Source organism: Perna viridis, chromosome 9 (assembly GCF_037379345.1).
Source record: "Perna viridis isolate PV_CMFRI_1.1 ecotype Kerala chromosome 9, ASM3737934v1, whole genome shotgun sequence".
Lineage (NCBI taxonomy): Eukaryota > Metazoa > Mollusca > Bivalvia > Mytilida > Mytilidae > Perna > Perna viridis.
The window spans coordinates 22502639-22568300 of record NC_142453.1 but is presented as its reverse complement, the minus strand read 5'-3'; the positions used below and the strand labels follow the sequence as shown (position 1 = coordinate 22568300).

At 33.0% G+C, this 65662-nt stretch overlaps 2 protein-coding genes and 1 long non-coding RNA gene across 4 annotated transcripts; 1 reads left to right on the top strand and 2 right to left on the bottom strand.

Annotated features, from left to right (window-relative positions):
- The first annotated feature begins 5116 nt into the window (after positions 1–5116).
- On the top strand, positions 5117–30090 carry LOC148607358 (uncharacterized). 2 transcript variants are annotated; one of them, XM_088544652.1, is made up of 20 exons: positions 5117–5286; positions 5929–6045; positions 8499–8578; positions 10385–10483; positions 11424–11549; positions 14552–14821; positions 14925–15045; positions 15835–16996; positions 17250–18447; positions 18905–20259; positions 20434–21097; positions 21631–21747; positions 22110–22408; positions 23068–23175; positions 23422–23575; positions 23754–23937; positions 24293–25896; positions 26609–27880; positions 28571–29071; positions 29586–30090. In XM_088544652.1, the coding sequence occupies exons 1-20, from the start codon at positions 5237–5239 to the stop codon at positions 29849–29851; spliced, it is 9747 nt and encodes a 3248-aa protein (XP_088400778.1). In that variant the 5' UTR covers positions 5117–5236; the 3' UTR covers positions 29852–30090. The 2 variants fall into 2 exon arrangements, with proteins under 2 accessions (XP_088400778.1, XP_088400777.1); XM_088544651.1 differs by having other exon boundaries at positions 23419–23575; positions 29586–30088.
- An 8213-nt stretch (positions 30091–38303) lies between these two features.
- On the bottom strand, positions 38304–41893 carry LOC148607357 (uncharacterized). Its single transcript, XR_015915536.1, has 3 exons — positions 41349–41893; positions 40703–40819; positions 38304–38376 (listed from the first exon to the last, which is right to left on the bottom strand). It is a non-coding gene; the product is annotated as an uncharacterized LOC148607357 (long non-coding RNA).
- A 4463-nt stretch (positions 41894–46356) lies between these two features.
- On the bottom strand, positions 46357–60486 carry LOC148607356 (uncharacterized). Its single transcript, XM_088543527.1, has 5 exons — positions 60346–60486; positions 59769–59880; positions 57235–57291; positions 55407–55523; positions 46357–46469 (listed from the first exon to the last, which is right to left on the bottom strand). Exons 1-5 carry the CDS (start codon positions 60388–60390, stop codon positions 46357–46359), a joined length of 444 nt encoding a protein of 147 aa, XP_088399653.1. The 5' UTR covers positions 60391–60486.
- Between the last annotated feature and the right edge of the window lie 5176 nt (positions 60487–65662).

Below are 65662 nucleotides of genomic sequence, written 5' to 3'. Positions count from 1 at the left end.
AAAAAAAACTAATCATTTTGAGTATCTGATCTGTCGCATTCCATGAATAATCGCGTGACAGGGATATCCTCAAAACTTAAAAAAACTCCCATCGCTCCTCATCAAATTCATAACAATGTTGATGTCACTTCAAGTTTTCCAGCATATTCATTTTCATTCTTTTTTAAAATAAATGTATGTGGACATCAGAAAGGTTCTTGCATTGTCTGCAATGTGTTTGTTTGTGTCAGGAATGTAAGATGCGAACTGATAACGGTAACGACAGACTATGGTTTCGGCCGCTGATATCGAATGCAAAAATACCAATCATGTATACAAAAGTCAAAGCACACGACTGAGGCTTTTCTTTTGATTTTGCAAATAGTTAAAATTGCTCCTTATCTGGTTGTATAATTCAACTTTTTTGTCTATAGGCATATAAAAATACAGGAATATGTCCATATGCAATTTCATTGGCTTGAACAAGCATTTTAACGAACTTAAAATAAAAAGCTGTGGGAAATAGATACGCCGTACGTCTTCATATGCAGAATAGAAAAAAAACTTTCGTTTCATAATGTATGCAAATCTTACATAAATAATCGAGTACTTTAAACAATCAAAGCATTTTCTACTACTTTGCGAAAAATAATTAACACGTAATGTATTTTATAAATTAATATGAGAAATCATATTCTCAGATTCGTTTTAACAAATCTGAAGCTTATGACAGAATTTTTAAATACCTGTGCTTTTGATTGGTCAAGCAGAACAAAGCGTCTTTCAAACAGAAATGTTAGTCAAACTTTCTAAATTTAACAAAATTTTATCCCGTTTGCCTACCTTGTCATTTCATTTGATATAAAATGACCACGTTGGTCTAACTTTATAGCTCTAATATAATTTTTGGCGTTATGATTGTCATACGTCAACATAAATAAATACGAATTATCTTATCAAAGCAAACATAGAAATATGGAAACCCTTCCTGATTACAGGAACGACAAACCATTTTAACATTTTGATACGTTCATCCACGATTTTGCACTTGATATAAATCAAACAAGATATTGAAATTGTTTAATGTGAGGGTTTCCGCACTTCAAAATGTTTAAATTTTAAATATAATGGTGTTTTTAACCATGGGAAAATGGATAGTTCTATTGTTTGAAAGTCTTGGTTTTTTTTCAGGTAATTAACTTATATAGCAACTGTAATCATCCTCTTGTCACACCAATAAATGAAGAGAAACAGAAAATCAAATGTCACAGTATTATTTAAAATTGCTGGATAATTTTATGTGTAACAAGCGCATAAATGTATATTCACGATTACTTCAAAAAGAAAAAAATGGTTTCAATGCCCAAGCTATTCTGAAAAGAGATGGATTGATTGATTCTTGGTCAGATTTCACGTCAAATATCATATCCGTTGTATTAGGACTAGTGACAAGTCTGACGCAAACTGGAAATGAAATAATGGTTCAGATGCCGTCAGACGTGGAAACGTCAAGACCAATCGTGATGTTTCGTACCCTTTTGCAAACACGTGTTGAATGCAAAAATATTACTAGAGAAATATCTGATCGTCAAAGCAACATTATTGTAGGTCAATTGTAATCTTGCTGTTTTTATTCCGGAAATTGAAATTCCGGACAGTAATTTTATGGTTTTGATTTCTAGCACATTTTGGGGAGGTCAAAATTACTGAGTTCCAAAATTAATAAAGCGTTAGATGCCCTTCAAATGAGAGTAGTAAATTTCAAATGCCATCAAAATATTTAGTGGCGACCTCCATGGAGCGGCTTCATAAAGTAGAGATCGAAGATTTTAACGTTTAAATAAATTGAAATTAGATAAAGGTCTTGATTTTTATTTTTCTCAAGTTCGAAAATCTCTCTCTTTTTCTCTAATTCTAAAACAAATTGGCGCTACATATCATGGACATGTTTAAAGAAATGTAACATTTTTTTTGTAAGATAGAAATACTTCATTGTGAAATAATTTAAACATAGGTGTTTAAAAAAGCGTGTCTTTAGGTTTAACATAATGGATCAATAAAATGTTTACCTTCTGCAGGTATATCGTGGGGAAACAGGGAGCCCTGGCTGAAACAAAAAACACACGGATTGATCACTAAACGAGTCATGGAAAGATTCATTTCATAAAGAACTAAAGTAGAACAATCATACCTTATATTTATTTTATATAGATTTTCCTCGTGTTTCTTAAAAATGACCTCAAACAAACATACTGTAAAATTCTGATACAAAAAGAGCATGCGTTTACAGAAATTAGTGTGTAGGAAACTAGTATTTGTTTTTTTAAATCATTTGAAATATTATTTAAAATGGTATGAGGAATCTCTGAAACTTTGCATAAAGAACATTGGTATATAACATGTTTTTTTATCTTAAAAAAAAATAACCTTTTTGGGATCATCAAACAGTTTTCTTTAGAACATTTTGGAGCCAATTATCTGCTCTTCTTGAATATCACTTTAAATAAAACTTACTGCACATATTGTATTATCAACACGATTTGATTTCTTCAATTCAAAGATAAAACTGTTTCATTATTTCAAACACTTTAAGTACGATTTTGCCAGGTGACACAAAAAATGCTCTGTGTAACAAGTATGTTATACCTTTGCCAACCTTATGTAAGGACCACGCGTTATTTCGTTTAAGCTAATAGGCAGTAAAATATTTAACAGTAACAACATCGAAAATACCAGGGAAGATAAAAATTTACTGATTCATTACATATATATTTCTGTTGTGTCAATGTTATAAGGTCTCTATAAACATATACGGGAACGACACTCTCTGATTTTTTTTTTTTTTTTTTTTTTGGGGGGGGGGGATATTGGAGTTTTCCTTTTTATGTTATGTTTACATTGCTGTCCAGATATCCTTTGAAACACCATTGATCCGTATATTTGTTATTAGATAAAGCCATATGTAAATCAATGAGCACTATCACTGAGTGTTTAGAAATTACTATCCTCATATGTACAAAATTAGATTGATGAACTGCATGTATGTTGATGCTACACGAGGACGTATACATGTGCCAAAAACAAAAATCGAGCAGTCTTTTGAAGCACTTAAGTTTACCCACGATTTTAAGTGTTTTATTCTAAAACAACATATGTCGTTAGTAGGCATTATAGGTGAGACCTCTTTTTCTTAATGAACTTATCAAAATTAAACATATTTGTTTTGATTATTAACGCACAGAGAAACACTTTCCTGTCAATGAAATGCTAAAGTTTCTACAAATATACAATTGCTCAATGATGTATTACAATATATTTAACAAACATGTCACCCTAATATATCAACTTTTCCTTAAACAGACCTTGCAGATATTAGTTTTTCAGTCGCTGGTTAGGTCAATAATGTTAAAAATTTGTTATCAAAGCTACCGACATTATACCATGAACACAGAATAAAAACCATATACGACAAAAATTAGAAATTCGCTGTTTTTAGATGAGAAAGCAAGCAATATTCGCCTTTCGGAGCATTTAGACAAACATTAATAAACACTTGATTCCAGAAATTTTGATTACATTTATTAAGGTTTTTTTATACACTTGTGAAAATATATATTCGGAAGAAATTGCTGATTAATGTTTATAATGCCAAATTGATACATGTTAATTTTACTTTCAGATCAATTTTTCCCGCTTATAATTGAAATAGAAGCAGACTCTTTTATACACTATCATAACTTGCATAGTATGGCTGGTGAAAATTTTGAAAGTGGGTCTTAGTAGTAAAAATTATTTAACTTATTTAACGTCCAAATGCCCTCAGTAACAAGTTAGGGTAATAAGATATAACGAAACGTTTTTGTTTATTGTTTTTTTTTTTTTTTTTCCGCAATAGATATCAAAGTCCATATAAGGAATTTGACACGAGATGGTGGAAATTTGTAGACTGACAAATTCGTAATTCTTTATTTGGTATGCAATTAACGTTTAGTTAAACATTATGTTTACATAATAACATAATGTTATCTTTACTGAGTACTTGAAGCTGTGATAAAAATGAAAACAACTTTTTAACGTTTGAAGTAAGCGTAAGAGAGATCATGATTAGAACGAGAAACCGAATATTTATAATCAAAACAAGACCCGAAGTTGACCAGTAAAATAGAAAATCAATATGACACCGTTAATAAAATGCAAACATATCCACAAGTAAAATGTTAATCGCAATTTTGAAAAGTGTTTCAAATATAAGAACATGAAAGTACTTTTCTATGTTGCTTTGTTATATTTAATTTTACTCTGAAGTAGCAAGTGGTTCCTTAATTTGATTTATAATCTTAAACTACAAAAGGTTTATTCTTCTCTTTGCACTTTCCTAATTATGTGACAATAGATAAGAAACACTACACAAAGCTAAAAAATAGAAGTAAACGTCTGAATAGGGGGCAAAGACAAAGCAAAAACATAAACCTCAAAACTCGAAGAACAAGTCACAAAACAAATAAGAACATAAAACATTTGGGAACCTCCCAAGTCTCACAAAATCAAAACCGAAAAAAAATAGAAACAAACAAAATAAATTTTAACAAACATGTACAGAAAATGAACAAATACCTGTAAGTTACATAAAACAAAGTCAGGTATGGAAATTAACATCAGTATATCATTCTTTTAAATTTTATTCTTAAATGTATCTATATAAGATCTACTTAAAAAAAGTGCGCTTTTTAGAAAATAAATCATAACCGGAAAGGTCTTAGGAAACAATAAGCCAACAATACCTATTTTTACCCATTTTTACAATAAAATGTATGAAATAAACAAGGAGAAAATGTTTAATATGAAAAATTTCGGCTTTCCTCTCTTCCACATGTTATGATCAGAACCACAGATACACTGTAAGTGTGTCGAAATCCCGATATTTTCATTTCTTCTTCCTTTCCTTTTTGCTTTGTTTGTCATGTTATGTTTGATAAAATAGATATACCAAGTGTCAATGTGTAGCTTAATCAGGGATGAAGGTGACAGAAATTAACACCCAATCGTAGTGCGTGTTTTTAACATTTGACGTTTTATCAACGTATTTTTTCATAATTCAATATAGAAACACTGGTATGTTCATAACTTTTTAAAACTAACCCTGAGCATTCGCACCTTTTGCTTTCGAAGCAAATAAATTAATATTTACGAATATATCTTTCTACCTATATGGACGACACATCTGCCCACTAGGAAGTAGTTGAACGGATTCGTTATCATGGAAAATATTATTTCTATTTTGTTGTTTGGCAGTCTTAGTTTTCTAAGGTAAAATTAAACGAGCATTTTTGCATATTACAAGTTTTACAAACGTAATCTTTCAAAAGTGTTTAAAATAAAAAAAAAAAAGTTGAATTTTTCTTCTTTCAATGTACCTTTTCAGAATTTCCACACATTATCTTTTTTAAAAATTAACTGTAATTTAATTGTTTCTTAACTTTTTACTCTAAAACGGTCATCTTTAAAGGGAAAAAGAAACGATTGACGATTCAGCAATGTCTGAGTATCTTAAACAACAATTTAAAAGTTGTGAAGTAAGATTAACTAGTATTTTTTTATTCGACCTAATTTTGCAATTGTTTTATTGTGCGGTTATGTATGTGTTTTTTAATTTGTTTGTAGTTTTTTTTACTTTGTTTTTGTTTTTGTTTATTGTATTTGTTTTGTTTTGTTTTGTTTTGTTGTTTTTGTTTTTGTTTTTGTTTTTTGTTTTGTTTTTTTTTAATCCTTGCGATATTCTTCATTGTAAGAAAATTGCGTTTTATCATTTACTGAATCGGATCAATACTACATTTTATAATTGATACATTTTAGACATTTTGCAATGAATGATATAAACTGCAAGTTGTTTTATGCAAGAGCTTGTATGATTGTAATTATTTTGCATAACTTTTCATATCTTTTTTGAAGCTTTTCTTCTGGGGATTATTGCGATTACAACAAGCAGTGCGCGAAATTAAGATACATACAGGTCCGACATACCTCGAGTTGTGGATTTTTATGGATTAGTCGGTGTTCAAGATATACGTATGTACATGTTTCAAAGTAAAAATAGACTATATGCAAACTATCCGGCTTAACAATAATTTCGAAACTATAACAATAACATATAGTAAAAATTATTGTATTTTGAATTCGATATAATCAATATGGTTTTAGTCTTTCATTATAATGGATGCAACTGTTTGTACTCAAATAACACTTTGCTTTGCTCAATTGAATTTCTCAACTTCATCATACCCCAAACATACATTTGGAAATAAATATTGCAACATCATCTACAAAATGAATTTCGGGCTTAATGCAATTTTTAATTTTTAATGAAAGACTATGACCTTATTGCGTATTTACTTATGAAATATTGTTCATTATTTTGCCTCATTGCATCATCACTTGCACGAGCAATCTTTTCACTCTTAGGCCTTGTAATTTAAATTTTGATACATGACATTGTTCATACTCTATTTAAGCTTATTTGTCTCTTTTTTTAAATTGACTTCTTTCTAAAACTGACTGCATGTGTTTGCCTCAGCTGCCTGATGACCTCGTTTATTACACAGACACGATTGGAATATGATACATTAAAAGGATTTAGCCTCGTGTTGAAAATTTATATAATCTTACAATAGCCGCTTAATATTGCATGCAACTGACAGCTGAGTTCAAGAATAGTGGCAAACAAACACTGCTTATGCCGATGATACTATTTCTGAAACCCTTTTGCAAATAGGTGCCGATATAACATTCTGGAGACGATCATTTTGATCATTATCTACTGCAGACCAGATCTATCATCATGGACGACATTGCCAGACAGAAATGTTAGTGCAGCTGAACCTGGTGTGCTGCAATTCTTATTTCCATTTGTTAACTTGTGCGTCACTTCCGACTGAACGATTTTCAGCCGTCCATGTTCATAGCATCGTCATATAAAGGGCGTCGATCCCAATAAATGCAACACCTCAAACATAAAAACGGGATGAAAGTTATTTGTTTAGACAGATAATATTTTAAACAACTGTGCATGGAATACCTTGAACTATTTAACCGATAACCATCACGAGATTGTGAACATCTTTTATATGATAAATATCTTTATATAATTTCCATTAGAATTGTCATGGCCACTCCTTTTATAATACCTCCAATTGAAACAGTAAACGAAATCAATATTGTTTTAATTTTATTCAGAAGAAAAATAGGTATGATTTAGGATTAATGTTCAGAATGTTTTGAAAAGATGTTGTATAAAAGCGGACATCGATTATTATCTGACTTGTGACTGTTCCAAATTTTCTTTTGTTTACAACCCCTCTTGTTTTATCTTTACTTGCGGTCAGAGCATTATACAAAATGAAAATCTCTAACTGCCTGAAATTTAGATAGAACAGCCGTAATTGTAAAATCATGACGGACGCAGATGAAGATCATGTAAGAGACGGCGTTGATACAGAGAAAGAATTTTAAAAAGCACCAGAATTTTACTGTCAGATTGGGTTAAAGAAATTAGGTCGTTGGTACAAAGTCGCATACTGAATGAATGATCGACCTATGCCAGTATACAAATATATCGAATCTGCAAAATGTTTTTTCTCCATTTATCAGCGCATTACTACGAATGCTAAATTAAAGAGCTTGGGATAATTTGGTAATCCTACAAACGACGTACGCTCGTTAGGATTAAATCGTAGGTAACCATGAAAACTGAATGGCCTCGTTGGATATTCTTTCAAGTGAGAAGTCTGAGGACTTACTTTTTGTAAAGTATTCCAAAACTACATAAACATTCATACAATCAAACGAACATAGCAGGATCATCTACTTGTTCAACAAAAACATGTCTGTATGGCTCATTGAGATTTTGTCCGTAGTGAAGGAGGGATAACATAAAATATGGTGATACTGTTAACTCTAATAACGGTATTAATCAAGTGTTGATTCTAAAAAAAAAACTCTAATAATCTTTTGATAATATTATATCTCGCTCCTTCGCTGAAGTTAACACAAACCTCATTTTAAGCAGGAGGTAAAAAGTGTGATGAAATCTGTTTTAACTCGAGGACCATTGTGTTGGTTTCAAACTTTCCGGTTTTAACCTGATACTGCCATTTATTTCACAGACTTTCGTTTGACTATTCTTTTTGACGACTGCCTAAGTTTATCAATTCTGTAATTTTGACTTTACTATTCATTTACCTTAAACTTCATGTTGATGAAGAAATACAACCTATTATCAATTAACTTAAATCAATTATACAATAAGTCAAAGGAGTAGACAAAAATACCATATTGTTAATACGTAAACATTAGTTAATTTATTGAATGGCTCTCGGGAATATTAATAATGTCGCACTTCAATGTGCAATTAACTGATTTAATATTTTATTTCTTAGTGTTTATATAAATATATTATAATGATACAGCATAATAATTTTTTTCCATGTATGACATTGTGTATTCGTATATCTTTATGTTTTCAGAACGAAGTTTGAAACATACTTAGGAACATGTCAGGATCAAAAATGCTGTCCAGGCTATACTGGGACTACATGTTCTCAAGGTAGTGCATGTTAACATATTAGAGGTTCACATTTACTAATTATGTAACATATATTTCAATATAGAGTGGTACAAAGGTCTTTAGACTACAAACGTGGTAAAACGATTATAAAAATTTAACCATCGTTATTGACATACAATTTTCTTTTTTCCACCGTGACATATGTTTTACCAGTTTTTTTCCCGACGTTACAGTAAAGTTTTGTTTTATAATGGTCGATATGTTTTGCAACATAAAGACTTGATTTTTTCATAAACATGTAGAAATTATTCTTATAAGTATCGAAATAATTCACGGAGATCTCATGTTATGATTGATGTACATGTACTACGAGGTGTTTATTTATGTCATTGTTTTATCCTACGCCACAACGGTAAAAATGAACCAAACTGCAGTGCATATTTTAATATTCTTTAATATATATTGAAATAGATTTTAAAAGATTACCTTCGATGACCCATACTAGATATACTGCTTAAGCAGAAAAAAGTAAAGTATGTCGAACATTATCTTATCTAGAATACGACAAAAAGGAGATTGTTGAATGACTTGATCTGTCAGATTTTACACTAGACAGGAGATTACAGTTCACATTAAATAAATATTAGTAAGACGAGAAGTGTCATTATGATAAAATCAAGTGTACTTGAATGACAGCTGTGACGTTCATTCAGAGTCAAAAACTGTCGTTTAACGAGATTTTTTATTTCAGACATTTTAAGACATTGCTTATTTAATTAAAGTTTTCTTTGATCGTTATTATGAACTCATGGATCGTTACGCTGTATCCATCTGCTGCATGAAAACTGACTTGTTCATCATGTCATAGTTTTGTTTTCCTCTTTCGTCTACCCTGGACTCGACATTTATGAGCAATTTGGCGGTTGTTTCTAGAAATGCAGAATACCCTTACCAGACCAGTGCACCTAGTTCATGCTCCCAGTTTTTCAGTGGAGCTTATTTACCTTTGTTACTTTGTTTGTATCAATTTGGTTATGTTCTTTGTTATGTGTGTGCTTGTTTTTCTTGTCTCTTCTATGTCCCTGAGTAACCTTCTTTTGCTATCTGTTAGAATCTTAGTTCCCTGGATTACTCTTTGATACTTTGAATACATTTTAAACGAGTAACTGTTTTGTTATTCATAGTGTTAAATATTGAATTAATCATTTTGAATTGAAATTTGTGAAACAAAAACATTGATACAGTATTAATTAAAGAGATAATGGTTATAATGCCTGACAGTGAGTTTTGTTTTGTTTTGTTAATTCTTTTTCAGGATAAAATATGTAAATTTGTATAAGGTTTCAATGTAGCTGTGTCTTAACTGCGTTTTATACATGATTATTAATAATTTACAGTGTATCAAGTTAAAAATATTCAAACATTATTTAGGAAACATTCCGAAATCGGGATTCAATTATTTTATTAGTTTTTGTCTAACTATTGTCAATATGTTTATATGTAACGGCTGAATTGAATATTTGAATACCAAAAAAAGAAAGAATATCAGAAAACCTGCTTAATCCTATCCAAACGATGGTTGGTGGCTTTATATATACATGCACATGTAATTATTTAATTGAAAATCTCTATTTCAAAGTTACAACTATAAAATTTAGTCATATTCATATGAGTCGGATTAATTATCATGGTTCTTAATTAAATTACATCTCCATGAAATATGATCCATTATTTATTTTCATACAAATCAACATTACATAAATGAAACTTTCTAGTACATTTCAATGGTTAGATACGTAGTTCCATTAGGTATTTTATACGTACTACTACAATGTTACGTTTCAGCACTTTGCTATGGAATGACAACATGCCCCAATGGAGGGACCTGTTTAACTCCAGATAAATGCCGTTGTGCAACCGGATTTACAGGACCTGTATGCGAAGGTAAATTTGTTTTAATTGAAGTGCATTTGCAAATGATATGTTTTTAAGCGATTTCAAAGTAGTAAATGTAAGTGTCTTAAAATGAATGAATGGCGTTTAGTAAAAAGTTGTAGGTTCTAGAGCTTGCTGTAAATACGCAGACGTTTTGCATCGCGCAAGACTTCTTACAATTAAGCTCTGGAACAGGGGTATGTAGCTACAATATTGAAGTCATCACTATAGAAGTTTTATGGTCGTCATCATGAACTCATGGATCGTTACGGGCTAGCAATCTGCACCATGGGAACCGATTTGTTCAATGTGTCATAGTTTTTCTTTCCTCTTTTGTCTACCCATGACACATTGTTTTTATAAGCAATTCGTTAGGTGTCTGTAGAAAAGAAGGGAAGCTTACCCTACTGGCGCAAGTCAAAGTCTCATTTGCTTTTGTTTCTTTGTGTGTGTTATTTTGGTTGTTTTTGTGCTATGACAACTATGGCAAGCCTTTCACATAATAAATGATGAAGTTGTATACTGATATAAAAAAAGTAGAAAAATAGGGTTATAAACCTGAATTAACTGACGTCTTTTAATATCAGATTAAAATTATTTTTATCCTGGCTAAACCGAACACCTGTCTAAACTAAAGGGGACGGTTGACAGATTTTACTGTATTGTTTTAATCGGATTAAAATAATAGTTACTAATAAAACTGGATGCATTTTTATCAACGAATCTAAATGTCAATAGAAAATGTCATATCATAGCGATTTCTATTAACATATATTGGAAGAGACTAGTTTTGATATTTAACAACGAAAGAATTTATGATAGTAGGTCATAAGAAAACAGATTTAATTGTTTGTATAATTATGGTATGGTATAAATGGATTCTATTCAAAATTGTGTAGACTATTTACAAACAAACACTTTTTTTTCAATATTTATACTCTGTTTGTAGAAGCATGTTCTTCTTTAAATCGTTGGTGCTGGCCAGGAACGTGTGGGAGTGATAAATATGCTAGAAACTGCAAATGCATGACAGGATTCAGAAGAGCATACAATGGAACATTTGCGCAGTGTCAGCGTAAGTTTCTCCAAAGGTTTTAATTCATTAATCATAAGCTTTTCAATTTTCTGTCCAAGATTTGTTAACACAATTTAAAGGACTGTGGACATATCGCACAAAATTTAATCCCTTCTCTTATGTCCATGCATTTTGTAAACTCAATTATTTATGCATTTTAGCCATTGTGGCGTACCATATGATGTAAAATATTGTTTTGCCTCAGGTTTTGCCGAAGACTTTAAATTTTATACGTAAATATTTACATTTAGCAATTCCGTGATTTTTCCTACAGTGTTACACTCAACTCAAGCTAACCGTTTTAATTCTCTATATTAGTCGTGTCAGATACTTCCTGCATAATGTCACCGTGCTTTTACATAGGTGGACAAGCACATTATGTTTATTTTTATTGACTGGATATGACTAGATTTTTAATAATTAAATTAATGTCCCAGGTAATGCACAAGTAAGCTTGAACTAATCATATATTTAATAAAAGACTTGATATTTTGGAGTACCTATCATCCATTTTTTAATTTAAATACCATACAAAAACGAGATCTTATATTCGGAAATGACAGTTTTTGAAAAAAAAAAGATTTTTTTCGCGATTCATTTTTATATCTGGTAAATCGTTTAAATATTTATTGTATAAATATGTATTCATTATTATTCCCGCTTGAAATGTTTTGAAACTGTAAATCTGCAATTTAGTCTTTCTATTTGTCTTTCAAAAACGTGTCGAACAAGGCCAAATTTTCGATGCTAGATCATAATCGTGCAAGCAGTATTTATGATAGTTTATACTGCATAAAAAGTTTTCAAATGCCAAATTGAAGTAAAACCATAATGATGGGGATTTATTAACGGGTCGAGTATTTGTTAATTGTTACACCGGAAATTGAAGTATCATAGCGCCGGTAGTTGAATTTACTAACAGGAAATTGGCATGGGGTGGGAAGCTCCCATATACATTTCAGTTAACTGTTTAACGATGCAGGTGTCACAAGGTAAACGAATTACATATATGATATCAAACGACTCAAAGAATATAATATGATGATTAAAAAAAACTGGACTTGAAGTGATACTAAGAAATGACCTTTTTGTAAGTCTTGCAGAGAATATTTTTGAAACAATTTATTTAGGTCTTGAAATATAAGTTTATAAAAAAAAATGGTTACTTTAACTTGATAAGTTAAGTAGTAATTTTATTCCTCGAGAATGCTTACAAGCTTTTCTATGTACCGACCGTATTGGTACTACATTGTAAAACTTATTTATCGGGTTTTATAGTTCAGTACTTCGGGTTTTTGCTTGTTATGTCACAGGTAAAAAATTGACAGGACTCAGTCAAATTGAAAAACGTCGAATCGTTGTATAGTAAAATACATTTGCACAATTGCTATTAGTGTATGAATGAACCCCACTTGTAAGAATCGCTGACTTTCACTTTAAAACGCACTCAAATGAAATCAGATGCGCTAATGGTAATAGCATATATTCTTTCGTATCTAATTGAATATTATTTTGGCACAACAAATGCACGACTTGGTCAAAAATTTAATATACATCAATCTTTTAATCAGGATTTTTTTTCATACACCATGTTTTTTTTCTACTAAATAAACTTTGCGTTGTTCACCATTTTTGTTGCTTTAAATTATGTCGCGACTACTAGAATTCTGACATACTAAAGAATGTCACACTTCTTATATAATTAGCGCAAATAAGGGCTAAACAATAGATCCTTTTCACGTGTCGTCAAATGACCAATCGCTGCGTTACTTTTGTCCACTACTACTGTGTTGACAGTTGAACACGTGTTTATTATGATAAAACTCTTTCTAGTTTTCCGGTTATGTTTTAGTTCCACTTTATTTAAAAAATCATATAGTGTTTATATGATATACTATTGTTTTCAAACTCACAAAATGAAAATATACAAATTTGATTTCGCCTTAAGGATTTTACTTTCAAGTTGCCTGACAATGCAATTCTATGGAGTGGCACGCTAACTTCCAATACTTGTTATTAACTACATAATGTACTGGCGGTCAATCGATTGTTGGAATTCCTATTTGTAACATATCAACTATTCTTGGTCAAAACGAAGACAATAATAAAAGTTGTTAGGCGGTGATATCAATTGAACAACTGAAAATGTACTTTAAAAACACGTGAGAAAAACTTATAGATACATGTAATAATAATGTAGTCCGGTATCTCACTGACTCGATTGGTAGGTCATTCCGGGTCATCACGTCCTTATATAGTATGTAGTACTCTCGACCTGTGTGGCAAATGTACCCGTGAGTATTCACCAACACAGTAGTCACACTTGTCTGATCCCGAATTATATCATATATCATTAATCAAAATTTGCAACATTACAAATTTCGAACTTCCTAGAGTACTCTGGCCTACATCTTTCATTGTACATGACAAAAACTCTTTGCGAAAGAGTTTCCATCCTTTTGCGACAGTTTTTGGTTTTGAGTTCTTCCTCTACACATTTTTTAAAATATTGTTTTATATTTAGATATTTATATGTATTTGATTCTAATGATGCACATGAGGTATTATTCTGGATAACGTGCTCAGCATTTAGAATTTTTCAATACTAATATGAATGTACTTTTGTATTTGCAATCAATACTTATTAAAACAATTTTATGTGACCATATTGTCATACTGCATATATTTAACTTTTCATTCCAGTTTTAAATCAATCTATGTTCACACGATGCTTGTATTTGTTTTGTCATGAAGTGCACGGCTATGATGTGATTTGACGGTGAAAAGATGTTGAACGACATTTTAAGTTATTGGGGTTCATATTAGGATCTTTGATCTTTGAATATTTAGTTAACGGTACCCTGACACGTATATTTAGTTAACGGTACCCTGACACGTATATTTAGCTAACGGTACCCTGACACGTATTTTTAGTTAACGGTACCCTGACACGTATATTTAGTTAACGGTACCCTGACACGTATATTTTTTTTATCTTTCAGCAATATCTACTCCAAGTATAACTACTTGTAAGGTCAGAGCAATTTCAAGCGACAGAACAGAAACATCATCACATGAAGGCGCTTCTGAATGCTCATTACAGAATGATTTTTACGGCAGATTTGAAGTCCACCATTTCATACTTGATTTCGGAGGTGTATACGAAGTACTTATCAACAACAAAACAATTCAAAACAGACCGCGATATGTTTCAAATGAGAACTTTGGCGTGTCTGAAGTTTCCATAAGTGTCCACAAGCTCTCTTTGAATGGTAAGAAGTTGGTTTGATTTAGGATTAGTATGCAGCTACTACATTATTCACTTTCCAACGAACTTATCGTTATTTACTCCGATATAAATATTTGATTTTTCAGGGTCTAAGGTACTCTTATTACAAAAGAAGTTAATGGGCGACAAATATCCATTGAGTATAAACCGAGATTATACCGGAAATACGAAAGTTTCTGCAAATGCAAGACTTGTAAATGGAGAAAGGTATGTAATACAATATCAACACATTAATTGTTCAGTCTGAGTATATATAACCGACGAGGAAGTACTTAACATGCCTTTCTACTTGTTGACCTTTTCGGAACCATAATCGATTGTTGTTGTTTTTATGTTGTTGTTGTTGAAACATCAAAATCTAAGTATATGGCATAAACGGGAATAAACTAAACAATTGAAAAGAAGAGAGCAAACAAATAAACATGAAAACACCACAAACTCTGTAAGGGTACGCATGTTATGTTCCACGATCTGCACCTCTTATTTTGAAAGTAGATAAAATCCTGTATGTTTCAAGTTTAATGAGTTGGCAATCTAATAGAGTATTTCATCTGTTAGATAGAAACATCATATTGATTGATTAAACTGTGATGGCGATCTTAATGCATATTTAGTGGTGATAATAGATGCTTTAAATACCCTCATAATGGCAGCTTACAAGGCGGTTTCCTCAATCGACAAGGATGTCTTTCAAAAAAAATTACAGGCACAAAAATAACAGATAAACTGTGAAATGATACTCAGTAGACTAGGGAATGTTAGTGTGGTGTCACCAAGAAAGATGTTTACTGTTGGAAAGTTAAATCTATCACACTTATTTTTTGTATTTATTTTGCAAATGTCTGCAAATTACCTTTTAAATCTTTGATAATTAAGTTGGTTTAATTTTCAAAATCTTTCTTTAGAAGCCAGCACTCACAGCCACGGAGTAGAACAGAGTTGGCAACTGTTGGAAATTCTGAATATTTAAAACATGTGCATTTATTTTTTTTTCAGACTTTGCGTTACTTTTAGTATGAAAGGAGGGGGATTTTTAACTTCAAAAACTGTAAACAATATTGAAACTAAAATTCCGTATGATAAAACAGAAGCAACAAACAAAACATTATGCTATATATATGACAGAGCAACGCCAATACATTGTTCCGAGAAAGGAAGCTGTAAATACGAGCCCCTTAGATTATCCACACGGGTTACCAACTCCAGGAAAGTACATGTCAAAATTGATGGATGGATAGATCCTCTTCCTCCTATTATCGCTAATTCATCTTTTTTAGCATCAGGTATTAAAAGTTATGCTATAGAAGTTTATGAAGTGATAGCCTCGAGTCCTGAAACTCTTATGAGGGATCAGTCATCAAAAAGAAAGGAAAACATAAGTATTGAGTCCATCGGGAGTAATATTGAAATAGAATTACCTTCGAAAAATCCTATGCTGTATACAATGATACTTGAAGTAACGGACTCTGCTAACAATGTCCACCATGCCCGTAGATTTGTTTTGTACGATAATACTTCGGCTATTGAGGTCAATGATCAACATCATTTGCGTGTTGAAACGGCTTCAAATGCAAGTAATTACCAATGGCAAACCAATCACGAGAAACTGTGTTATTCTTGGTCTCAAAGATATTTTAATAATTACTACAAGAAAAACAATCCCTTCCGTGCAATCAAATCGGACACATATAGTGATGTAATTGGTCTTTATGATCAAATTTCTGGTATTCTGCCAATTAATGGTACCGTAAATGTAAATGGCTTAAATGGATTCTACTATGCAATACTTAAAAATGACATATACGTAACTTCCGGTCGCGTAGAAAACTTTACATCGGAAGCTCTCTGTACGTACCCAACTATGAGTGATGGGGACGAGTTTATATTTCAATTACAAGCCAAAGACATAATGAACCACACTCTAAATGACAGTGTTTCCGTGTACATTGACCGTTCTGTTCCGGAAATATCTGACATTTGGTTGACACGGAACGGATACAAACAACTTTTTGTACATCATACTATAGACTTATCAGATATGGCAATAGAGTTTAAAGCATTCGATGTTCACAGTGGCGTTCGTGAGATGAAATGGACATTTGGTACTTATGAAAACAATACTGTTCTTATAGAGAAAGCCATCGGAGTCAAGTCTGTTGTAAGTAAGATTCACATTTCAGTTATATGATATCTATTATATAATATAGTTTTGTTTTTCTTTGTAGAAAAGGGACTATTGAAGTCTTTACTAGTGCTGAAAACTCAACGTTCTTTGGTATTCGTAATTTTTATGACTTATTATATTAGTCTTTACTTTTAAAATGTTTTAAAATCAATTTCGTTATAGTTGATTATTAATTACGGGTATTTATCATCAGTATTTTATATATTTTCTTTTTTGGTTTTCGTAGGGTAATCCTGATAATTCCTCATCATTCTACTGTCCCATGATTGGTAATTGTAGCAGCATGTTGTTCAGTGCAAACTTAAAGAAACTGAAAAGCGAAAATAAACACATTGGACTGCATAATAGAAGATATTTCTTCACCCTTGAAGCCATGAACAACGCTTATCTCCGTTCATTTGACCATATCGACATTCTTGTTGATGATTCTCCACCAGAAGGTGGGGTCGTTCTGGAAGGTCCTAGTGGCTTTCAAGACATTGACTATACTAGCGATGATGAGATTACAGTCCACTGGCACGATTTCGTCGACCATGAAAGTGGAATAAAAATATATAAAGTAGCTTTAAGTGGAAAATGCCTCAGTGATCTGGAGCAATGGATACCGGGTTTCAAAAATGATACTTTCGTTCAGGAAATAGTGCAAACTTCCACGAAACTACGATTTCCAAATAGAGAGGGACTTTACTTTGTATCTGTCATCGCGTATAATCATGCATTGAGTCCTTCAAAGGTTGTATGTTCAGACGGGGTAATATTTGACAAGTCGCTTCCAAACATATCGAATATTTCTCTTAAACATTCGAAAATAAAGGAATCTGTTGCTTGTCTTGATGGTAAGGCATGGCTTATTAAAGAAAATTTAGTTAAAGTTGCCATGGACGTTTCTGCTTGTTTATCAAAATGTAAGAACAAATCCGATGACATCATTGCGAAATTCATACCAGAATCAAAAGCATACAGCAATGGATTAAATATCTCAGAATTTATTTGCCAAAATATGCCTCTTTACAACGGTCACGTGATCTACGTACCAAATGATGTGTTAGACGTGAGGTGGGATATATCTGAAGACCGAAGTCAGATAACTGGTACTTACGTTGGGTTCGGTAACGATCCGAGAAGTATTGAGAGTCCAGACATTCAGGGTTATGTTGAGGTGCATCATCCAACAAGGTACATTCAACATCATCCGGGGCTTATTGGAGAAAATATTTTCTACATATTCATACGTGTAGTCAATAGAGCTGGGCTAGAGAGTAAAGTTTGGTTGGGACCAATACTTGCCGACGAAACTCCTCCAGTGTGCTTAACAACTATACAACCCGTCGTGAAAGGAAAGAATGTGGTGTTGAAATGGATGACAAAAGAGGTTTTTGATACAGAACAAGCTGACGAAATAGGGATAGTTATGTTTAGATTCGGTAAGTACACGTACGATTTTTTTTTCACAATTCTGCCATCTTCATGTCGTTAGTTTGCGGTTGTTTTTCGCTTCACTGTATTGTAGTCCATGAAAAAATATGTGCACGGCATCAACGTTTATAAAGCGCATGTCTCGTCACAAAAATTGCGAAATGGTGTGAAAAATGTCCCAAATAAAGCAGATATTGTATAAAGGGAATTTTAAGCGGATGCTAAATTTCTAAATTTGCTCTATAAATTTCATGGTCTTTATTTTTCCGATTTAATGGAATGGAAGATATATATAAAGTATCTAGACGTAAATTTGGCGAACTTTGATTCTCGCGATTCCCGAGACCTTGCAGATATAACGAAAATTTAAACTTCGCATGAAGGCATATCAATATAAATTCCGTATGTTGTTTTAAAAAATTCTAACGTGTTTCCCTTTTAATTTTTAACATGTATTCTACACAGGTTTTGGTAACAGATTTTTCACACCTTTTCTGGAATGGAGTATAGACAACCAAGGTGGTAAATGTGGTTCAGACGTCCAATGTATACAGTACCCAGTGCAAAGGCTACAAAAATACGATATGATGGATGGGTATGAATTCTACGCCCAACTCAAATTCTACAACTATGCAGGGCATTTCTGTAATGTTACAACGAAACCGTTTCGTATTCCATCTTTGTTTCCACCCAGAGTTGGTATAGTTAAGGATGTACTGCGTAATAGCATACCACCTTTCCATGATATCGACGTTACCTTCGATTTAAATGAGTATTGTATTTCATGGATTGGCTTTAATCACCATGAGAAAATTCAACTTCAGCTAGGTCTAGGGACATCACCTGGAAATGATGATACCGTTTCTTTTCATGATATACCTTTCAATAGAACGAATAATTTTGTATGTGAGAACTATTCTTTCACCGACAGCAATCAGCAATATTTTGTTACAATTAAAGCTTCATGCTCAGGAGGAACAACTTATGCTTCCTCAGATGGATTCTTCCCATTAAAGAAATCAAAGGTTTTGTCACTGTTGACGGTGTTGTATGGTAAAGAATGTTTGAAAACTGGATCATTTGAAAATCTTCATGAGAATTCAAATATTGCAGTGAATTCAAAACTACCATTAGTCGCTGGCACTGTATACTCTGTTTTTTCGTCCGCAAACATTTCTTTACAAAGCAAGAACATCCTTATTCTTGCAACCCGTTGGTATTATAATTATTACGTTATTACGTTTATGGCTCTAAGAAGCACTGATAAAACTAATTTCACGTTGTATGACAATGGACATGAGAATTATACAAATGCATCTTTATTCCAGTGCAACCCCTTCAAAAGAACTCAAATGTCTCGAAGCTATATACCAATACATTGGATTTTAAAAGAGGAATATTCCAAACTCATTACACACTTTGAAGTTGCTGTTTGTAAAGTGCACGAAGGAAAATGCAAAAATAGCCTGATATTTTCGAATGCAGGACACGCGACGTCGTATAATTTTACAGGGAAATTTTCAACGGGTTTATATAAAGCGCTTGTACGGCCTTGTTTTGGACAAGTTTGTCTCCCGATTGTATCCTCTGAAGAATTTTCAATTGTGCCTACTCGTATCCCTTCATTACATTCCACGACTAAGGCAACAGTAAACGGGAGTTATCTCAATGTTGCTGTAACTATTGAAAAATACATGTGCAGTGGTAATGCATTATCAATGGCGTACAGGTGGGCATTTTTTGCTGACCTCAAAGGACACAAAATGGTCTCACACTGGAAATATATTGTAGATAAATCATCAAATGGTCAATTAATAGAGGTATTTTGATCTTGAATAATATTCTTATCTTTTACTTTCAAGAAAATTGAAATATTTACAACTGATTATATAGTTTTAGGTTATCATTAACTATAAATTTAAATGATGTTTTAACGGAATTTAGAAGTTTATTTATGAATTAATAATTATTCTATTCTGCAACTATTTTTCCAGGATGCCGTTTCTCTTGCTACACAACTGTTACCTTACAAGCACAGCTCCATATGTGTTGAAGCATTCTGTTCTGATGGTAGGAAGCCTCACATTTGCTCTCCAATTGACTTTATCAGTGACCCTAATACGTTTAGTAAGGACGTTCTGTATGATCTGAACCTCAATAATCCAGTTTCCCGAGATCTTATGAAATATCAGCATACTACTAACATTGGATCAAAGCTTAAGATGCTTCATAAATTAGAAATGGATTTCGCTGATTCAAATGTGAGGATTGGCGGCTTCGTCATTGGTAGACCACGAACACAAATTACATGGTATCTTACTTCCAAACGCGAAATCCCTATTACATTGTGCTCTCTAGATGTTTCTTGTCTTTTCTCAACAAATACAACAGGTGGCTTTTTAGACTTCAAAAACCCATTCTTCAAAAACACTTTGCTCCTGTTTATATGTGCAATGTCATTAGACTTCAAGGTATGCAGCAATGGTTTTCTTATTAATGGAGGTCCTCCAAGAGCAGGAAGAGTTTTTATTGATGCAAATAATAATTATGTCACTGACGGAACACAGCTAACTGTTACATGGACAGGTTTCAGGGGAAATAAGGACGCATTGAAGCTTGGTTATATTTCCGATATTTCAGAATACAAATATGCTATCGGTAAGAGAGTTTTGATTTTAAATTACAACCTTTACAATTAAAGATCTAATATTTTACATACTTCTACATATCTTTGTAATTGAATTATACGATAATAGCGTTTTTAAGGAGGTAGACCTAGGTTAAGGGACACAACTCTTACAAATCATTGGAATGTTTGTATTCAGTATTTGACAACAATCTCATATAAGCATCAAAGTAACATGGATTCATTTCATTCTATTTCAGATATAAGCTTGATAGGCTTTGGTGAAATTGAATATGATACCAACCTATCACTGTCCCTTATCCTAGTTTTACCTCCTTAAACAGATTATTATAAAACATGTTAAGTTTGACTTAACTATATACATCAACCTAAATATTGCAGGTTTGAATTCCATTAGTTCATATACAATTTTATAGAATTCTAAAACAAAACATCAACGTAAAGGTATCTTTGGTTTTTAAATACAGAACTAATTGCTAATGCTTAAACCTATCAGAATAAATATCATTGTTAATATTAACCCTTTAACATATTTACATGCCAGGAACAAATAAAGGAGCTGATGATGTATTGCCATTTACATCAGCTGCTCTGTCAGAGTCGGCCGCTGTTGTTGGACTTGATCTGAAACCTGGGCATGCGTATTATGCTACTGTAAGAGGTAATGGTAGTGTATACACATTCTTAAGTGCTAGCGACAAAAATCTATTTACGATCAATTCTGATATTGAGAATTAAATAAATGTAAAATACAGATGAAAATATTTACTCTTACCATTTTCAAAGATTAGCATGTTGTAAGAATTATACCGCCTCTCAGGTTTATTTTCTAATTCTTACTTTATTATCATTTCTTAGATTAAGTTATAGATATTTAGGTGTTAATTAAACTCGTCTAGATTATATGTTATCGGAAATGCAATGAACATAGATTTCACAATGTATAAATGAAAAATAAACCTGAAATACCTTTTTGAAAAACTGCATAATATGATTTCTCAATAAAATAATTATCTGTTGTAGCATTCAGTCATGTTAACCGCACTGTCGATGCATATTCTAACCACGTAATATATGATTATTCACCTCCAACTTCTGGTGCAATAGAAGTTGAAGGTCATCGATATGTTGCTGCTCATTCCATATATCTCCGCTGGTCTGGTATCGAGGACGATGAGAGTGGAATACGCAAAATAGAAGTAGGAATAGGGTCACACAACAACTCACCTGATGTCATACCGTTTCAAGAAGTTGTTGATAGTGCCGAGATTAATGGCAATGGCATTACCCAAGATGGACATACCTATTTTGCAATTGTCACTGTGAGATTAATTAATTTTCTGTCAAAAAAACTAGTCAATATTGCGGTGAATTAATTTTGCTAGGCATATCCATGAACAAGCTTAAAACTTACATGAATCACTTATTTTCACTTAATGCATTGAATCATTGTCAAAGGGTTTTAAATTCATATGCATCTGCCATGTCCATAATAGTCTAATTGTATTCATCGGTTGATAGGTTTACTTAAAGAAATTTTGAATTTACATTACAAATGGTAGCTGATTTTTAAATAAATCATTGCAGTACTAGGTTTTAGCTCTAAAAACAACTCGCACTAGCGTATTTCTGTAAAAATTTCCTCATCGTCCAAGTAATTATGTGCTTGTCGCTCAAATATCCCGATATCGATAAGTCATTACACAATGTGGTTCTTCATTCCAATTATACGGACACTGTTGTAGATATATTCTTTCAATTTACCTATTTTTAATTTGTATTTGATTTTTAGCAATGCTTTCACGATAGTTAATGCATGTCTATGCATTTTACATTGTCAAGGCAAGTATGTAGATGGTGACTCATACTATATAACAGTATTAGACTTTTTGATGTGTTAAAGTTTCTTTAATAGTTAACAGAACAGCTTTTTGAATTGTCCCATCAAAGTTAATTTGTTTTTTGAACATTGTTAATTCAGGCTACAAACGGAGCTGGACTTAGGTCTTACACTGTGTCTTTGCCGTTTGTTGTAGACAGCTCACCTCCTCCAGTGGGGCATGTTATAGAAACAAGTCCAGTAAATGAGGTATGATCACAGTTATAAAAAAATGAATGATTTGCAATCTATATCACATTAACGATACTCATTACATGTAGCTTAAAATTAACATATCGTTGGAATTTTAGCTAAAATGTTGTGTTTGTGCATGCATATTTCTAATAAAATGTTAAATGTAACGATTACCAGACTTGAATTTAAGTTTCTAAAAATGATAATGCCACAAAAACAGTTACTACGGCTGATGAGGACTTTCTTGTTTTGTTTTAGAAGGATAATACGAATCACATCAAATCAACGTCCATAAGAGTAAATTGGTACGGATTCAACGATCCTCATTCTAAGCTGACCTTTTACAAAGTGGGTTTAGGAACATCACTTAGCAAAGATGATGTAGTACCATTCACTAATATTGGATTGAAAACGTGCAAGTACTTCTTATTCTTGATTCAATTTATGTAGTGTATAAAAAATAATTTAATGATAATTATAATAGAAATGAAGTATCGTGGGATTTTTGTTTGTTAATTTTAACAGAGTACGGTATCAAATGAGGTTATTCATAGTTTTGCTTAATGAATTCTTTTTCATATTCCTCTTTTTAGCAATCACATGGAATCAATTCTTTGTTCATGGAGTCAGATATTATACAACAGTGATTGCTTGTAACGGTGCACGTCTTTGCACTTCAGCGACATCAAACGGTGTCGTCATAGATACGTCACCACCAATACCTGGCCTAGTTGTTGTGGGAGATCCAGGAAAGCATTCAAGATACCAATCGGACAGGTTAGCTTTATAGAGCGGGTCCATTGCTATTGGGTGGGACTTGCTATTGATAACTACATAATTCCTTTGAAAGCAGCTCTAGATCGTGTTCTAAAATCGCGTCAATTTCACTTTGAAAGTATATTGAGTTATTTTATTGCAATTCTTCATACTATAACTTGTCCTAAATCCAATTACAACATACCAATGAAAAATAATAAATTGCTTTGAAAAACGCCATTGTGAATTACAAAGAACACATGTTATTCCAATTAAAAAGATTTTAGACACAAGTAAATTATTACGTATAGTCGGATATCATCAGTGATACAATGAACTTTATCTGATGATATGGCAATGGTTCTTTTATCTATAGGAAAAGTGTCCATGCGATCTGGATCGGATTTCAAGATCCGCATTCTGACCTTGATCACTTTGATGTTTGTATTGGAACATCAACATTGTCATGTGACGTGATGAAATCTGAAAACGTACAACTGGCGTCATCTTTAATGAAATCAAATCTAAATATGGCGGTCGGAGTTGGCCATTTCGTCACCGTCACTGCGTGTAATAATGTAGGTTTATGTGCAAAAACAAGTTCAGACGGTTTTATCATTGACGACACTCCTCCAAATATGCTGACGAAGCCTTTTATTTATAACTTGCATATGGAAACCTACAGAAACAAGACATTAATTTCCGATCCATCATATTTAAAAATCATGTGGAAGTTCGAGGACAAGGAAAGTCCGATTGTAAGAACCTTAATCTCAATTTTCAGTAATCTAGATTCACATGTTCCAGTCGATGATATCATTATATCAGATGCTAATGAGTACACGATTTGTCTCTCAAGAAACGATTCGTTACGACTAGGTGACGTTTACACGGTAAAGGTTACTGCCTGTAATGCTGCCGATTTATGTACCACGTCTTACAGTGACAAATTCATAGTCGATTGGACACCCCCACAAATGGGAGGTTTTAAATTTCCGTTAAAATACAAACGCATCAATGGAAGTATCACCCTTTATCTTTCTTGGTATGGGTTTTTCGATGCTCAGTCTGGCATTCGTTTCTATCATATTTCCATCGGAACTACTTATAGCAATGCAGATATTATAGAAGATTTTCTGGTTATACCAAAGCAGATAAATGACACTGATAACGCAGAAATACCAACGAATAAAGGGGATCTACCGGAAAAAATAGTACTAACAATCTGGGCAGTGAATGATGCTGGTCTGGCATCACCAGAGTCAAAGGTGACTGTAGATGTTGTTCCTTTAGCATACGATAAATCTAAAGGGGAGCTCATCATACAAAAACACTCATGCAGTATGGAATTTTGCAATGTAGGTTGCACGTTATGTCATTGCACATGTGGCGTTGTTGGAAAGAAATGTGTCTCTAAAGAAAAGGATGACTGTAACGCAATTTCGTCAAAACAAGACATGTTGCAGCAACTACATTTAAATATCTCATTACGATCAGATGATAGATGGAACAAAGCCACAGGTTCATCTTTATGCCTATACAGCAGTTGGATATACCAAAACAAATCATTTTCTTTCCAGAGGTTCGAATACAGTTTTGGAAGAAATGACTCCGGTGTCGGGGAAGGCATATACAATATGAGTATCGAAGACCCTTGGCACGATGTCGGTAAAAGACAACATGCTTTTTATTGTCTTCAAGATGGAGAACTGAGTCACGGTTCATACTACATAGCATATGTCCGAACATGGATATCTCAGGAAAAGTTTTTTATAGCAACATCCTTGCCAATTATTGTGGATCACACGCCACCTTTTATCCATAAACGACATTCTATTACCGATTCTTCTGAACCATGCGGTAAAGATGTTGATTACATATCCTCTCCCGGTAATATGTATGGTTGTTGGAATGGTGTATTTTCTGACGATGAAAGTGGCATTCTGGAATTTATCGTTTCGCTAGGAACGTCAAAAGGAGGTTTGCAACAAATAATTTAGATAGTAAAATCCTTATTTGATACGTACATGTAAACATAAAATTATGCATGGTGATCCGCAAAATTAAACACGGACATCTTTGTAACAAAGATTAATAGGTTATTAAAAGTCTTAGATTTTCAGAAGATGTATGAACGTATATGTATTTCTTCCGTTCTACGGCAAATGCAGTGGAATTACAATAGAGGTCAATGCATAATTTGCATAAAATACGTGTCGAATTACTGGACACTGATTCAAAGAAGATGATTAAAAGCTCTTGTGAAGAAGAAATATTAGTAATCACCCTGAAAATTACCTGAGATACTTATTAATTCTTTATCTTTTTGTTATTTTAATGTATTTACATATAATGTTAGACAACTATAAAAATCTGCACACAATAATTTTGGTTAATGTATTCATCAACCTTATGAACTTTACTGAACAACTATTACTTTGCGCTTTGCGATGAACAATTTCGCCCATGACAGATACGGTAGCGTGCACCTACCTGTCATGGGCTGTCCGTCATAGAAAACGGCGAAAACGGAAGAACATATCATTTTCAATTCTTTTGTCGTAATTTATGATAAAACCGCTCATGTTTGGTTTGGTTTCTAATTTTTTTATGGTTTGTTTCTGTTTTTATTTTTGTTGTAAATATTGTGTTTCTACGTCATGTAAAATTTTTTTATTTTTTTTATTTTTAGTTGATGATATTGTATCGATGTCTAAAGTTGGAACGAAAACGCAAATATCTTGGACAGGTATAGATATCAAACCAGGAACAAAATATTACACCAACGTAGTAGCAGTCAACACCATTGGCCTAAAGACAGAGTTTAGTTCCGACGGCTTCCTCCTTGATACCAAACCACCAACAGAGGGCGTTTTATTCAACACAAAACACCACAGCAATAAGATTTATCAGTCGACTGACGAACCAATTTTTTTCTCATGGCATGGCTTTGATGACAAGCATTCCTTCATAAGCCATTTCTTAATTGCATTTGAAGTAAACAACATATCAAAGAACAGTAGCGACTCTTTAGCATTCATAAATGCTGGGGATAATATTTATTTTCCTTATCCCGGTCAACCTGGACATGGTGACGTCATAACTGCTCATATAAAGGCAATTGATGCAGCTGGACACGAAAGTCGAATCGTCACTTCAGATGCGTTATATATAGACGGTACTCATCCAGAGTCTTTTGAATGCCATAAGTTTAGCGTTATTAAAGATACATCTATTCACAATATTACACAAAAGTCATTGATTATTTCTGAATCAGTGGCAAGTAAACCCAATGATTTGTTTCAAATTGTTGTCAAAGTGGACATAACCGAACTAGATTTCATGGCGCATTTATCCATTGGAGATATGACTATGTCATTACCATTTCTAAAAAACGCGGATAAATCAGTACGGTCAGAATATATTTACTTGGTCGAACAAACAGACGTTCAAAACGTAAACGTTACTATAGAGCTTAATGGCGTTAGAAAAAAGGCAACTGTTTACACCAACATATCAAAATGTTCTGGCTTAAAAATAACCAAATTGAACACTGAAGCCGTAATAGCTCGACAAATATCTCAAGATGAAATATCAGTGTGTGTTCAAACAGTTGATACTGAAAGCGGGATCGGGAAAGTGTCCGTAGGCGTCGGAAGTATACCGCATGGATTAGAAATTTTAGATATGCGACCTTTGCCATTACATCGGCATGATGTCATTAAGAAAAACTTTACCCACGGCATGACACTTTTTGTGTCTGCTCTAGTCGAGAACCATGCAGGTATGTCTGCTCTTTTTACATCAAAGCCTTTGGCATTTGACATGACACCTCCGATGATTACTGAAGGTGCAGTTGGGGCAATTTACAGCAATAACACCGATGATACGACAGTCGTAATCACAGCAAATTGGATGGTGTCTGATGAGGAAAGTACAGTTAAAACTTGTGAATATTGCATTGGTAAGTTTATCGTTGATGAAATAATTAAAGTTTTTGTAGCAATTGCTTTATGCATGGCTTTTAGATTCTCGGTAATAATAAAAATGTTGAATTGTGATTTAACTTAACTTAATATATGTTTCACATGCTGTAGCCGAATACTGAAGTATATTATATTCAATTCTGTTTAAAAATCTTTAACAAATTATTTAAGTTGCACTCCAGGTAAGAACCATGCAAAATATGATTTATGGTTGGAAAGCCTACATATTTTTATTGTTGATATTGTTACAAACTTTTACAGAAAAAAATAACATGTAGCAGATGTTAGTTATAAAACATGTACCATAGGATTCAAAATTAAGGGAAGTAACTCTGTAAGTGACACTGAAACGCAATATCAACTATTGAATTATCGTTGTGAATTATCTCCTTAGAGCAAAGAGATTGGAATAAATGATAATACATTTCAGATTATAGACCAACAAAGCAACTTAATAACAAAAATATAAATTTGTAGCCTTTTTCAGGTGTACCATATATTGCAGAATTGGCATGATTCTTATAAAGACTGATTCTTAAATTCTTCAAGAAAATTGAGATCTGTATGTTATTTGGAAGGCATTTGAACCATTAATGTCATGGAGTATTATTCTAAAACATGTCACTCTGGGTAAAAGACACACGTTTTCTTACATGTTTATTTTACAGGTACTTCAACAAAGTCTTGTGATTTACTTAAGTTCATCGAGACACCAAACCTTAATGAATTAATATCTCCACCATTACAACTTGCTCATGGAAGTAGCGTTTACGTTGATATTCGTTGTGTTAATAGTGTACAACTGACTGAGTATGCAGGTTTAGGGCCTTTAGTTATGTCATATATGCCGCCAGTTTGTGCTGATTGGCAGTTGCACGTCACATCACCGGGCTGTAATAATGATAACAATCAGAACTTTACTTTTAGCTGGGACAATTTCAAAGATTCTTCAGGACTTAAAACTTATATTTCTGAATTACATTCAGACAAAAAACAGCTACTTGATAAGACTAAAATTGGAAAAAAGAACTCTATAACAGTAAGCAATCTTGATGCCACAAGAGAAAGGAAATACACATTCACCGTACAAGCAGAAAATGAGGGAGGATTAATTAGTGAGGCCATTAATAGCACTATAGAATTAGACTGCAGAAAACCAATTTTAACAGGTACACTTTGAATATGTCGTTCCTTTTTAACGAGTGTGTCTTATACATACAAACAATTTAAAGACGACGAAAAACAAAACCACGCGATCAATAGCCTATTACCAGAATACATTTTACGTAGGTAAAGACAAACTAAAGCTTACAAGTGTTACGAAAAGTAACGCTTATGTTGAGATAATAAACAGAAACACGTCGACATGTTTTACAGAGAATTGATAACATTGTTGTTACCTTCTTTTATTTCGCTCGGTCTTTCAGACTGAAAATATTGCATAAGGAGGTAGATCTTAGGTAAGGGACACAATTATTAAAAATCATTGAAACGTTTGTAGTCGTGCTGTTTATATTAATCTCATGTAAGCATCAGAGTAACATATTGATTTCATTCTATTTCAGATGAAATCTTGAAAGCTTAGGTTAAATCGAATATGATACAACCATATCACTGATTTCAAGAGTTATGGCTCTTACCGCCTTAAGTTGCTTTCTCTAATAAAAGTCGTTTTTCCCTCAGGTTTCCCAATTGCTATTAAGCATTTAAGAACAGAATATTACAAGATAACATGGGATATGGTTTTCAGAATGGACCCAGTCATAACAACATTTGAAGTTTCAATCGGATCGACCAAAGAGAGTACCGATATCGTCAAGCTGACTACAGTATCAAAACCGTCGTTAGAGTTTCTTTTACCGGAAAATGTCAACGAAGTTTACATTGTTTTGATAGGTCATACATCTTCGAGAAGGTCATTGACCTTTAGACAATTTGTAATTATATAGTGAAGTGATGGTCTATATTGTGCTAGAGATTTTGCTATCCGTCCAATGTATGCATTATAAATGTTTTACTATTTATCACTTTAATATCAATTTTGCTTATAAAATGTATTCAGAACTCATTAAAAGTTTTTTCTTAATTTTATGGTGAAATGACGATTAAAATCATGCAACAATAAGCACTATCCGTCGAAGTTTTACATAATATTGTTTCATATCAAGTAGTTAATTGCTGCAATCCTAATAGTTGTTGGTTCTAATGGTAAAATGATGATTTTCATCGTGCAAAATTAAACTGCAATGTGTGATAAAGGTATTTTTATCCGTCCAATTCATTGTGCAAGTTAATTTTTAACTTGAATGAGGTCGTGATGATTCAGGCTTTATGAAACTAGATAACCACACTGCGCTTTTTATGCACCTGTCCACAGTCAAGATATGTTGAATTTTAATCTGATTTTGTGTCATTTTATTACTTTTTGCCTAATATTTTGACGAATTGTCGTCGTTCTGTTACCTTATTTTGAAAACATACATACACAAGAAAGAACATAAAATAACTAAAATCATACATACAAAGTAACAAAAACGAATGAGCAACTCGGACTCCACTTAAAACTGGGAGCATGGACCAGGTGCACCGGTAGAGTAAGCGTCCTGTAGAATTAACTTGGTTGACCTGTCATAGATTTATATAAATTTAAATATTTCTATATAGATTTACTTCCTAGTAGGGGGAATTTTCAAAGTTATCACAATTATTACACGATAAGATATTAAATATAAAACAAAAAATACATTTAAGTGTTTACACTTTTATTTTTCTACCCTTAATGTTCATCTGGTATGACGTTGTCAGTCGTTTATATCAAAAAAGGAATTGGTTATAGTAAATATCTTCAATCATCATAAACGAGGTAAACAAATTAGCTAAATTATTTTTAAAGTATAAATCTTTATCCAATCTACTATTACCTACCTAATTCTCTGAAGTATAAGTTGTGTTAAAATGTATATGCAGTTAAAACAAAATTACAAAGTTGTCGTTACTGAAACTGAATAAGACTCCACAGTCATTAGTTGTCGTAACTTGAACTGAACAAGATAGATGATGCAATTTATTTCCTGTATCTCTTACGACAGGCACATACAAGATAAAAAAAAAACAGCATAAAAACAATTTCGAACGCAGTAAATTTGTTTTTAAATTGTCAGTAAACAGTATACAATCATCTAAATTTTATATTAGGCGTCTTCTATCACAGTTCATTTTGATTATTTATTATTTATTATAGTAATTTAATTAACTCTGTTAAATTAGGCGAAAGATAAAAAAAATAACCAACCATAGTATTGACTAAACCTGGCAAAACACACACAAATGAATAAAAAGTAAAACATCATTTCAAATTGCCTAAAACAAAACTATATGCTTCAACAAATATTCTGAAATTGAACTATAAATTTTGCTCACATGGAAAACTCAGGATTTAATTGGACTAACTAACCGATAAAAATGTATTGGCGCGAAATAAAAACGATGTATGAAAGAGGCTTAGAATGGTACCGAATTTGTATCAATCGTTTTTTTTTTATTTCTACTCCGTATACATTATTGTATATTGTTGGTAGAAAAATGGGTGGAGCCAAAATGTATATACTGTCAGCGATCGTATATTACCAACAAATATATTGTCATTACATAGTGTTTGTTTCAATGGAAGATTTGTTTTATAAATAGCAATCCAGGGACAAAGACCAGACATGGAAAACAGACATACAGAACAAAGAACTTAAAACAACTAAAATCATACGTACAAAGTAACAAAAGCAAATGATGAACTCAGACTCCACTAAAAACTGGGAGCATGGATCAGGTGCACCGGTAGAGTAAGCGTCCTCTGCTTTTCTAGAAACACCCGCCGAGGTGCTCATAAAAAATCAAGTCCGGGTAGACAAACGAGGAAAGAAAACTTTGACCCAATGAATAAATACGTTTTCATGGTGCAGATGGATACACGATAAAGATCCACGAGTTCATGATGACGACCATAAAACTTCTGTAGTGATGACTTCAATCTTGTAGCAACATAACCCTATTCCAAAAGCTTGTTTGTTGGAGTTCTAGCGCGATACAAAAAGTCTGCGTAGTTTCGGCAAGCTCTGGCATAACGTATGAGTTGTGATATGAACACTCCATACGCAGGTGCTGAAAGAATGTTGCCATAGATGAAAGGAAATTTGACAACTCTGAATGCAAAGTCATCACGTTTGTCGAAAAGTTTGGTCAATAGCTTTCCTTTACCATCGATTTCTAAATGTAGGTCAAGATATGAGGCTGACTTAACAGTGTCTGTAGTATTCTTTATCTCAAGATCTTTGGGGTAGATGTGATGTATCAAATCCCCGCAATTAGGATTATCTTAAATAATATGTCATCTATATAGCGAAAACTGAGATTGAAGGATCTAGCCAAACGATATTCTTTCTTTCGGACCAAAACAGCTATAAAGTCAGCCTCATAAGAGTAAAGGAATAGGTCAGCAAGTAAAGGAGCACAATTTGTTCAAGGAAACTACCTCCAAAGTTATTATAATTTTTTATCTATTTTTCTCCCCTTTTAACCCTCTTGACACCTAAGTCACCTTTAACATTGAATGTTAAATCATACCAACCCTTTCCCAACTCTGCTGAAAATTGGAGCCATGCATAGAAAATATCCCAAATGTTATCTTCTACATATATAATCAATTTATTGTTTGAAATTAGTACATCTGTTGATTTTCTCAATCCAAGTGCAGTGACATATAAAGTGAAGTGTGCAACAAAGTTACGACTCGATATATCAAAGGCAATGCTTAAAGTACATCCTCCTTCGACTTTAATGAAGAACCCAAATAATTTGTTTCCGAATTATTGTAACACCGAGCTTGCAACCAAATTACTTACAGCTCTCTTCAGATCTGAGAACCATTTCGTGATTGGTGAGTTAGCAGCATATTTGATCTTCTGTAAGGAATGTTTCAAGTAATTCACCAAAAAGTTGTATGAAGTCTATTATATCTGTCTCTATATCAATAGTTTTATTTCTAGTAGAAACATGATTAGGGCTTGTCATAAAAAAAGCTTAAAGTCGAATATTACTATAAAAAAATCCACTTTCTTATGACGGGAACATTTCTGAAAGGGTTCAAACTATATAGCATGCATTTATATAAATACTCCTTCATGGTTAGCTGTCTCACTATATATTGCTCTTGTTCCATTACCTACGAAGTCATGATAACTTATTTTAGTAAAAAAGAAAAGTATATTTTTAGCATAAATAGATATAAATAATGTTGTTTATTTTTTTGTGCTCACAGTTTGAAAAACAACGAATAGCACACTAACAACTTTTAAACATGAATAATGTGGATTAAACAAAGCTTGAACAGCAATACATGAATACTACCATTCTAACAATTCCTTTTTATGTTTTTCTTTTTCTTTGTGGATCCTATTCCCTTGTCTTCCGAACCCATGTTTCATTTTTATTGAATTTGCTGTTGGGTTTGCTTTTCTTGTAAGCTGAAGCCATTACAATTTGAATTTTGGGCAAAATATATATTCCTAAGTACAACGATTAAATGTTCAGCCGAAATATTTATATTTCTTACTGTTATTCATCAAAATTTCTTTTTAACTACCAACGTTCTAAGTTAAAATAAATTGAGTGTTTCGTAATGACTTCATTCTACACTTCAACTTGGTCAAATAGCATTTTGGTAAAACAATTTTTACACGTAACCCCGCCATAAATCTGTCACGTTACTCATTTGTGTGTGTGTGTGTGTGTGTGTGTGTGTGTGTGTGTGTGTGTGTGCCTATTTTTCTTGTGTCTCAAATTGGATTTGTTTATGTTTTCTAATCAACTGATTAATGGGAATAAAGATATATATATATATATAAACATATAATCTAAAGGATTGTACAACGTCACCGATAAAGATGTTAATATACTTTAATAAAATATTTAATGAGGAAAATTTTCAGTCAACAAATGACCTTCTTCAGTGCCTTAAATAAACTGAGTGTGTATAAAAGTAAATGGTCTGAGAACACAACTCACTACCTAATCAGGTGAATACCCGAATACCTGGGACGTATAAAATTTTATCGACAGTTAACAAATATCTTGAACATTGTGTTATAGACACACGTTGTGTGTTGATCTTGAATACTGAACTATAAAACTAAAAATATTTACAAACACTATTAAAAGAAACTAAACAAAACATGAAGAACTTAATGTTTTTGTTAATTCCATGTGGGTGTAAAATACGGAGTTGTTTTATTCAAAATCCCTCCCGCTTTACTCTCTGTAGATCGCTCCAGATCGTGTTTTGTTCTACGATGAAGATTTCCATTTTCATGAAATCATCGAAGCATTGGTTGGGTAACCTGAAGTGTTGACTCACTGGGAGTAAAGGCTTTTTTTGTTAGGTTGCTCCTGTGTCCGTTTAAGCGCTTGTGAAAGGGCTGTTTAGATTCACCAACATATTGAAGGCCACAGATGGGACAGTGGAGCAAATATATTACATTATTACATAAGCACTCTTGCAGTGCACGTTGCAAAATATTTTGTAGCGTTTCCCCGTGACTGTGCTGGTTAATGATCCGATACCCATTACATTTGGCAGATTCCTTTAGACTTTATAGAACGGTCTGAAAACTTTTCAACGATGTTAGAACTGTCAAATTTGCAATGCTGTGACATCTGTAGCAATACCGTCTACGAAAAGTCCAGCGCCCTCTACCACTCGGTCAGCTAGGTTATATCAAAATATAGCTTTCGCTGGCCGGGTCATTCCTCCTCGTGGGATTTATCTAGGGCTGTAACATAGTACAATATGTATGGTAGTACGGAACAGTTCATCTAGGTGTTAGTATGTAGGATAGAGGATCAAATTAATGATGGATGTCACAACAAATCAATATTATACAAACGTCTCATGATGTGACGAGTCTATTCGCTACACTGCGCCATCGGATCTAATTGATACAGGGAAGATAAACTTATAGAAGGGTCTAAAAAAGTCCCAACGATATTAGAATTGTCAAATTTGCAATGTAATTTTCTACTTAGATTAAGCTTACCTAAAGCGCTTTTATGTTAATGTGGAAACCTTTCATTCCTTTGTCTTGTTTTTTTCTCTCCATTTGAGTGTTGTTTCCCTGTGTCCACGGAATTTTGAAAGTTACAAGTACGACCTGTAATCGTCAAAATGCTATCGAAATCAACTTTCCCAAAAACAATCGGCTACTTGCGGCGGTAGTCTTCTGTATATTTAGACATTCCTTCAGTTGATCAGCAATGTACCCCAATTCAAAAATGCGGCACACACCCGACGACGAAATATGTGAATTTTCTTCTTGTATTTCACATTCATTATATCTTGTCTTACTTTTTAAAGTGCCTTAACGAGATCTTCGCGTAAAAAGCCTCTTTTTTGTTTTTTTGTTTTTGTTTTTGTTTTTTTTTTTTTGTCAAAGGCATCGTTTGTTACAGTTTGATAAAAATTTTTAAAAATACGGACCTTTTTCAACAAATAAACTATTAAACATTTGTAGGACTCAAGTCTTTTGAGAGAGTATAATTTATTTCAATCACATTTCTTTCTTTATTATTGCTCGATCTTTCTTTGTGATAAAAGTATTATTTTCAACCTCCTTCAAACACATTCAATGCAGAGCAACAAAACAACGTTATCTTCCCCGTAAACGACATTAACGACAACTCTTATCGTAACGTCGTATTGAATCGAGAACAATCGTGGACCAAAAGAAAAATAAACAAATGCGGAAACAATTTATGATGGGAACATGATTATAAGTATGTCAAGAGCAAAAAAATACATTTTTTCAACTTTAGTACTTGACCAACGCTAAGCAGTGTGAGTAGTTAGATACAAAAAGGGGCCAAAACATAATTAAACAAAACTATTTGATAACTACAATTGAATCCCATTTAATTAATGTTTAAACAGCTTCATCTTTTGCCCCAATGTTAACAATATTCACTATTTCATTTGCAACAAGTACTAATTCTTTCTTGGGCGCTATTTCCAATTAATTGTTAGGTAAAAAAGATAAATAAAGTTTCAAGTAAATAGTTTTAACGATTAGTACTCTGAATATTAATATTAAGTCCTTGGGGTAGAACGGACATGTAAAGCAATTGCTTGTTAATACTTACAATCATGTATAGTGCTTTAAGGAAAAAATCGATGTTTTGTTTGATAGTGGTATTAGGCATTTATTTGTTATATTTAGAATTGTAGGCCCCGAAACTTACAAAATACGACTTTTAATGAAATTAACGAATCGGACGGACAATTTGGTCGAAACCATCGGTGCCCCAAGTGCCTTTTGAATATGCTACCTCAAATTTACCTGCTATTTGCTCAAATTTAATAATTTATTTTAATCCCAAATGAAAAATGGTTTGTGGGACAAATCGAAGATATTTTAGCGCAAATGAAATACTTATTGGCACAAAAGCAATGTGTCAGTTTGAACAGTAAAAAATGTCACTTTTAAAGTTTCTGATTTAGTAATTTATCAGCATTGAATTTCGACCTTTAAAGATAAATTTTGTCTAGTGTCAGAGGAAATCCATATGTATAGGTTAAACTATAAATACTAATCAGAATAAATTTCAATTTGAGCTCCTAAGATTTGGGTACTATCGAATTTTTATTTGAATTGAAACATTCTTATGTATTGTTATATAATCAGGTCAATGTATCTCGGCAATTTAAAGTTTTCGTACAGTACAGCGTTTGCCGTTGCATCTAGTTATAATGTGATGGTAGGTGTTTTTCATATTATTCAATTGGCAGGATGATCGGCCAACATTTTTTTAGAGAAAAGACAAATGTACTTAGAGCAAGTTACAAACAAATATCAGCCACAAAAACAAGAATGTTGTAAAGAACGTCTTCGAAGAAGGACAATGCATTAAATCGGAACACCTAAAACAAATTGATTGAATTTGTCGAAAAAAAATATTTTCTACAATTATGCCTTAATTTAACTTTTAATGATCCTTGATTTTGTATATACTGTTTTCAAATATGGATTTGTTAAATGTTTTCTAGGACTTTCATTAATTATACATTTTGAACACATACTTGAATATATAACGCAATAAAATATTTCGACATCTAAACTCAGTTATTTAATGATAACGGTGCATAAAAACCAATAGCCTAAAACCTATGCTTTTTCAACACTGTATACTTCTATTCCCCATACTCAGTTAAAATCCCGACTTAAAAACATTATACATCGTTGTTTTTCCAAAAAAGATGGTACACCTAGACACAAAGATATAGTTCTTGGTAGAGATTCCTCATACTTTGTAAGAAATAATTACAAATCATCTTCCAAATATACAGAGGAAGATGTTTACAAAATGCTGGAATTTTTAATCGACAACATATTTGTCCAGTGTGGTGGACGTGTTTTTCAACAAACGTTCGGCATTCCAATGGGAACAAATTGTGCTCCTTTACTTGCTGACCTATTCCTTCAATCTTATGAGGCTGACTTCAGAGCTGATCTGATCAGAAAGAAAGAATATCGTTTGGCTAGATCCTTCAATCTCAGTTTTCGCTATATAGATGACGTATTATCTTTAAACAATCCTAATTTCGGGGATTTGATACATCTTATCTACCCAAAAGAACTTGAGATAAAGGATACTACAGACACTGTTAAGTCAGCCTCATATCTTGACCTACACTTAGAAATCGATGGTAAAGGAAAACTATTGACCAAACTTTCCGACAAACGTGATGACTTTTTATTCAGAATTGTTAACTTTCCTTTCATCTGTGGCAACATCCCTTCGGTTCCTGCGTACGGAGTGTTCATATCACAACTCATACGTTATGCCAGAGATTGCCGAAACTACGCAGACTTTTTGTATCGCGCTAGAACTCTAACAAATAGGCTTCTGGAACAGGGTTATGTTGCTACAAGATTGAAGTCATCACTACAGAGATTTTATGGTCGTCATCATGAACTCGTGGATCGTTATGGTGTATCCATCAGCACCATGAAAACTGATGTATTCAACGGGTCAAAGTTTCTTTCCTCGTTTGTCTACCCCGGACTTGACGTTTCATGAGCACCTCGGCGGGTGTTTCTAGAAAGGCAGAGGACGCTTACCCTACCGGTGCACCTGGTCCATGCTCTCAGTTTTTAGTGGAATCTGAGTTGCTCATTTACTTTCGTTACTTTGTATGTATGATTTTAGTTACTTTATGTTCTTTGAATGTCTGTTTTCCAAGTCTGGTCTTTGTCCCTGGATTACACTCTTTGATTAGCGCTATTACCTTGGTTCCCTTGATTACTCTTTGAAAGAGATACAAAGAAATGACTTGTATAAAAACACTAATACTTGAACCAATTATACTTTATTAATATTTTATCTTCTTTTGTTAAGTTTGCTTCATCATACCTTTGTTCCTTGTTCTAATCTGAAATTGATTACAGTTTATTACTATAATATAACATTCCAATTATTGCACTCATGCAAATACAGAATCGAATTTACTAACTCAAACAAGAGGGTCCCAGGAGCGTGAATCGCTCAACTGGTTGAATTTTGTCTTTCAAGGGCAATAAATTTAACAAGAAGTTGTCCAACAATTTCATTCAAGAAAACTTTGGTAGAACTTATCATAAGGATTATTTCAGCAATTGAAAGTTTCTTTCTATCTATCATAGTTTTCAAGGTATTGATTGAAAAACCTGTTATGTTTCCCCCTTTCAAGGGTGATAACTCATATAAGGAGTCGTCTGACAACTTTTATTCCTGAAGACTTTTGAAGTCCTGATAATAAGGAGCATTTCAGTTGTTGAAAGAATTTAGCAAAACCTAACGGTTTTGGAGATATATGCGAAAACCTACTGTCCGACCTCCATGTTCTATTTCAGTAATGTTGGCCATGTTTTTCGACGGATCAGAAATCCCCACATCACTTCTATGCTGACATACATATAAAGTTTAATTTCAATTGGTAAAATAGTGCCAGAGGAGATGTTTGAGAGAAATAACATTACAAATAGCAAAAAACGTTGAAAAAGGGCAATAATTCCAACATGGCTTAAGAGATTAAAGCGAAAATTTGACTGCATATAGAACTCCTCATGCTGAACACTTTTTACAGGTCGGACATCAACTTAACCTTACGCTTTTGGAGATAAATGCGGAAAACTACTGTCTAAACCTATGTTCTATTTTAGTAGCAGCGGCTATGTTTTCCGATGGATCAAAAATCCCCATATCATTTCTATGCAAGATACTCCTAGAAACATTCATACCAAGTTTAAGTGGTAAAATAGTCTCAGAGAAGTAGAATTTTGAAAAATCATTACCGACGATGACGACGACGGAAACCCAGTGATGGCAATAGATTGCATGGCCTCCGGCAAGGTGAGCTAAAAAAAGAAAAGAAAGAAACCATGCAACAAAAGTACATTTAAAAAAAAAAAATTTAAACCATAAACCAGAAAAGAGCTTTCACATTGAAGTTTTGGGCGGAAACTATGCATGTTTTACGTAATTTTTCAAGAGTTTGTTTTCTACAAAAGTAAACGCATTTCAAGGGACTGGCTAAAATCTATTGAGGAATAGGGACCTGTGCATTTATTTTCTCATTTGAAAAAAATACATGCTTTCTCCTATCTTTAAATATTACAAAAAAAATGTCCTAAGCAGATGTTCAGTAACAAAATGCGTGTTCGATCTAATGTATTATTAAAATTCAGTATTAATAAATGTAAAATACGTAATTTAGGTTTTGAATTTAAACTCATATATATGTATTATATGTTTTGCATGTATGTATTTGTAATAAAAAAAAAAAAGACACCATCCAATGCATTATTACGATTTGTGTATTTAAGTTTTATTCTCTGTAGGAATCAGACATTTGGTGAATCATGGTGAGAAATCCCACAAGCCTTTTCATAAAATCTCATTCAAAATGTTATTTTAAGTCTTTAATGCAGAAATTGCATTAATTTCTTTTTAAAGTGTCAGCAATTCAAATTATACATTTTACGAAATGCAGTGTAATGTCGTTATCAACGGGAGGTAACTTTCCCTTTTCTTCATATTGTACCTTTGAAGTCGTTTGTAATTAATTCTTTGACATTTCTGAGATAGACGACATGTCAAGCCTTCTTCAATAGACAATGGAGTATGTTCCCACATTGTCTAAATTTGCCTATTCCTTAAGAGGCCAGCACTTCATAAAAGTATTTATCCGTCTGGGGCCGTTGAAGCCTTCCCCAGTGTGTTCAGGGCAATGCCTTCGTGGGGTCCAGAGGAACAAAACCCCAGGACACTCTCGAGTTTGTGTTTATTAGAGTCAAAAACTTATGTCCAGACATTACCAGCATTTAGACTTTTCTGTAGTGTCTCTATATACTAGTATAATTTAAATGAATAATAATTGAAATGAGGAAAATAATATATACTAGTTCGTCAAAATAGTTATCCATTTAATACACAAAACAGATTTTATCGAAAATTAAAATTTACACGCACAGAGACAAGATTTACTTAATTGGTTTAAGCGTCAAATTTGTATCTGCATGCATTGGTTCAGAATATTTTCGACATATAAGTGATGTGACTGAGGTGAATTCAGACGTACAACAGCTTATTGGATTCCTTACCATTTACCCTAGAAAATTTCTCAAAACTGGATCATCATATTAATAATGTAAAAAAAGAGCTAGAATCTTTACTCTAGTATACTTGTGACAAAACACTTAAACTAAAATAGAACTCACTACATCCAACATAAGTACACGTTAGTGTCTTGTCAGGATTACACGAACACGTATTGCATCCATCTGCAGCTGGACCGCTTTCCCCTATGCGATACGATTTACCATTGAAGTAACAGTCTGAAAAATACACAAAAATGTACTGTTTCAGAGTGCATTACAAAGTATTCAAAATTTTCTTTCAATTGATCATTTCTTTTAACTGATAGATGACCGGTTGCTGACTTATCAGTAAAGGCAAAAAAAGATACAGTCATATATATTGCAAATTTTGATATGCTGTAAACGTGTTTCCAGGTTTTTTTTATCAGTATTATTATAATCAAATATATTGTTCTTGATACAAACAGTAATTGTATACAAGAAGTAGTCAAAACCAAAACTGTGGTGCTTGTTTTGTTTTATTTTGTTTTGTTTTCTGTTTTGTTGTGTTTTTTTTTTTTGTTGTGTTGTTTTGGTTTTTTTTTGTTTTTTTATGTTTTTTTTTTTTGTTTTGTTTTGTTTTTTTTTGTTGTTGTTGTTTTGTTATTTTTATTAATCATAACCTACATCAAATGAGTTTCTTTTAATCTAAGAGCTGACTAATTCAAATATAACCATGCATCTACCATATATATTTATTTTTGTTTAATGTTTAATTTAGACTTACCTCCAGGAGGAAGACACCTTTTCAAGCAGTCGCATGGCATTGCGCAGCATTTCTCAGCTTAGATGATAATTATATGTAGACAGAAGAAATCAGTGAATCATAAGAAAAAATGTTTGTTCATACGCATTTGATCAAATAGCCAATGCATAAAAGCACAATTAAAACTGAATTTTCCTATAAACAATCAGCTTTAGTAGTAATAATTTTCAAATAATTCAAATTATTATCAACAAAAAATTGATAAAACCACACACATTTAATACCCATATTTCAAATGATATTTACTATCAACTCCAAAGTACAAACTACCCATTTACACGTCACTTACATCAGATTATATTTTTTCACCTGCACTACAAATATTTCCATTGGAAATCACATTTATGGAAATTATTAAAGAAACTAATTGAAAAGTTGAGAAACAACCATATTATTTAATTGCATCTATAGGATTGGTTTCAACTTTTGAAGTGGATAATTCGTACAAAAAAGAAGACAAGAATTTATATAACTTTGAAAATTGACTAGCAATGAAGTATTTTACCAAGAACTCATATTTAAAGATAAAGTATTATTCATATATATAACTGAATCTCAAGGAAAAACAATGATGACGTACTCCCTTTGCAATTATAATCCGTTTTACATTGCAGAGGCCAAGGATGACAGTCACATTTCGTATACGTATCTGAATGTGTAGAAGGGCAATTAACTTCTTTAGGTGGCGTTGGAGTTACTTCGACCTATTGAATATACAAAATGATTATATCAAAATGTTCTCGAAACATAATATAATACAACATTCAACATCAGGTTAACTGCAGGAGATAAGTTACACCATGTTGTTTTAATACATTTGCAACGCCTTGAATCAATCACCTATTTGACGATATTTGTAACATGAGAGTTTTATTGTTTCTTTTGAATCCTGATACTTTTGAGAGAATTTGCTTTTATACAACAAAATTGTCAGTATAGAGTTACTTACCCTAACTGAAAGTATGGCGGCAACAATTGCGAAGAACGTATTCATCACTCTCCTTTACAGCTAAAATCTTTCTAACTCTTGAAAAGTTTCAAATAATTAAATTCGTATATTTTCACACGTAGTAGTGTACTTTTCAACAACGAGCACCTTTCTACTCATCTTTTAAATTAATGGTTTCATGTAAATTATAGGGAAACGTTGCAGGACAAATTGTTAATAACAACAAGCGGACACAAGTTTACTGACACGGTAGAACAAGCATGATTAAATTCCTAATTATTATGTGATATTTGTACTATTAAACGACAAGGAAATTTATAATTGTCTTAACTAGTTTCGTGTAAAATATAGGGAAAAGTTCAAAAACCATTTACTAAAAGAAATGAACACATCGTGACTTATACGCTATATTGTTCTTAGAAATGAATTCAAATAAGGCACCAGTCACGTTATAAAAAGATACAGGATTTGAACGACAAGGCAAAACAAAAAATAAACATTGAATTTAAAATAGCAGAGTTAGTTTGTCCTGTTAACAGTTTTTCTCATTTTTAAAGTCAGAAAAGTCATTGTTGCTCATTTGTATGAGTTATTTTGGTTATTTTATATTCTTTGATTACCCTCTAATTTTTGTTCCTCTGATTACTCTAAACAAAGACTTTAGAATAGAAAGCCAGGAAATTATCACTGAGTCCATTTAAGACTTTTGTCAACGATGTGTGTAACAAAATTTATCATCTAACTTTACATTTGTGTTCTTCTTCTGGCAATAACAACAGTTCTACCTCACCCCATACACTCAAAGAAAATTAAAGCAAGGAATGACCAATTGATGGAACATATTTATTTTTCAAAATTATATAATTTCTACTAATGTCGATTTTGTTTTCGTTAGAAATTTCAAAATTTGCAATCACATTACAATTTTATGACATGTTAATACTTACCCATCACTTCACTAATACAAATGGATTATTCCCCTTGAGTCAGTCCATAACTCGCCAACACACAGATGATCTAAATTTAACACCTTAAGGACCTAGATCATCTGCGTGCACATATGCTTCAGTTTATCGGCGGGTAACAAAACACCCAACCAATATCACTCATAGCATGGGTAGGTAGTGGGAAAGATGACAAGTAAGTATTAATATTTCATAAAATTGTAACTTGATGACAAATTTAGAAATTTTATTTAAATTATTAATACTTACTTGTCACTGATACAATATGGATGATTCCAAAGCAATATCTCCCTCAGTCAGATGGTGTATGCTTTAAACAAAAAACTTTCCAAGCCTTTCTTGAAATATCAGCAACACAATTTGAATAAAGAACATTCAAATAAACTGTGTCACGTTGACTCTTCATCAAAAAACACTTGAATAGAATACTTCCACCATAAATTATTAAGATACTTTCACCAAAACAAAACTGGTAGGCAACTCGCCGAAATAATTAACTTATCTACATGCAAAACATCAGCTGAGAAATCTCTTAAATAGAATTTCCCAAAAGTGGATTCTGAAGACCAATCTGCAGCTTCTAATATGTTATGTAATAATGCTTCTTTATATAATGCCCATGAGGGTTCAATTGCCCTATTTGAATGAGCCTTTACATTTTCCGATACTCTACTCTGAAAATCCACCAGGAAACAGTTTGCACAGATACTGATTTGTGTGGTTCACAAATTGAAAGAAAAGGTTTACCTTATTGATCTTTCTCCAAAGTACTTCTAAAACTTTTAGTCACCTTTGGGTACTGAAATAAGCATTTCCTAGGATCTAACTTCCCATTGTATTTAAAAAAAAACATTTTTGATCGCGTGTGATTATGATGGTCTTGTTTTGATAACTCTGACCTTATAAATGGGACACCATTCTTTTGCATCCTCATTTGGGTGTCGTTCACTCTAAGAGACTGCAAGTCGCTACATCTCCTAAAAGTAGTTACAGACACTAAAACGCCAGTTTTAAATATTACAAATTTAAAATCAATAGCATTCAAAGGTTCAAAAGACTGTTTTTGTAACATATCAAGAACCGTCTGTAAATCCCACTCAGGCAATAATGTCATGCTAGGAGGCCTGAAATGAAAGACCCCTTTAAAGAGACGAACAATAAGATGATACTGACCTACTCGTACATTGTCTACATGAGGAAGAACATTTGAAAGCATCGACTTGTAACCCTGAATTGTTCTATATTGTAAACCTTAATCAAATAGTGATACAGGAAAATCTGTAATATGGCTCAAAGTTGGAGAACTGGAATTGATTTCCCTTTTATCACAACAGCTATAATATTTTTTGAACTGGAACTATAGTCCCTTTGTGTACATCGTCTCCAAGAGACTGAGAGAAGTTTCCTAGCTTCTTTTGAAAATCCCCCTGTTTGATAGGATCTGTCGACAGACGCCATGCAGTCAGACTAAAAATATCAAGATCTGGGTGATAAATTTGTGTCTTAGGTTAACACAACAGATTCTGAATCACTGGCAGTCTGACTGGAAACTTTATCAACAGTTCCAGTAGATCTGGGTACCAATGTCTCCGTGGCCATAGTGGAGCAATTAGAAGAATTTGACAGTTGAACTGCCTCATATATTCTAACGCTCTGTGTATCAGGCAAATTGGGGGATATGCATAAGCGTACATCTTCTCCCTGAGAACATAACTGAGAAGATTTGGTCCCTCCCTGTTTGTTTATATACTTGAAAAGTGTTGTGTTGTCGGATCTGATCAGTACTGACTGGCCAATCAAGTGTTTATGAAAATGTTTAATAGTTTTGATCACTGCTTCCATTTCTAACCAATTGACATGCTTTTTGATTTCTGATGCCTTCCACTCTCCCTGGAAAATTGTGTTGTTTAAAACACCCCATAACCTATTTTTGAAGTATCCGTTGTTATGGTTATTGACATTGACTGAGATTGTAAAGATCGACCTCTCAGTATGTTCACTGAATTTTTCCACCAAGTCAGATGTGATAATAGATGTGGAGTAACAGGAATTTTTCATTTTCAAATTTTGAGACGACATAGGTTTCCAAAATCCAAAATGATGTAATTGAATTGGTCTCATAAAAAACGAGCATTGGGAATTAATTCTTTGCTTGTGTTGGATAGAGTAAACCCTTCTTCAAATTGAAAAAATCCTTCCAAGTATATTAATCCCTGACTTGGTATCATATTGGACTTTTCTTTGTTCACACTGAACCCTAGTTCGGTCAGAAGATTGAGACATTGGTTTCGAACTAATATCAGATGCAATCTCTTTTGATTTACTAATAACCGATCGTCTAGATATACTACTAGGCTTATCTTTCTTGCTCTCAGATAAACTGCAACTACTGATACAACTTTTGTTAAACATCTAGGATCAGTCGTTGGGCCAAAACACAGAGCTTTGAATTGAAAAGCTCTGCCTTGAATTAAACACCTAAAGAATTTCCGATGTTTTGGAAATATTTGAATATGAATATACGCACCGTTGAGATCTAGACTTACTGCCCAATCTTCTGACTTTACTACGTTCAACAAATTACTCATAGTATCCATTTTGAAGTTTTTTTTTCATGAGATACCTGTTAAGGGTCTCAGATTTATCACTGTTTTCATTTTGCCATTTTTCGTTGGTACCAGAAAAAATGTACTGTAAAAATCTGAAAGTGTTGATCTTCTGGAACCAGCTCTATTACGCCTTTTTATATCAAATAATTTACTTCTTTTTATTTATTTATTTTTTTTGGAGAAACAGAAGTTTGTTTTATTCCTTGCAAATTGGGTTTCTGTATGAATTCTAGTTTGTAACGCTGTTCTACAATTGATAAAACCCATTGGTTTGTTGTTTGTTTTTTGCCAAATTTGAAAGACAAATCTGAGACGTCCTCCTACAGGTATCTCTGCCTTCCTCTGATATAAAATTACCTGTTTTAAGTCAACTAGATTACTTTTTGGGAATTCAAAAATAATTTCCCCAAGATCCAGTACTGCTAAAGCCACCACTTTTGCCATCCTTAAGCCTCGTATCCTTCATCTTTTGGAAACGCTGGAGACTTAGAAAATTTATTTCCTCCTGACTTTGTATTTCGACGTGAAATACTGGAATGAGAACCACCTCCTTGGTTCACTGAATATTATTTAACTAACCTTCACAGCTGTCATATTCTAATTTATGTTTGTTAGAATTGTCAGAAACCACTGAAGTAGAAGAAAACGTAAGGAGACCAATCTTGTAATTGATCATTTTGCTCCCTACGTTTTTCTGGAGTCTCTTCCAAACACACCCTTACATGTGAGAGGTAAATATAAAACCTTAAGCTGAATATCTTTAAGGTTTTTATCAATACCTGCATCAGCTGCAGCACATTTTCTTCTCACCATGTGATGGAACGCTCCAAAACGACTAATTTGATCAAGTGCCTTCATTGAAATTGAAAATAAGGCTTTAAATACCTGACAACATTATTCACCACCATTGTCAGATTCTAATTTATTCAACAGTGTCCCTAAAGCCTGCTGTAAATAAAGCATTGTAATAAGACCCATTCTGCTAGCTACTTGACCAGAAAAAAGAAAGTTTCTCAATTTGTTTCAAAGGATCAAAAACAACTGCTTTCCAATACCCCAGCTTTTCATTCCTTTTTGGATGTAAATGTCTTATCATAGGTTCTAATATATTTTCAAGTCCTGGAACTTGTAACTGTGATAACGACTTATCATGTACAGGGAAATTGTGTCTATATTCCTCTCTGAAAAAAAGTTAAATATCTAGGATTATCAATCATCTATGATCTAGCTAACATCCTAATATGTGAATTTTCAAGAATTAAGCCAACAGATGCATCACTATTGTCAGTGTCAATTTCATCTTTGAAAATATTTGGTAGTCTATCATTGCTACCTTTAACAACCTCAACATTATTGTCATTAGGTAATAATTGGTGAAACTAATTAGACTTGTTACTAGAATTGACAAATTGATTAGGACTATCTGCACTCACGAAATCGTTTGTACCACTGTCATTGTCTGACATCAAGCCCAGTACATCGGCTCTTTCCCGACTATCCGGATGCAAAAACAGAATAGAGTGTTCATCAGTATCTTTAACTCTAGGGCTGCCCAAATCTTCCTCTTAGTTCGGGACCAATGGTAAAATAGTTACACGTTCCCTACTTGAAGCGTTTCCCATTACTTCATTTTCCTGTATGGCTAAACCACCAGTTTTAACAATAGAAGTTTCCGTAGGACTGGAAGTTTTACCTGCCTTCATCAGGTCAAAAAGTTGGTCAAAACGATTGTCAAACCTTGTTTCTAATGCATTCATACATGTCTCTATTTCTGCTGTCTTCGAAAAGCGTTTACTCTTCGTCTTTTGATTATCTGATGTCAACGAAGTTCTCGACATTGTAGCCAATGGTCTGCGGCTAGAATCACTATTGTGAAAAGTTTCCGTCTCCGAAAGACGTTCAGATAGTTCGGCTATACTTTATGGCAATTAAATAAACATATAAGTATCGGGACTCGTACCGAGAAAATCACAAAGTCTCATATGAAAAATATAACCTGTTTTGTTACCCGCCGAAGAATAAATTGGAGCATGTTTGCACACAGATGATGTAGGTCTTTAAAGTGTTTAGTTTAGATCATCTGTGTGTTTGCGAGTTATGGACTGACTCAAGGGGAATAATTCATATTGTATTAGTGACAAGTAAATATCAATAATTGAAATAAAATCTGGTTTACTGGCCATCCTCAATGGTAGTCGTTTTGTCCGGGTTTCATCTTGATATTTCCGTTTTTTACATTGTATGTAACTTTTTTTGTAGAAAAATGTCAATAAAGCGTGAAACCGATAAAGAGTATATTTAATATTGCAATTCTTTATTTAATATTAACTACGTATATTTAAACATTAATTTATATAATAAAACCAAGCTAGCACTTGATCTGAGATTGAAGATAAAGAGAGAATCATGTCTTTTAAGCAAAAGCAAGGAGCCCATGATTAACACTATAAAGAGAATATCCACAATTCAGAAACAATGAGTAGACCAAAACAATACACATACAATAAAACACAACAACTCACAGAAAACACACAGAAACTAAATGATAAATTATTAATCTTTTTTTTCAAAACTTGTTCGAAGTCCGATGGTTATAATTTTCTCATTCGTCCACCCAAGACTATTATAATATTTTATTATGACCAACTCAGCAGGTCTTTCTAGAAAAGCAGAGGACGCTTACCTTACCGGTGCACCTGGTACATGTTCTCAGCTATTTGTGGATCCCAGTTGCTTATTTACTTTTTTACGTTGTATGTATTATTTTAGTTATTTAATTTTCTTTGTTGTGTTTGTCTGCTTTCCATGTCTGGTCTATGTCTCTGGATTACATTTTTTTTTATTTCCGCTAAAATCTTGGTTCCCTTGATTTCTCTTACGCTAAAAATAATAAATTCGAAGCATTTTCAAGGTACAATAGCATGTCAAAGAATGTTAGACAACATATAAAATGCATGCATTTAAATCAATCCAAACAATATGTAATTTTTAAAAAAAATTACCTGGTCCGTGCTCCCAGTTTTTGGTGAAGTCCGAGTTGCGCATTTGCTTTTGTTACTTTGTATGTATGATGTTGGTTACTTTGTGTTCTTTGTTGTGTGTGTCTGTTTTCCGTGTCTGATCTGTATCCCTGGATTGCGTTATTTTGGTTGCCGCTGTAGCCTTGGTAGCTCTTTCAAGTAAATACCAAAACATTTTGGTTTTAAACGGAAAATTTAAATGAGATTCTGTTTAAATTCATGTTTTACCATAAGTATTTACATATTCATTTTATAGGTTTCATCATTATTTTATTATATTAATTTAGCTCATTTGGCCCAAAAAGCCATATGAGCTTTTGCCATTCATTGGCTTCGTTGTGGTCTGTCCCTCGTCAATAACAATTTTCGACACTCCTCTTCTCTGACACTACTTGACCAATTAGGACCAACCTGGGGTTCTGCATTAAACAGATTTGGAATTGTTTCATCCACCGACAAACATGACCATCGTTACTAAGAAAAGATCATAAGGAGCAGACAGAAGTTTTTTTTCAAATATACATGTATCATCACAGTAATAAAGATTAGCGAAATTTTGACGCAGTAAAATCATTATGAGATCTCCACGTAGTTAACTTTTCATGTAAATCTGTTACATGTAAGCCACATTGGAGTTACTGTGCATTTGTGATATATTGTCGTTATTTTTAATGTTATTACTTTCAATTTGAATTGAATTGGAATTCTTCCCTTATGTGAAAATAGGTCACACATGCTTTACGCCAATACTAAGATGACAGGTTAGTACACAGCTGCATTCACAAGTAGTTTATGTGTATTACGACAATGTGATGATTCAGCAATTAGCTTTGGATCCACAATATGCCCGAATGGGGGAACCTGTTAAAACAAGATAAATGTGTATGTGCGGCTGGATTTACAGGACCATGTTATGAAGGTAAATTTGTTTAAACCTTTCGTAACCAACGTGTTTAAAACGGATATCCATTCAGAAAATCTAAGTAGAGTTTTATATACAAAATAACGTCCGTTAAAATATCAAAGTAAGCCCGATTGGGCAAGATGGGATTATCTATCTAAGAGTTCATAACTGACGTTATTCTTTCAATCGGCCACTTAATTTGTAGATTTAACGTAACGTTTTCATCGGATATTCCCGTTTTTTGTTAGTATCATGACAATATTCTAATAAAGAAACATACGTTTTTTTTGTTTTTGTTGTTGTTGTTTTTTTTGTTTTTTTTTTTTTTTTTTTTGGGGGGGGGCGTATATAAATAATCCCCATCATACTGTCAAGCATGATTTTGTTTTCTTTATTGTTTGTTTGTTTGTTTTGTTTTGTTTTGTTTTGTTTTGTTTTTTATTTTGTCACTTGTGTTAATCATCAAATGTACTACTCCTGGACCTGAATATACGCATGGATGCTTCTTTCAAAACGTTTCAAATTTTCTCAGCAATATAAATGTATATTTCTTTTTAAAATCACTATTGTTTTAAAGTTACTTTTTCAATAATAGACGAAACTGGATTGAATTCTAACAAATAAGTTAAATGTATTTTAAAATGCAACTTTAGTAATAAATGTCATCTAATATTGAATTGAAGTTGGTCCTTTTTGATAAAAACTAAACCGACACACTTCATTATAATTTGACCATACGAGAACACATCCAATTTGGTAGCACAGCTGATTTTTCCATTTGTAAACAGATTATATTAAAGATTTATAAATAACTGCCTCTTAAATATTAAATCAATATCATTAATCATTTTAATATTTGCGGTTCAGTAGATTTAAATTTGCATCAAATATCTATATTTATTACCTGACATCACGGCGTCAGGCTTTTCTAAGGTTTAACACAATTTCCGGTTTTCATCTGTTCCCTGACAAAAAGAGTTGGAAGAATTAGTAAACCAGTAATCAAACTGGTACTGATCTCATAAAAGTTTGGAAAACCAGCTCGAAGTTCACAGAATCCTCATGAGTAATATGTAGGCGGCAAACATTTTTTGTATCACCTGATCATGGTGAATCGGCACCACCGGCTTACAAGCGAAAAGAAAAAAAATCACGGACGCCATCTCGCTCTAATTTGCCAAATAATTCGGTTCTAACAGGCCAGTGCGGTTCAATCCGCTTCCAATAAAGTGTTTAGTCGGCTCAAAATCGGCCCGCTAGTAACAGGAAAAGAATACGGGAAAGTCCCGAGACGCTTCGATAAAAGCGTGTACACAATATTTTTCACGAATTTAGCAACAATGTCATATAGTACTATAGTGTGTATACTGTTTTCTTGTGGCTCATCCCTGGAAGACTCCGTTTAGTTATGTATATATGAACGTCTGAGTTTTCTACAGATAATAAACGCTTAAATATTTAACTCAGTATGTTCATATTCCTTAATCAAAAGGATAATTAATTCTAATGCAATATATTTAACAAGAATGCAATCAATATTAGGAGAAGGATATGTAACTTAGTTATCAGTTTTTGGCCAATTGGGAAACAGAATTGCGATCAGGTGACCTGCGTTTCCATGGAAGAGCGTCTTTAAGGTCAAATGTTAAAAAGGGAAATACACCAACAGCGTCGGAAAAACAATGTCAGCATCCCACAAATAGACCTACATTTCATGCTTGACTGCCTTTGGTTGAAAAATGATTGAATTGCTTCTTCAGTACTAGAACTGATACAATCATATAGCTTTCTTATGTCTCCCTCAACTTTGGTGGGTAGACATATTTTGCTTATCTGTGTGTCTGTCATATAGTTTGTCAGCCCAACTGCTATGAAAACAACTTGGCAGAATTTTACAAAAATCGGAATGTAAGCTATCGTCATCACTTTGCGCAAACTTCTGCATTTTGTCTTATGCGATAGGATTTTGATATTTTGCACGAGGTTTCGTGCACCATTGATGAAAACGTTCGGCCTTGAACTTTGTCCTTAAGGTTAAATTATTGATTTTGACATGGTAAATCTTGTCCGGTCTGTTACTTGTTTGTCTCCTGAGATCGTCGTTTGATATTCGGCATTTGGACAGATCACCTAAAACATAGTGTCTTGTAACGTTGATGATGTCATTTGACCTTGAGGTTGAATTATTGATTTTTACATGGTAATTTCTTGTCCCGGCTGTAACAGTGTTTTGTCTCATGTACATGTGATAGACTTTACATATTTTGCATGTGGGTAAAAGACCTCCAGTCGCATGGAGTGTTGCATACTGTAGTTGATTACTCTGAGCTTTGAACTTTGTCCTCAAGGTTAATTTATTTTATTTTCCATTTCTTTTTTATTGTTAAAACATTTCTCCTCACACTTATCAACTATCTACAATGGTATGAATATGACAAAATGTAGTGTCTATCCACCGTGTTGTGCATAATACAATAGATAGACAGTAGATATTGTTACCCCAGTGTCGGGGCCCACAGAGATGGTTGCCATCTCATCGATGTCTAGTTGCCTATAAAATTATTGCTAAAAGATTCTGTGCAAGTACCAACCTAAATTTTATTCTACGAAATTAACAAACTTCTAATCATCTTGACCTACACATTATATATGTGAGCTAACAAGTTTATTCAATTCTTTAAGGTCAGACAAACGTTTTTGGAAAGCTATTATTTGTATAATGCTATAGCTGCTTGATCTTCATTTAATCGTTGGCGCTGGCCAGGAACATGTAGGGGCGATAACTACGCTAGAAACTGCAAATGCATGACAAGATTTAGAAAGTACACATCGGAGCATTTGTATAGTGTCTGCTTTTCTGAATTCAGAAAACATTGTAGGTTTTACTGCTTGGCGGCATTGTACTGAAAGAACAGGAAACGATGCACTTTTTTCGGTATTTGTCGTGTTCAAAAGAGGAAACGAGTGTAAATTATCCTATAGATAGAGATTAAAAGATGAGCTCGAAGTTTTTATATGATTTAGGCCACCTTTATAGTCTATGGTCATATCAGGAAAATTGCTGACCACTCAATTATCAGCCAGTTTGTTGTTTCAGAACTGAATATAAATAGATTTAGAATTTCAACATACACTCTCTCATATTTAAGCAGCATTTCACAGCGTTTTATGCTGACGCAACAAAAGCTGACAAGTCCATATAGCATACCAATTTTCAAAATGTGTTTGTTTGATCTTTTTTCTACTTCTTAATGCATATTTTTCTTCTTCTTTTTATTATTTTTAATATATATATAAATAATTGTACTGATTACCGCAATCCTGTAGCCTCATAACCCTGCTCAAGCAGCCATAATTGTTCAATTTCCTCTTTTTTTACAAGAAGTTTAATTCATATATACAGGTATCATCAGGCAGCCCAATGTCTAATTATTTAATGGTACCACGAAATTTGCGATAACATCTAAGATTATTGATTTATACGCTATATATGTACCCCTACTCCACCGAAAGACCGCTTAAAATGATATATTTGTCATTGTCAAAACCCATTATTTATATTTCAGTGCTCTTGGGGTTTTTACATTGAAAATGTCAATTACAAGTCTATATAGTTACCTTTACTGAATTATTTTAGGGTTGGTAAAACCATTTAGAACATTTTAAAAGGTTAGTTACATTTGTATATATTTTTCGTTATCTCATTTTTTTTATCTTATCGGCCGGCGGCATTTATTATAGAAGATTTTAAGCCCGTGTGGTGTATTATTTTTAAGCCAAATATTAGTCCTATTCTGGGTCAGGTGTTGTTGCATTCGGTTTAGCTTAAATTTTCCAGGGCAAACGCGAACAATTGTAGGTTAGACAAAAGATAAATGAAAACAAGATGCTGGGGGGAAATGATTATGATCCCATCGAGATCAGATCATGAAAATGTCTGTTTTTTTTTCTATTTTTTTACATTAAAACATTTAGCAATGTATGTAGTTTTATATAAAAAAAAAACATATCATTAAACAAAACTTAACATAGACGATATGCCACTGAACAACCATAACTTTAACAATATAATTCATCATATGTCTATGTGTTAAAATTAACTACAATTCAATACCATTTAATTCATTTAAGTCACGGTAATTAGTTTTATTTGCGTTACAGCAGCAAGGCATATTACACAAACGTTGAAAAAATGGCGCAGTAAATGGCTCCCGTCATTTTTTTTTTCTGATTTAAAAAAAATACAGATCATTTAAACACACAGGACTTTGATAAATAAATATACTTCTAAGTTTTCAAATACAAATACATTTCATTTATAATCGAAATAAGTATGTTTTCGATAAGTTACATGTGGTATGTATATAGAGGATTTTTTTTATATATTAAGTAAAAAATTAAGTGAGGCCTCATTGGTATAAATATAAAAATAGATTTTATATTTATATAAGTAATATACAGTACTAACCGCATCGGTGCAACCAAATTTTAGATCATTAAATAATTAAAACAAATACAAAAGTACTTGTAATATCAGACCAAAACATTTTCATATTCAATAGCTCTTAATAAAAAAAAATCCGGTGTAGCATATATATGATTTTGCAATATTTATCATAATTAATAATTCATGACCCACTCTACCCGAGACAATGAACATGTATCTTTTACGTACACTTTACTTTGGTCTGTTTGGATATCGATAATTACCAACAATTTGTGTATCAGACTTACTTTGTCATAGAAATTAATTTCAAAGATATTTTGAAAAGGCTACAGTAAAAGATTTCGTGGGTGGCCTCATTTATCTTTTCACGGTTCGGCCATCCGTGACACAGGTGACGGCTGGGGAATGACAGACAGGTGTATATGTACATGTAGGACTTTACATTGTGCAACATGAAACAAAATAATTATGATATTGAAATTAAAACAAAAACTCAGAACACGACTTGAGTAACACGCACTGAATGTGCACTGAATCACTGAATAATACTAAACACATTTTTGTTCAGTAAATTCAGTGCATGTGCAGAGCATTTTGACCGTTTCGGTATTTTTTTGGCCCTCTAGTACCACGCTCCATATCATCTGTGCGTGTCAATACAAACAAACCCGTTACAAAGTTTTCAGAGTGACAAACTGACAGGAGGATACGAAATAATAATAAAAAAAATCATCGGTAGGATTGCGATATGGGATGTATGATACGCAACGTTCATAATTTAATAGAGTTTTCAAAGTCATCTTTCCAGCGGTGTATGCTACTTATTAGTACTCAAAAAACCGATCATATATATATATATATATAGCTTGCTTTCTTTTGTCAAAAGATAACACACTATGTGGAACATGTTATTAATGATGTTACACACGTGCAGGATATAAAAAGCAATACGGATGTTCAGAAGGCAATGAAAAGTTATGTATGTAATTATCTCATGTGAAGGTAAGAAAATGACAATGGACTCGATGCATTTCTCAGTGGATAAAGAATGGGTCCAGGATGTAATGAAATATGAAGATAAATTATATTATCATTTTAAAACGTAATTGCGAAATATGGACTTACTGCATCCCATTAAAGTACACACTACCATCTTGGCAGGAGTACATGAACACTTATTGCATCCATCTCCAGCCGGAAAGCTGTCCCCTATTTGATACGATTGACCATTAAAGTAACAGTCTGAAAAATACACAAAAACGTACTGTATTAGAATTTATTACAAAATATTCTAAAATTGTTTTCTTTCTGATCACTTCTGTCAATTGATAGCTGAGCGATTGCTGCCTTATCAGTAAATCAAAAAACAATTCAGTCATATATGTTGCAAATTTTGGTATGCTGTACACACACACACACACACACACACACATATATATATAGAAGGGTATGAAAAATTCCCAACGATGTTAGAACTGTCAAATTTGCGAAGCAAATTTTTGTCGTTCCCTCCGCGGGACTCGAACTCGTACTGCTGTAACATCTATGGCAACACCGCCTGCACTAAGTCCAGCGCCCCAGACCACTCGGCCAACTAGGCTATATTTGACAGTTCTAACATCCTTGGGAATTTTTCAGACCCTTCTATAAGTTTACGTTATCTTCCCTGTATCAATTTGATCCGATGGAGCAGTGTAGAGAATAGAGTCGTCACATTCTGAGACGTAAAACCAAATTTTTGTTCTAACATCGTTGGGAATTTTTCAGACCTTTCTCAGAACTGTCCCGTACTACCATACATCGAGTACCAAGTTACAGCCCTAGATAAACCCTACTAGGAGGAATTACCTGGCCAGCAAGAGCTATATTTTTATATAGCCTAGCTGGCCGAGTGGTCTAGGACGCTGGACTTTGTGCAGGCGGTGTTGCTATAGATGTCACAGCCGTACAAGTTCGAGTCCCGCGGAGGGAACGACCAAAACTTTGCATCACAAATTTGACATTTCTAACATCGTTGGGAATCGTTTTCAGACCTTTCTATACGTTTATATATTTTCCCTGTATCAATATGATCCGATGGAGCAGTGTAGCGAATAGTGTCGTCACATTCTGAGACGTAAAACCAATACTATTGTAATAGAAAGCGAGAGGTTCTACCATGTACTCATGTGCAATACCTAAAATGAAGCCTCAGTGTTTTAACTATTTTGAAACTTATCTGTACATGTAATATTTAAAATTTTGATTAATATGATGAGTAAAATCTTATGGAAATTCTGCTTACACTACTGGGATGGTTAATACCCTCGGAGAACTTATATCCACCATCAGCAGCAATGACTGAGTGTTTGTTGAATTTAAAAAAAAACAACTATATATATTGTCATATGTCGATATGTCATGATCCGTATAGATGAACCGTCATCCTTTTGCAGAGAATCGGTGCATTTGTTATTGCCAGATGAACAATTCATATATATTTCGAATTTTGACTGGAAAGAATCAATTACAAATAAGATGAATCGTGTAATGAACACTACCTGCCAACGGACATTGAGTTATGCAGGTTATTTATTCATGAGCATTTTCCAAGGACAAAAAACTGCAATTATTTTGCCAATCCGCTTACTGTATTGCATTGGAAACAAGCAGTCGGTTATAACAACATACTATTCTTTATATGCTACTATTTATGGCTTTTTTTTTGTTTTGTTTTGGGGTTTTTTTTTTTTTTGTTTTTTGTTTTGTTTGTTTTATTTTTGTTTTGTTTTGTTTTGTTTTTGTTGTTGTTTTTTGTTTTTTTTTTGTTTTTGTTTTTTTTTTTTGTTTTTTTTTTTTCAAATTCTAACATTCATCGAAGGATTTGCTATTTATCTTATTAGGGTTGACTAAATCAGACATAACCATGCATCTACCATATGTATGTTTTATTTCATGTTTAATTTGGACTTACCTCCGGGAGGTACACACCTTTTCATGCAGTTGCATGGCATTGGACAGCATTTCTCAGCTTAAATAACCATAATATGTTGATAACAGAAAACAGTGAAATATAAACAAAAATATTGTACATTTGCATTTGATTTTTATCGATTTTACAGTCAACTTTTGCAGCATAGAAAGCGGAATCGCACATAATTGGGATAGCTAATATATGAAAGCACAAGCAAAACTAAACTATAAACAATCAGCATAAGTAGTAATGATTTTCAAATAATTCAAATTATTTATCCAAACAAAATGATAAAACTACGCTCATTTGTCAGCAATTCAATATACATACTTCAATGATATACTTTCTCCAAAATTCAGACTACCTTTTTTGCTAGATACAATAGATTGTAATTTCTCTTCATATCTACAAATACTTCCATTGGATATCACGTTCGTATTAAATTGATAAATAAGCGAAATGATGAGTTATGAAACAACCATTTTAACTTATTACAAGTATAAGATAGGGTTCAAATTTTCAAAGACAATAAAAGTAAATACAATGAAAAGCAATGAAGTATTTCCCAAGAACTCAAACTAAAAATAAAATATTATTCAGAAAAGAAATTACTGAATTTCAAAAAAATTAATTACGATGAGGACGACTTAATTTCTAAAGTATTTGTATTCAATCATATCAAGGACTGGCATCTGAAGTACGTTTTTCCGATATTGTTTGGCTATGACGTCATTTCATGTTTTCGTCTGTTTTCCATGTCTGGTCTTTGTCCCTGGATTACATTCTTTTGATTACCGCTATAACCTTGGTTCCCTTGATTATTCGTTCAAGTAATATCTTTTCTAAAGGTCCCAAGTACCGTGAACTGCGCTCCATAAATTGGAATTATAACTTCAAAGTTCTTATGGATGCCGTGGAAGAATATGCAAGAAAATGGATACAATGAGAACAAGACATTGGTTCTCTGTTAGAGTGGGTAAAGGACGTGAGAAAGTTTTAAATAAGTCAATTATTGCCAATACCACATCAGTTTTCAAAGACTCCGATGTAGCAAAAACATTGTCTACAATACATGACAAATATGTTGTCGTACCAGCAGACAGATGCCCAAACTACATTGTTTTGTCTGCAAAACATTTTAAATCCGATGTTTACTATCAGAGGTAGACGTTGAAAATAATATCTCAATTGCTACCATACTCTCAAAAGCTCCACAAATATCCATACAAATAACGTTAATAGCTGGATCTGCAAAATGTACCAACAAACCTCTTTGAAACCTTTAACTTCAATATTTACAGCTGTCAAAGAAGGTCTGCAGTCCTACCACAACACGTGTTACTCCCGTAGTGGTACTAATTCAATGTAGATCCTGAAAATTTCGAAAGGGCTTCTGGAGACCATCAGTTCAAAACTATTATCAGAATATAATAGCATTATAACCTGTTATTTTCTCAACACTGTATAATTCTATTTCCCATACTCACTCAAAATCCCCACTAAAACATTATACATTGTTATTTAAAAAATGGTACACCTAGATACAAATATATTGTTCTTGGTAGAGATTCCAAATCATCTTTCAAATATACAGAAGATGTTTACAAAATGCTAGAATTTTTTTATCGACAATTGTCCAGTGTGGTGGACGCGTTTGTCGGCAAAATGTCGACATTCCAATACTTTCACTATTATGAGGCTGACTTCTTTGATCCGAAAGAAAGCATATCGTTTAGCTAGATCCTTAAATCTCAGTTTCCGATATATAAATGACGTATTATCTTTAATAAATCCTAATTTGATACATCGCAGCTACCCCAAAGAATTTTAGATAAAGAATACTAGAGACACTGGGAAGTCAGCCTCATATCTTGACCTACACATAGAAATCGATGATAATGGAAAACTATTGATCAAACTTTACGACAAACGTAATTACTTTTCATTCAAAATTGTTCACTTTCCTTTCATGTGTGGCAACATCCCTTCAGAACCTGAGTATGGAGTGTTCATATCACAATTCAAACGTTATGCAAGAGTTTGCCGAAACTACGCAGACTTTTTGTATCGCGCCAGACTTCTAACAAGTAGGCATCTGGAAGAGAATTATGTTGCTACAAGATTGAAGTGATCACTACAGAAGTTTTATGGTCACAATCATGAACTTGTGAATCGTTACGGTGTATCCATTGGCGCTATGAAAACTGATTTGTTCAACGGGTCATAGTTTTCCTATCCTATTTCGTCTACCCCTGATTTTTTTACGAGCACCTCGGCGAGTGTTTCTAGAAAAGTAGAGGACCTTATCCTACAAGTGCATCTGGTCCTTGCTCCCAGTTTTCAGTTGAGTCCAAGTTGCTCATTTGCTTTTGTCGCTTTGTATGTATTATCTTATTTACTTTATATCTTTGTTGTTTATGTCTGCTTTCCATGTCGTGTCGTTGCCCCTGGATTACATTCTTTGATTACCGCTTGAAACTTGGTTCCCTTGATTACTCTTTCAATCTTTCAAACAAAACCTTAATCATACTTACTCCCTTTGCAATTGTAATCCGTTATACATAGCGGAAGCCCAGGATGGCAGTCACATTTCGTTCCTGAATTTATAGAAGGGCAATTGCCTTTTTTAGGTGGTGTTGCCTCGACCTATCAGATATGCAAGTCATAATGTTAAAATATGGAAATATGATATTATACCACATACTCTACAAATTTCTTTTGTTGGTAAGATTTAAATTTGTATAATTATTGAACAGTTTTCTAGTAAGTTGTTATATAGGATACCTTATCCAACAATGCATTGCTACAACTAATAATTATGCACAATATGTTCATCATCAATCGGCAAAATCTTTGATAACATGGTAAATTTCGCAATATGTAAAATAACTTCTGTGTTCATTCGTGTATTTACAAAACAAATAAACTGCAAAATCACGTTAACTGATGGAAACATGTTGCATCATTTTAATACGTTTTGCAACGCCTTGAAAATATCGTTTTTTGAACGATATTTTGTAACTTGAAAGTTTTATTGTTTCTTTTGAATCATGATACTTTTGAGAGAACTTGCTTTTTATACAACAAAATTACCAGTATTGAGTTACTTACCCTAACTAAAAGTATGGCGGCAACTATTGCAAAGAACATATTCATCACGCTCCTTTACAACTAAAATCTTCTATGTAATGAAAAGTTTCAAAATTAAACTCGTATATTTTTGTACGTAGTAGTTTACTGTTAAACAACGGACAGTTTTATACTGATCTTTTAACTGATGGTCTCATGTAAACTATAGGGAAATGTTGCAGGGTAAATAGTTGATAACAACTAGCGGACATAACTTGACTGACTCGTTTTTTTAAGGAAACATTATTAAATTCCAAATTATTCACACGTGGTATTTGTAATGTAAAACAACAAGGAATGTTATAATCATCTTTAATGGTTTCGTGTAAAATATAAGGAAAAGTTCAAAACCATTAACTAATAAGTGGACACATCGTGACTGACACGGGCTTTTGTTCTTAGAAATGAATTCAAATATGGGACCAGTCACATCATAAAAAAAAGATACAGGATTTGAACGAAAAGGAAAATAAAAAAAAACTTTGAAATTGAAATAGCAGAGTTATTTTGTCCATTAACAGTTTTTTTTTTTTCTTCTAATTTTAAAATTAATACGATACAAAAGTAAAATAAAATACCCTTTCACTTTGACAATTTATATTGGCATGATAATTGAATTGAAAATGGGAAACAGATGGTTTCTTTCCTGACAACTCAACCTGGTCCATGCTTCCTATTTTTGTGGTGTCAATGTTGCTCATTTGTACGAGTTATTTTGATTACCCCTTTAATCTTCGTTCCTGTGATTATCTAAACAACGACTTAAAGAATAAAAAGCCAAAGCATTATCACTGAGCCCATTTAAGACTTTTTTCATCGATATGTGTAACAAAATATATCATCTAACCTTACATTTGTGTCCTTCTACCTCACCCCATACGCTTATAGCAAATTATATCAAGGAATAATCGATTGATGGAACATATTTATTTTTCAACACTATATAATTACTACTAATGTTAATTGTGTTTTCGTTGAAATCAGGTTTACTTGCCATCGTCGTCGGTAATTCGTTTTTTTTACCTTGATATTTCAGGGTTTCTTTTGCATTGTATGTAGCTTTTTGTTTATCTTACCTACACAGTTAAAAGATAAGGTTTGAAAAATATCAATAAAACTTCAAACCGATAAAGAGTATATTTAGTATTGCAATTCTTTACTTCATACTTAATCTACATGTACTAAAATATTAATTTTACATAACAAAACAAGCACTTAAGCTGAGATCAAAGATAAAAGAGAGAATCATGCCTTTAAAGCAAAACAAGGTATCCATGGTTACAACTAGAAAGAGAATAGTTTATCCACAATCCAGAAATAATGAGCAGACCTAAACAATATACATACAATAAAACACAACAACTAACACTCAACCCCGGAATTGACTTTTCATGAGCAACTCTGCGGATGTTTCTAGAAAAGCAGAGGACGTTTACCCTATCGGAGCACCTGGTCCATGCTCCCAGTTTTTAGTGCAGTCCGAGTTGCTCATTTACTTTTGTTACTTTGTATGTATTATTTAGTTATTTTATGTTCTGTGTTGTGATTGTCTGTTTTCTATGTCAGGTCTATGTCCCTGGATTACCTTCTTTCCATATGTGCTAGAATCTTGGTCTCCTTGATTCTGCCGCTGCTGGTGGATTTTGTTCCCGAAGGTATCATCAGCCCAGTACTGTAATTAATGGTTTTAACAAGAGGAATGAATCAAATCTGGCTCGGACGTCACCCGGTACAAAAAAAGTCCGAATCTGACAATACAACGGACACACTGTTGTCTTGTTAGACTATGATGTCCCCAGATGGGAATCCTAGCACACTCACATCTGGAATTGATGTTGCTCCGACAATTCCAACAAAACGTACCCAATCGCACAGTCTGCAGACTATCTATTCCAGTACAACTATTCAGACTCTTTCAACGTAATCAAACCATTTTCCATCACTTTAAATGATATATTTGACTACAATGTTGACAAACCACAACGTGCTATATCAAAATTTGGTATTAAAAGCAGGCAACATTCTAATAACTGAGTCTTTCTTCACTAGTACCCTTACGAACAAAACCTATAACTCAAGAAGTAACAATGACTTAAGTTGCAAAACGACAAATTCAATATTAATATATGGATTAATATGCGATTCATGTGGTCTAGTATATGTCAGTGAATCACAATAACGATTAAACAAACGAATGTGCTGTTATAGTTCCGGAATCAATACCAACATATTCCCGACAGTATATCAAAATTTTAATCAACAAGATCATTCTATGAAAGTTCGTACTCTCCAAAAATAATTACCACCCAACGAATTGTCCCGTCATAAGTAAAGGCTATCGTCGGGAAAATGAGAAATACTGGATACGTAGACTAGGTTCAGCAATACTCTACGGGTGCAATGACAACATCAAAAGTATAGGAAAGCTTTCAAGCCAATAAAACAATAGCATAAATGTGAGGAATTTATTTGACAAAAATCCAAGACGGAAAAGGAGTCATGGCTATCGCCACTATACGTCACCGAAATACATGATGTCTCCATAGATGGTTTTCATCCTCTCATACAAAACCTCTTGGACTTCATAACATTCAAACTATACTCTATTCTATACATCTCACTCTACCACACTCCCTTTACAAAACAAGTCCTGACACTCCTATATCTGGATCTACCTCGCCATTATACAGACTTGTTGCCATCATTTTTGTTTCCACAAACTCTTTAAACCAGTTTGTGTAGAAGATCAAGATAGAGAAAAGTGATCATTTCTTCCACTACCGTTTGTTGTCAACAAAGGTATAGATGCAATCAATTTGACTAACATCCTCTATCACAAAAATTTAAGCAACATAAGTCCCCCATATTTCAGGGACAAATCAATACCGATCATTTCATATTACTATACTTTACCTATTGCATCCAAAATTTTCAATTATAAATGGTTATTGCAGAACCTCGAGATTGAGGACATCAAGGCTATAACAACTATTCTTGCAAAAACTCTTTATTCAAATATGGTCCTTCCGGTTAGGGGAGATTTAAGCATTATCGAAAAATTAGAAACATGCATGACAAAAACCTACCGAACTGACAATGTAATATCACTCAAAGATGATTTCTCTATTTGTATTGATATTGATTTTGAATAAATTATTTAATTGACCTGTATTTATCTTTAATTTAAAAAGAAATTGTGTGAACACAATTAAAAGAGTAATGAAGCCAATCAGGATTCCATTGAAATCAAAACAACGCATTCCAGGGGCTGTACGTAAAACTAAGAGCATGGACCGGTATGACAAACATCCTCTGCTTTTCTAGAAACACCCACCGAGTTGCGTACGAAAATTCAAGTCCGGTATAGACGAAAGAGTAAAGGAAAATTATGAAACGAAGAACATATAGGTTCTCATGGTGCAGAGAGATACATCGACGTTCAAGAGTAGTTAAGTTTCTGAGTTTGGCAGTTCGGTTCGAACGAGATATTTATATTAGTATAAGTCTTGCTTGATGAGCTATTTGGATTGTTTATACTGTGAAAAAGCTAAATTGTATGCAGTGTGCATCCTTGTAGATTTTAAAGATGCTTTTTCATCATCATTTATATATTTATCAATCTAAGCCTGTCCGTCTACTTGTTACTTGTACATGATGGGTCTGAGAACATGTATACAGTTGTCCACTATTAGACTGTCATAGAGTCATGCTAAAAAGACATGTGAAAATCAGAATGAAATATTGGTAGTTCTAGATAGCAATGAAAAGCAACTAGCTATAACTAAGGAAATCAGAAATTTAAGTAAGATGTATAATATAAAATATTAATTGTTGGGGTAGACCTAGAAAATGGGACACAACCCTATCACATGTAAGCGTCAAACAACATGGACTGAATTCTTTCTGTTTCAAATGAAAGCTCGATAGGCTTTGGTGAAATTGAATATAATACAGACATATCACTGATTTCAAGAGTTATTTTCCTTACCTTAGGACTACCTTCTTAATTCGTTATGAATCTATTATATTTTACTTAAATAATATAAATATCAGCTTTATTTGTGTTATCATTATTAAGAAAATGTCTTCTTATTCCATTGTACCTGCATAAATGGCGTGCTTCTGCTATTTCATAACAACTTATTTATCGATGTATTCTTTCTTATTAGTTATGAATTACAAATCATTTATTTTTTCTTTATAGTTTCAAGGAAAAAATAACTCTCATCCAATATATACATGTATTGCAATTATCATACCAACTAATTAAGTAGTAGTCTTTATAAAAAAATCAGACAGGAACTTATCTCTGCGTGTCAAAAAAACACTGAATTCTGTTTAATTTCTTGTTCAGAACAAGTTTCAGATCACATAATTAGTCTTAGTTTTTCATTTGGTTCTTGTACTTTTGGATAAAAATTATATCGATTGTACATAAAATTTACATTTTGCAAAAGTTATGGTTCTTGGTGTATTGTTTTCTCAAAAATACAGATTTGAATACAGATATGATTATCGGTATGCAAAAACATAGCACATATAGACAGGAATCATTTTTCTATTAGCAGTGTCTGCATTTTATGTGGACGGTTACCTAAGTGTTAGTGTTAATGTTGTTTCTCCGTATCTTTTTTTATTATAACAATATTTTACTGTTTCAGGACTCGATTGGTGGGTAGGTGCAAACCAAAATGAAAGAGAAATATTCAAGTTAACGAATGGCAACCAGCTTGACTTGCCTTTTGGTTTCCATCACAACCCACGAATTTTAGTGGCATAGAAAGATGTCTCTCTACGGAATTTCAAAGTAAAAACCAATGCAATGGACAGTGGTCTGAAAATGATTGTAGTGTTCTTCTAATATTCATTTGCAAAAACTATCCTATACCTTAGTTCTGGTCACATATTTAGAATTAGTTAACAAGGAATACAAAACAGAGATTCTTATAACACCTAGGATCATTTATAGTACATCTTCTGAAAAAAGAGACTGGTTGAAGATGAACTAAAGTGCAAACGTTTCTTCAAGTCATATATTTATTCATTACGATTAACATTGCTTTGACTACTGGAGTAATCAAATGAAGTTATTAAGTAGCACTCCAGCTAAAAATCGTGCGAAATGCGATTCGTGGTTGGAAAGCCTACATATTTTTACATTTGATATTTGTTCAAAATGATATAGTAAAAAGAAGTAGAGAAATTATAGAAATTAACGTATTGGTTTTCATAAAACCCCTTTTCATAGGAGGTATAAATTATAAGGAATGCACTATGAAATTCAAATTAAGGGAGATTA

Excerpts from the sequence above, each read along its gene's own strand:
- LOC148607358 (XM_088544651.1), top strand. The coding sequence starts at position 5,237 with ATGGAAAATATTATTTCTATTTTGTTGTTTGGCAGTCTTAGTTTTCTA. Across the intron at positions 20,260-20,433 it reads CAAATGGTCAATTAATAGAG|GATGCCGTTTCTCTTGCTAC; the intron begins GTATTTTGATCT and ends CTATTTTTCCAG. Across the intron at positions 25,897-26,608 it reads GCTAGGAACGTCAAAAGGAG|TTGATGATATTGTATCGATG; the intron begins GTTTGCAACAAA and ends TTTTATTTTTAG.
- LOC148607356 (XM_088543527.1), bottom strand. The coding sequence starts at position 60,390 with ATGAATATGTTCTTTGCAATAGTTGCCGCCATACTTTTAGTTAGG. Across the intron at positions 59,881-60,345 it reads CCGCCATACTTTTAGTTAGG|GTCGAGGCAACACCACCTAA; the intron begins GTAAGTAACTCA and ends CATATCTGATAG. Across the intron at positions 55,524-57,234 it reads AAGGTGTGTACCTCCCGGAG|ACTGTTACTTTAATGGTCAA; the intron begins GTAAGTCCAAAT and ends TGTATTTTTCAG.